Consider the following 51,903-nt stretch of genomic DNA (forward strand, 5'->3'; position numbering starts at 1 on the left):
TATTGTGTTATTTCGGCATCTTTGATCCGATTTATCTGAGTTCAGGAAAACTTAATGGAATGTCCCTGACCTCAAGCAGGTTCATGTGAAAGCTGGTTTGCTTTTATCTGCCCAAGACTGAGGAAGCATGACTATAACGTTTGTGTTACCCAGTTGTTGTTCTGTGTGTGAGGAGGGAAAGTGGATTCAGACTCAAACATGAAATTCAAGCTGGTCAAAGTTCAGTGTAACCTCCAGAAAGAGGTGCCAAAGTTTGGAAATTCAAATCTGGATGTGATCCAACTTCAGTTGGAGCAGGAAGAGATTTAACAGAATTAGTTTGGTTCCATCATCTCTCACCTACTTCTGTTTTTTTCAGGAGGAAGATCAGTGTGAACATGCATGCCAGGGTGTAAACAGCTAGATGTTCTTGCCTACCCTCTTTATACTCAAGCACAACCCTGGGGCAGAAGATGTTTTCATGCCCCGTTTTCAGTGCCGCTGCTAGGCTCTGTCCTGATGGCAGCTCTCAGAGGAACTAGGAAATCAGTGTACTAATTTATTCTCTTTAGTCCCTCTAGTATCTTAAAAGGAGCTCCAAACTGCATTTGAAGGTGGCTTGGCAGGTTGTAATGACAATCTGTTTGAACTTCTCACTGGTTTGCTTTTCAGTCTTACAAAAGATTTCAGGGAACAACCTGAACTCTTGTGAAGTGACTTCACCATGTTCTTTCACTTTGCAATCAAAGCTTTAAGCAAGCCTACACACTTTAAACTCAGCTATGCTGAACTACATGATTCTTAAAGCTAAGGGCTGCAATAAGATGTTGTCAGGCAACAACATGAGGAGAGGAAGCAGAGAAAAGGAAAGTTTCTTTTGCACCGTGGAAGAGGCAGTGCCATTTCTTACCACAGCTGTTGCCCACTGAAATCCCTCATCCAGAGCTCCTGCCAGGTGTGGCTGTCAGATGGGCTTCCCCCAAAAACCTGTGAGCCAGTGCCTAAGGACGGGAGTCGGGCTGGAGCGGCAGACCTGGCAGGGTCCGACAAGCGCGACAAGGAGGGCTGAAGGAGGTAAAGCAGCGAAGGAGTTGCGCTGCGGGAACGGGGAGCACCTTACACCTGGCTTGGGAAACATGCAGGCAGGGAAATGCTGTCACAAGTCGGTGACAGTCCTTCAACCATTGCCAAGCAGGAATAAGGGAGGGGGAAATAAGTTAAAAATAAAGCCCTTCTCACGGCGTGTGAAGACCAAATCGTGCCCCTTCGCCAAGAGGGAGGTGCCGGGACCTCGAACTGCCCGGAGAGGGGTGGAGAGAGCCGGGGGAGGGCGGGCGAGGTGCAGCCGGGTCTGACTCAGCCCGGCCCGCACGATGTGCGCTGAGGGCAGTGCCAGGCACGGCGTCGCCGAGAAGCCTCTTCCCTTCCCCTTCCCCACCGCCCTCGCGGGCTCCCCCGCGGCGGCGACGCGCCTCCCGCGGCCCCACGCCGGCCGGGACTCCCTCCAGCCGCGGCCTCGGCCTCGGGCAAGGCCGCTCCGCCCTTCTCCTCCTCCCGCGCCCCGCCGCCGGTGCTGCCCCTCGGCGGAGGGCGCCCTGCGGGCCGGCGGTGGCGGTCCCGCCAGCCGGGACCGGCTCCATCATGTGAGGCGGCGGGCTTGCCCCCTCGCCCCGAGCTGCCCTCAGCCGCACCATGAGGGACGGGGATGCGGGGCAGCACCCACGATGGAGACAGGTAGAGCCCGGGCGGCTCCTCCCCCTCCTCTCCTGCGTGATCCTCGTGTGGAGCGCCGAGGTGGCGGCGCTCGCCGACTTCTCAGGTACGGGGCGGGGAGCGGGAGGGCCGGGACCGACTAACGGTCACCCGGGACGCGGTGCCCGGTGCGGGAGACGTGAGGGGCGAGGCGGGGTGGGCAGGAGGAGGGCACCTGCATCCCCACCGCCGGCCCCCCCGTATCGCCTCGGGAGGGGAGCCCTCGGATCCCGGCACCCCCCGCCGTGAGGCGCGCCCAGGACCCTCGAACGGCACCCCCGGCAGCCCCTCGTACCCCGGACTGGCGCCGGCAGGAGGTGCCGGTGGTGTCCGCGGCGGGAGGCTGCCTGCCGCCTGCGCTCGGACCCCGCCCGGCACTGCTCGGAAAGCTGCGTATTGACCGGCGTGTCCCAGGGCCGGGACACGGGCCTGCACCCAGGGGAGCACGGCTTCATGATTCAGATGTGCCGCGGCCGTGGCACCGTGTGAAGGAGGGGAGGAAGGAAGAGTGGGGGTGAGGTATTCCAGAGAGGTCCGGTGGGAAGGGACTCGAAGAGTTGGACTGCCAGGTTCTTGTCAGCTGCGCGGTGGAAAGCTGTGCGTGAACAGGCCAGGGCCTGACCAAAAGTGCGTGGAAGTCCCTGGAAAGATTCCCACTTTCTCCTGGAGACTTGGAGTCGAGCCCTGAGAGAGCCTTCCCTAACTCCGGTAGCGAACAAATAATGCTGCGCTTCTCTCTGCTGGGAGGGCGTTTCGCCTTAGTAGCGCTGTGATGGTGAGAGTCAATTCAAAGTGAGCAGAGGCAGGAGCTGTCATTTGGAAATCAAGGAGGTGATCCCTGCAAGGGTGCTGTGTCGGTGCAAAGTGAAGTGGCTGTCGAAACTGGAAATATGTCCTTGTTTTCACTAGAACAAAGAAGCAGGTTTTATTTTCTGTTTGAGAAATCTGAGCTTTTGTGATTTTGCTTATGTGCCAGGGCATCTCACTGCTGTTATGAAGTTACTTAGAAGAGCGGTTTCACTCCTTTCTGTGTCTCACAGTAAGCACAGCATATTCCTGGCAGTTGCAAGCTTAAGGAGTTGCCCCTAGGGCAGAAAGCAAACGTTACCCTTAACGAGCAGAGCAGAACTTCCCAAATGCCAGTCGAGTGCACCGGGAAAAAATTAGCATATAATTAATAGTCCAAATGTGTTGTTACCCATATTCATATAGTTCATATTAATACAGTTCAAACTCTTGGTGGTGGTTCTGTAAAAACCCTTTCCTCAACCATAAGAAAATACTGTTTGTGATTTTATTATTGTGTCCAAGTCTATAAGCCTGAACATTTCCAAGCAAGCAAGCACCAAACATAAAGACCACGATTATATACTTGGATAAACTTAAGTTTCTCTTACTAGGTTCTTTTCACATGTATAGGGCTTTTAAATGTTTGCTGTCTCATTCTTTGGTGACTTTTTGGCTTAACTGCTGGCTTGTACATGTTAGTTTTGGAATCATATGGCAGTTCTCCACAAGAAAATAAAGAGTTCAAATTTTCCCTTTCAAATAGCCGCTGAGTTAAAAAATATCCCTCTAGTTTATCTAAGAAAGTTCCTCTCACAAAAGTCTATTCACTTTTCAAATGAAGTTATTTAGATAAGGTTATCCAAGATATGTTTCAGAAGTACAGCTGTATTCAGTATTCATTGTGTGCTGAACTTTCCAAATAGGTAGAATGACCAAGGCAAAATGTTTGTCTCACCCCAGAGATCAGTATTAAAAGTGCCATGCAGAGAATTCCATCAATAAGATGTAGAAAGGAAAATCAAATTCCAAAATTATTGCCAGATTGGGAAGTTTCCAGCCTGAACAAATTCTGCTCACTTTTTCTTTTTACTTTTAACATGGGGGTCTAATCCAGAATGACAGGAAAGACCACACAGAGAAGTTTTTGACTACTTCAGAAGTAGGTGCTGTGGGCCAGGACTGTCAGAAGATGACACCCTGCAGTGCCATTCCCAGTCTGATTAATACCTCTTAGAGAATTACAAGCTCTGTAAGAGCAGCTTCAAGCTGAACTTCTAGAGTTCCTGAATTTCCTTATTTGCTCCCCTCAACAGGAACAGCGACTTGATTTTCATAAGCGTTGTTGAATTTACATGAAAACAAATCTGCCCTTTTTAAAGAAGCAGCACCGAGCAGTTTACAAGGTGCAAACAGCTCCTGGGGATTATCCTGATAGATGAGGAGTGGGGAGCTGGCTCCGCCTGCTTTACCCACCACCTGCATTTTGTGTCTTCTGAAAGGGATCAGGTCTAACCCTGCCCTTCTGAGGGCGATTCCAGGGGGCAGGTTATAGGTTTCCACGTGCAGCCCATGCCACAGCAAATGAAACAGATCTGCACCTTGAATGTGTTTGGCATGATTTGATCAGGTTCTGGGAATTTGGGAGTGCACAGACAATTGGAAGGATAGTTGCTTAAATTTTCCCTGCTTCTCACAGATTTTAGGCTCAGATTATTAGGTGCATACTTTTTTGGGTCATTGTCTTTTCTGCTCTGTGTGTTTCCAGCATCAGATCTCTACCTCAGCAGCCCAAGTCCTGTTCTTCTCTCCTTCTCCCCCCACTCTGACAACTTTCTATAATCACTTCGCAGACTGCTGTCAGATTGCAGCAAGTGCACATGTAATCTTTATTGTTCTCTTCAGGTGGATATTAAATTGTGCTAGCTATTCTAACCTTCTCAGAGTCCATTTGTTAATCACAAGACCTAGCTGCTAGCCTGTAGCAACACAAAGGTGACCCCTCTTGGGGTGTCATGTTTTTGGCAAGGGGAGCAGGGAACAGTATATATAGATAATGAAGGTTTGGGGTTTGGTGTGGTTTTGTTTTTGTGGGTTTTTTTTTTTTTTTTTTTTTAATGTTTGACTTGTATTTATTTCCCCATTTATAAAACTGTGGTAATTTTTTATGGATCACTTCACAAAAGCAGTACAGTATTTATCCCTCCCTTTTCATAAAAGAGAGGTTGCCAGCTCTGGCTGTGAGTAGAATCTCTTAATTTGGTTATTGCAGGTCAGTTGCTATTGTGGTTTTGTTATTACTCTTACAGGATATAGAGCTGCAGATTCTTGTTCTCGTATGTTTCTCAGTCTGGCTTTTAACTATGAGTAAAAAAATGTTGGTATGGCATTTTTTAATTTCTTTTGGGGTTTTTTTTCTCCCCCTTTTTTTGGAGACATCTCTTCACTGTGCAATAACATTTTATGACTTGATGTGGGAATTGGTTTTTTCTAGGGAGAAAAAAAATTCAGAAACAAGACTCCAGCACCAGTTCTAAATCAAACTATTAGGAGTACTCAGGGTCAGTAAGCAAAATTAGTTTCTCCTTTAAATAGCAGGAGATCTTGGAAGTAAAATAATGCTGATGCACACAATACTTAAAGAGCTGCATAATCTATTATTGTCTTAACAGTTCGGTGGCAACAAAGAGCATATTTATTAATTGCATTAGTTATTGGAGGTGGAGGTTTGCTCTAACATCTGCCATCCTCTGTGATTCCTTTTTTAAAAGTGGCATCCAAGCTTTTATGCCCAAATTCGAAACTGAAAGGTGAAGGTTTGGAAGAAAAGAGAGATTTGATCCACAGTCCTTCTTAGATCTTCATGCATATTGGTTGACCCTATACCTAGGAAGTTTTCTTCCCCTGATGCCAACTCTTCAAGACACATCTAAAATAACTTTTCACCAAAATATTTATTCATGTCCACAGCTTCATCCCTGCTTAGCACTTGTCCTCACACTGTTTTTCTCAGTGATCACTTGCAGCTTTCCTGTTTCGGATCAGGTCCCAGTCCAGGAAACTGAAGCCTGCTGTGAATTTTGCTAATTCTCTCATCTCTGCAGGCTAAAATCCTAAATACTCTGGGCTCCCAAGGGACTGTCAGAAGTGAAGAGGGACACATTTTTTGTGCCAAATCAGGCCACATGACAGATGTTTCCTCACAGCTCCTCTATGTTCAAGAACTGGTTCCCAGGATGGGCAAAATAAGGAGCTGGCAAAACCACCGAACTCATATACTATACTTGATTTATATACTACACATATATACTATACCTATATACCTATAGTGATGCTATGGAAAGCTCATCTGTCTGCTACCACTGCTACTGAGGGAGAGTTGGTTTTGCTGGGGATGGTGGCATTTGCTGTGGAGTGTGTACCTTCTCAACAGCAGGAGTAACTGTTCCTGTGTCTCAACCTTGCTAGCAATGGGAAAAGTGCTCAGCTCTCCCCTTGTCTCTCTCTGTCCTAGCCCTGCTCCTTCTCCCTCCTTTTCCTCATCTGCTGTAAAAGTGAACTGACCTCTTATCCATCGAGGAACAAATTCCACCTCTCTGACAACACTGAAGAACACCCATCACCTTTTTGGGGTTATTTTTTATGCCACTTTCTTCCTCCTTTTCTCCATGCTACTTCGAGCTTAGGCTTTCTGCTTGAACTGGCCTCCTTTGCTCACTTCATCAGTCAATCTCCCCTTCTTTACCTTAGTCCCAGCCAGGTTTTCTGGGCAGCTTTTAAGAAACGTGGCTGTAACCGAAGATCAAAAATGAAGTAGCTGTGTGATTGCATAACTGGCTGAAGAATGACTTTGTGGATGTGAACAGAAAAAGCAGCCCTGCTTAGGTAGAACTTTTTAATCTTTGTCTGCTGGTGTCAACTTTTCTTTCTTTTCCCAGGACAGTTCAGACAGAACTAAGCACTGCTTTAACTCCATAGACTTGCTCTTCTAACCCAACATCAGAAAACAAATGGATCTAATAAAAAAGCGAACCAGTTCACCCAAGAAACATAATCTGATCCTGTGGCCTTTCTGCATTAAAAGTTTCCATTAAGTTCTGTGGCATTCACCCATCCCAGATTCCCCCAGGCAAAAGGAAAGCAAACAAATGCTTCAAGCAAATGCTTTGTTTGTAATAATGTGGCAGGATCAATCATGACCAACCGCAATGATGCAGAGGTTTTTTTGTTGGTTTTGTGTTGGCCAGATAAAATCCTGTATAATTTCCTTGAGTCAGTTCTGTTGACTCACGGTGGGAAGTGGAGCTTGACCAGGATATTTAAAGAGGTGTTAAAAGGAGTGATGTCAATGATGCATCATCTTGATACTGCCTTGTAGAACTCAAATGAAAATTTTGGTTGCTTTGTTTAAAGAAAACCATTTCATTTTAGAAACATGTTTCATTTCAGTAATATGGGAGTTAAACCTCAAAGTCTGGTTTAAAGTTTCTCAAAGTGGAGCGAGTTTGCATCTGGGGTTTGTTCTGTGGAGCAAAGAGGCATGTGTCAGAGGTGGCAGTTTAGACCATGGTGCTGAGATCCAGGATTTTGTTTCAGGCCTGTCTCTGCACTTCTTTCTGCATTCCTGAGGACATGTAGTTTATGAAATCCCATTTTAGATGTGGATTTTGCCTAATATTTTTTTCTTAAATCCACTAATGAGATTTAGTCGTCCTTGTTAGAGAAGTAAAAGTTCTGGTCCTACTAAGTTCTTAACACATTTTGTGAGCGTAAGCAGCTAGGCCCTACTAGCATCCCCCAGAAAGGATGCTGTTCCTAAAGCTCTCCCAAAGTGAGTTAAAGCATAGTGTGATGCTCCTATAACAACAGATGTTACGAAATTCAGGCATGAGACAAAACCCCGTAGGAAATCTGCCTTGCTGAGCTCCACTGCTCAGAGACCGACATGTTTGAGTCTGTCTTTCAGATTCTTACACCTTTGAGGCAGGAACTCTCTTTGTTCTCACTGTGCAAATTGCTGGTACCTGACACATCATATGTTATTTTTATGCAAAATAAATAGCAGGGATTAGCTTCTGCCTGCCTTCCTATTCCATCTGCTGCTGATTCCCTTGTTAGTAAGACAGAGCTTTCAGACAGTCTCAGCTTTATTAAAGAAAGGGCCAGAGAACTGTTTCAAATATATACTCAGATTTTGATGGAAGTATCCCCAGACAGAGAAAGCACTGTCTGACCAGTCACCGGTTATCAGAATTCTGTCATCTGCCAACCATAATCTACAATTAAAGTGGAAATATTTTGCAATATTACCAAACAAAGAGAAAATAGTGTCTTAAAGGGAACTAAAGAGCAGAAGGAGGCGAGGTTGCGCCTTATTTGTTCAGCATTGGTGAGTCATTTCGTCTGAATTTCTATGCATTTTAAGAGTTTTGTTTCAAAGGTCTATTGTGTGGCTTCTGGCAACAAATTAAATACCAGTGATATTTGGCTCTTAATTTAGAATTAATTTTAAAACATCACTCATAAGACCTGATTGAAAGCCTGTGGTTGCTGGAGGGATTCCCAAGGATTTCACTGGGCTTTGGATAAGGGTCTCAACCCACAAGTATTTGTTTATTTTTCTTCATTGTATTTGTTCTTGGATGGGAAGAAAAGCATTAATTTTTCAGAATAATTTTGCCTTTTTGACTTTTCATTTCTTCAGGCTAAAACTGAGTTGGAGACAATGAAATGTTATAAAGAAAACCACCAGGCTAGGAGGCCATTTTTTGCTTTTCTGGCTTGGACTTGCTGTACTATAAGCCATCCCAACAGCGTAGGTCTGTGAGCTACCAGAGGATGGACTTAGTGATTCAGTAGGCAAATTCCCTGATCTCTAGCTGATATTTTGAGTGTCACATATAAACAGGCATACAAAAAATGCAGAATCTGAGTTAGAGTTCTGTTTGCAAAACAAAACCTGTATTTTGTTTTCTGAGGAGCTGGCAATGAACAGTTCTCATGACAATGAACCCTCTCAGGTTTGCATAGACGTTCAAGTTCCTAAATCCAGGTTTTCAAAGAAATACTTTCCTGTAGTCCCAGAGGTTCTTCTACTCGCAGTGTTTGGGAAGATTATAACTTTGCTTTCTCTTGGCCATAATGATTCACGCATCCTGTCTCCAGAAGCAGTTGGTGACTGCTGAGCCTTTCTCTTGTTACTTCTTGTTAATGGCCCTAGAAGAGGCTACTTTGTCTCCAATCAAAAGAAGCATTTTTTGCCAAGGGCAAAAGAGAGCCTTGCAGTCTCCCTTAACAGTGTTGTACCTCTTGTGAGCACCTTAGGATACGAGGGAGAAAGTCTTCCTTTTCTACTGTAATAGATCCATATTAAGTCCCAGGACAAGTGTTTGTCCTCGTGGCTTTCTGGAACCGCTGAGAGAAGTATAACTGACTGTAGTATGGAGTTTACTACAGACCAGAATCCTTGGGGATTAGTAATAGTTTGCCTCTTCCTAGCACAAGAGGAGAAGAAAGAAATAAAAAGAGAAAGTGAGTGAGAGAAAGGAAGTGCATAGGGATCTGTCTGATTTCTGAAGAAAACCATTGAGGTGCAGTGAAAATAAGCATCACTCCTAGGAGACAACACAGAGAAATATGAAACTGTAGATCTGAAGGAAAACAGAGAACAGCTGTGGGAGGATGTGAAAGACAGAATAGGCATCTGGTCTGCGAATGCAGGACTCATGGATTTTCCCTCTCTGCCAAAATTTAATTCACATATCTACAAGTCTGAGCCAAGTGGCATGGATATGAAGAGGTTTTGTGGTCCTGGAGAAACAATGCCCATTTGACATAACGAGAAAGTTACAGGAGATTGCTACTTCATGATGTCTTGGTTTTGTTTTTCTAAGAGCTCATGGCTTGGCTTCTTACATATGCTGCCACTCACTAAATAGACCTTATTCTGATACTGGAGTTTGAATGTGTTTTTGTGCTCAATTATCTGCTTGTTACCTTGGTCCTTCCTCTGGCTTAAGTGCAACCAAGCTCTTTCTTAATTGCTCAGATTAAATCTTGCTCAGATCTAGTAGACAATGAGAAGTGGATTCAATAAGATGGTCGTGATCCAGACTATGATCCAGGAGGTATGGCTATGAGGGAAAAATTAAGACAATTTCCTTAGGAAAGCACACATGTTGATAAATCAGTTCTTAGAAAACCTAACTGATGTTTTCATCAATGATGCCTGCTTTGATTACTATACTATCCCAAAAGCATTTTCATGTTTAACTCAAACATTTTGTTGTTGAAGACTTCATCTGTCATTAACACCAGTGAAAACAAATTGCTCCATTAGCAGCAGGCTGATTAGTTGTCCAGTATAAGAATACTGTTTCTTCAGCAGCCAGTTGACTTTCAGCATTAGTCAATTAGATTGAGTAGGAAGTGATAGTTCTTACTTTCTTTTCTTACTTACTTTTCTTACTTCAGGCTTCAGCTTTCATGAAAATTGTAGGAACTTTATTTCTTTGAGCCCTGTGCCCCTCAGGTTTGAAACTGGACAGTGAGAGTAAAAATTTTTAGTTGAGTAAGAAAATGCCAGATGGACAGAGATCATGATCTCATAAGCTTCATCTCCCTCAAAAATGGTCAACTCAAAACTCTCAAGGACTGATTCTAAGAAAAGCAATAGCTTTGGATGCTCTGAAACCAAACTACGTATTTGGAACTGGAAAGTTGGGGTGTTTTTATGGTCACTGGCTTATCAATGAAACTGGGTTACCTCTAGTTTTTTTGAGGGAACATCTGTCCCCAAATCAAAAAGATTTAGATAATCTAAAAACCACAGTGATTGTACAAAAATTCTTTTCCTTGCATAGCAAACCATCTTTTCATGCCATCTCCTGCAGTCGAAGCAAATGGATGGTGTTAGTAGGATAGCAGGTACTTGTAAAGAGTATGAGTGTTGAGAGGAATAATGGGAAAAAGCACACTAAAAAACCCTCAAGCAATGAAGGGAAATTAAGTCAAATTAGTGACTATGCAAGAAAGCATACGTTAAGCAAGTATGGATTTTCATGTGTATCTGCTGGGTGAAGCTGGTACACATTTCTGAATAGTGAGCAGAATAAACAATGGTTCTGCCTAAGAGTATTTCTTACTGTTAAAAGACTGTGAGACCAAGTCTGGCTGGAATGACTCAGTATGCTTACAAGGCACTTGAAAGAAAAAGAATAAAATGATGGGGCAAGAAATAGTGGTGTGAATTTCAGAAACAGTGTCTTCCCTGGGTCCTCTGTCAGGATTACTAATTCTCAAAAAGAGCTACCACAGAAAGAGCTTGCAGGCAGCCAACGTAAGAGAATAAACACAATTACAAGAGGCAGATTGTTGCTTCTATGGATGCAGCCAATAGGTACTGTCATATCCATGCACGGAGCCCAGCAGTGATTATGCAGAAACCCTGAACAGCATGGTCTGTGGCATAGCTGCCTCTGAAGACCAGAAAGGAGTATGGCAGAGGGGATGGGGAGGAAACTTAGGGCTTAATTTCTCTTCAGTGCTTCCTACACAAACCAACAGAGAAAACATTGCTGGAGAAGTACTGCAGCTGGATCCCAAATAACAGTAAATAGATTGATGCTTCTAACGGTGCTCCTAGTAGAGTTTATAAACAATTCTGTTATCACCACATGAGATCTCTTCCTTCAAACTTGCCAGTCTTGCTTGTGTATTTTTAATGACTGTTGGCACAATTCGCCATAAAACTACGGGAGCTGAAGTAGTTTTACCGAATGGATTAGCCTTCTGGGACTCCCACAACAATATGTGTGCTATTTCAATCTATTTTGATCTAAAATGGAATTGTATGTCATTAAAATGAGCCAGCAGATTGCTGCGCTAATTAAGCTAGATTGAGTGGTGCACAGGAACTAATATTACTAAATCTGTATATGAAGGCCCTATTCTGAGAATCCTCATAGTCTGTGTGCTGCTCGGCTTCAGGCTCTAAAAATATTACATTGCAAAGCTGCTGTCTTGCCAAAAAGACATTACATCAGTCAACGCTGAGATTGCATTTAATATGTGCTAGGCATTAGACTCACAGCTTAGAATTCTGTTCTCCTTGATGCTTCCGTATGGTGACATTCATGCCAGAGCAGTGAGGCTGGGCAGAATGTACACATTTCTTTTTTACTCTAATGCTGGCAACTGAAAAAGGCCTTGTGTTAGTGTCCTCCACCATAAGGAAAAAATGCAGCTAATCTAAGTATCCTGTACTGTCTTGTGCCATACGTGAGAGACGTAACACATCCCTTGGCTGACCACTTCCAGGCTTTTTGGTAATCATTTTTTTTTATACTTTCTAAGTTCCCAGTTCTTCAGTATTTTTAAAAGAAAGAAATATCTTTCTGGATTTGCATGCCTACAGGTTCATTGTATTATTGTTGCTATTCAAAGCAATAGCACCAGGAGCAAACGTTCTATAAGCATTCTGTAAAACCTAGAACATTTTAAGAGCTCTGTTTCACACAAAGTGTTCTCTATTTACAACCTTTCCTCTCTTAGGCCAGTTACTTTTGCCTGTCATTGTTATTACAGTTTAACAGTCCTCCTTTGCAACAAGAAGTGATCAGTAAGGGTTAAAGCTTTGTTCAGCTGCTCAGCTTCAGGGTTTTGTGTGTTTTTCTGGTGCTGTGTTTCTTTATTTAAAGTTCTTTGTCAACACAGTGGATGCTGTGACTAATTTGGCTAATTCTGGAAGAAAGGATTATGCTTGAATTCTGCATTAGTGTTTTGAGTCTCAGTAAAAAGTTACAATGAGTGAGTAGTCTGGGTTATGCAGACAGTTGGGTGGGATGATACCTTCTGGCCTTCAAATCAATGGGATCTGTTTGTTGCTCTATGATTCAGGCTTAACTTCTGAGCCAGTCCGTAACGTCTTGTACATCATTTTGTATGCAGAGCACCCCATACATTGCTTATGAATGTGTGTCTTGGGTAAATGGGAAAGCTCCTAGTGGGGCTTTCACACAGAGACATAGAGATGTTACTGGGACACTGCAGTATTGCCAAGTTTTTCTAATTTAGGCAATTCTCACAGTAGCAGACTTCTTTTTTAAATAAAATTTCATATTGTTTTAAAGAAGAGTGACACATACGATTTTTGAAGAAAGGAAATCTATAGTCCTCATTGCAGAATAATGCTTGAAAAAGTGGCTGCCATAGCTAAACACCACTTTCCACTCCATCACCCAACAACGCAGAAAACAAAGAAAAAAAACCCCAACATTAGTTTCAAAACATTAAATCATCTAAGGATTTGTATAAGGGTCCATTTAAGATTCTGTTTGCTCAGGGTAAGAAACCCCATAACTAACAGGTCTTCTGGTTTCCCTGTCCAGGTGTACACACAGCCATGGCCTCACTCCATCCAAGCTTGGGTGAACCATCATTGTGCTGCAGCCCTCCCCATGCTCTAATTTCCAGGAGAAGGGAAACTCCTCATGTGCTGGCTAGAAATGAATCAGCAATTGCTTCCCTAGCACACAGGAGACCAGGATTTAGAGGTGTGTTGTAGCCCAGGCACAGCCTTTAACTCTCAGATATTTAAAAATACCCAAGCAAACAAACAAAAAACCCGAACAATTTTCTCAGAATTCAAGCCTAACAGATTTTGATTAATTAAACAAATAAAACCTAAGGGAATCTGCACAACAAATAGTGCCCTGAAGTGTGGGTAGCCCAGGCTATGTGCTGGGCCAGTGCCTAAAAGTGACACAATCCTGCTGTCTGGTTTGGATGGTGACACAACCCTGCTGTCTATTTTGGATGACCTGATTTAGTCGTGCCAGTTGAGAGAAATGCAGAAAAGGAAGCATGCCTCAGAAAGAGTGACAGACCCATTCAACTGTTACAATGCCCTCTCTTCTGATAATCATGGCTGCTATTAATTGTACAGATAAGAACATATTTTTCCCCTAACCTTACATTGTCGTTCAGCTGAATTTGCTGCCTCAGAGGAAGTGTGTTTCTGTACAGAATCTGGTAAACAATATAGGGATACTTAAGGTCTCAAGAAGATGAAGCTTTCAACTAGGGTGACTACAAGGCTATGGTGCCCAGGAAAGGAAGGAAAGCAACTGTAAACTGCTCCCTCCTGTGCAAGCACCACTCCGGGACCAAGGTGAGAGGCAGTAACTGCTAAGAAAACTTTATTTGCTTGCTGAGCCAGGGCAGACAGCACCCCAGCATGTGAATGAGGCCTGCATGAAGAGAGGAAAGAACCTGGAGTTTTTCAGAGGAAAATAAGAGGAAAATGTGTCTTTTTGAGTGGGAATTCTTTCTCAGCATTCTTTTGTGAGCGGCCCATTCAGCACCACTCTTCGCAAAGGGCTGACCACTCCACCTGTGTCTATGTAGCCTGTGTGTATAGTAATAAAAATGCAGGTTTATGTGGCCTGCCATGTGAGATGAGCAATTTAGATGCTAGTACGTCACCACTTCTCTTATCAGAGAACATTAGGTTTCAGCCGATTTCCATTACTATTTTTATCCTTTATTGTGTGCAAATACACAGGGATTTTAATAACACCAGTAACTTGAAATGCTGCTTAGAAAGGCAGAGAGCACGATGTCTTATTTTCACCAGTCCACCCAATGCTATTTTTACAAGTGAACAATATTGCTTGTGCAGAATCAGAACAGAATTTTTATAAAGGCATTTTTTAAAGGATTGAATAGTTGCAATTGTTGGAGAAAGGTGCTTAGATACTGGATTAGGAATTTGCAGGATCAAAGTAGCAGTTAAGATGCCAGGGAACTCATCCAAATCACAACATAGCTGATATTCTTTAGGGAATACTGTGCTGTTTTGTATACAGCACTCTTGGCTCCAAGTAACTTAAAACCTGAAGAATTGAAATGATTACAAATATCGGGCTAAATCTTCCAAGGTGTTGAGTGCCCTCAACTCATGTTGGGCTGAATACTTTTTTACACTGTGGCTCTTTATGCTGTGATGGCAATGTCAAAGGCATTCAGCAGCAGTAAGTGCCACTGGAGGCCCCTTTACAGTATCGGCCTGTAGCAAAGTCACTTGGGTGCAATTGGGCATTCAGCCCATTTTCCTGACAACACTCAGCACCTTTGAGGTGCAGGCTGACAGAGGAGTGGCTCTGGCAGGAAAGCTCAATTATTTGTGATCTCAGTTACACAGACAATCTAGGGGATGGATTTGGTTTGGGGTTTTTCGGTGGTGGTGGTTTGTCTTCTTTTCCTATTATTATTTTATCTAACCTATGAGAAGCTGTAGGGATTCCTGCTAGTCTGGTGCCTTGAGATCTAGACTACAAATACAGGGCATGAAATTCACTCCATAACCTGATTTTAGTGCCAGTGCTCAGACTGAGTTCAATGAGCTGAGGGACTCACCTTCATCTCTGATACACTGGAAGGTGCATCTGACTGACTCCTGGCCTCTCTTGAGCTCTAGATGAGGAACAGCAATAACAATAGCAGAGCAGGTTTTCCCTTTCTGCAGACCCAGTAACTGATAGAGGAGCTGAATTCCCCATCCACCTGCGTAGCTGAAGCTTGAAATGATGCCAGACAACTGGAATGCTTTCTTTTCATATCATTCACGTGAATATTCAAATGTACCCTTAAAAACCTTTTTTGAAATTGCTCAGCTTTGGTGAAAGTTTTAAGAGGGGGAAAAATATGTGAAAAATAAATGACATGAGCAAAGTTTTTCAGTATTTTCTTTGAGAAAACTGATTTTTGTTTTAGTGATACAAAAAACTTGTCATTCTGTTTCTGATTCAGCCACCACAGCAAGAAAATATGGCTTGGTTTTTTTTTTCTCTGTTATACTAAGCAGTAATAATTTTGCTGTCACCACAGTGGGGTAAGGAAGGTTTCTGAGGAGAAGATACTAGCTTTTGCCTTTAATTAGACCAATTATATGTTTGGAAAGGAGGCAAAGATAGGAAAATTATAATTCTTCAAATTAAAAAGCTATGGTGTCAGTGTTAAAACTTCTACAAAACTTGTAGCAAACAATACGTGGAAGCTCTTAGTGCTTTCTCCTTATTTAATGTGTTTCATTTAGAGAACTTTGGGGTTTTGATGTGAGTGTGGATCAACTTGGTATTCTAGAAGTAGGGAACTGATTTTAGGGAGAATTACACAGAATTTAATACATGTATAAGAATAAGGAAACTATTCAAATATGGTTGTTGTATGCACATTAATAAAATGTTTGGCTAATAGTGGAAGAATGACAACACAGATTTGCTTTGATAGTAGTATATTAAGTTGTCATAAAACCCATGGGAAAAAAAAGTGGATTTGAGTCTGATATCCTTGTGTTTATGGATGAGAAAGGATATTGCTTCATTTGTAGAGGGGTATTTTGTATCCTTTCACTCTCCTGTCCCTCACGCCTCTTTTTCCCCTTCACGCTCAAACATTTCTGCTTAAAGACAGATTTCAATCAAGCATGACGGAATGGTAGCAATATCAAAGCTTCGTAAGTATAGGTGAGGAAAGTCTTTGAGTTAAATTACCCCCAATAGTTTTCCATCACAGTGCCAATTTGTAATGGTCAAAGGCAGCAGCCTGCATGTTCCCATTGAAGTATTCTGCAGAACAGGGAAAAGGGCAGTAGAAGGTTAAATTTATAAATATTTGTGCTGATAACAAAAATCTTGGCTAGAGACAATACAAATTAGACACAAATCAGGAAAACGGCTGTCGTTAGCTCTGCTACTCATGGACTTCCTAGGAGATGCAAATGGATGGTACAGCTGCATACAGATCCTACTTCTCCCTCTCCTGGTAACTTCAACAAACTCTCCAGCAAATACATAATTCTGTGTCTTACTTCTTGGTTTCTGTTCAGCACCTGTGGTGTCCACCACTTTTGGACCACCTTTTCTCTGTTATCCTAGCATCTGATTTAGTGATACAGAGGGAATCGATCACTTTTATCATCACTTGTGTGAAACAACTGCCTAGGAGTGCAGAAGTGCACAACATCAGTTTAAGACAAGGTCTAAGGAATACCTTAGCCAGCTGGAATGCAGGAGTCTAGCCCACAAAACCAAGTGATAGCCTGTTTGACTTCTGCAAACATGCCCTGGGGTTGTTAGCAGTCACAACTGGCAGGCGCCTGAGCCCATTTATTGTCTGTGTAATGACATCTCCGACACGGTGCCACTGTTGGAGTACTGGTAAGGCTCTGACTCACAGCCACGCCACCTCTTGTTTTCCAGACCTGAGTGTTACTAGCATGTAAAGGTTGACCCATTCACAGAAGAACCATGTGGTGTGGCAGCGGGCCATATGTATAGCCTTGACTACAGTCCTCTTTCCAGAGACTGATTGTGGGTTTCTTGTTATCTAACAAGCTTGTCATTTCCTGTACTGGTTTTAACAGAGCTGAATATTTTCTAGGTTACCTAACCAAACTTCTGCAAAATCATACTGCCTGTGCCTGCGATGGGGAGCATTTGAGCCTGCACTGTCCTCGGCATTCAACAATAAGTGTTCAGTCAGCATTTTACGGGCAAGACTACTACCACATGTGTAGTACTCAGGAGACTGAAACCAGGATAACAGAACCCCAAAACTGTGTGGCACCCACTTCTTTGCAGGTATCGCATGTCGTAAAGGTTCTTAATGCACAGAATGCTTTTGACAGTGTCCCTGCGGTGAGCTATGCTGGGTGAAAACGGCAAGCGTTCACAATATTGTATGAAATGACATTGTGTCTATGTCAGTTTACCATCAGAAGTATTACAACTGAAAGGGTTTGTCTGGCCAGCAGGATGTTACCATAGGATTGTGAAAGCTTTGTAGATTGTATTCTGTTTTGATGAGCCTTGCTTTGGAAACCCCATCCTCAGAGTTTCCTAAAAGAATCAATTCCCTTCTAATCAAGGGCTGGTCATGACTGAGCAGACCAGTCTTAATCCATCACACAGGCGCTTCTTATTCCCAGGAGAGGATACAAACATCGGAAGGAGCTGGGTTACAAACTGACTGAATAAGATGGCATTCTTGTTGGTGTTTGGCTTGTTCCATGCCTTTTCACTTGCAGAAGAGGCACCATACAGCTAAACAGCATATCCTAAGCACTTTTGCAGATACCTGCATTTCTGTGAATCCATTATTTGATCAGTAATATCTTATGGTTTGTTTGCTGGGCCCACTTAAGTATAGCTTAAAATGATTTATACTTTATAAATTATTACTTTCTGCTTTGGAGACTTTTGTAACAAGGCTTAGAAGGCCTAATGTATATTGCTGTCAAAAGCTTGTTTCATCATAGTGAAAATATCCAGTGTTAGGCCATATACAGTAAAACATTAAAAAAATGAGTAGACAGAGGAATCTGAACATGTTCTGTTGGTGATGCTGTTTTAAGTGCTCTACAGAAGCTTTGATGAAGCTTGCAACTTTTGTGCTTCCAGCCAACACATTGCTTCTTGACAATAGGGAATGTCTGTTCCCACCACTAGTGAGCTGAGGAGTTATACAGCGTGGTTTGGCAGTAATATCCTCTCTGCAGCAGCAGCCTTACAGCAGTTTTGTATGTGTGGCTTGCCCATGCTGTACTGCAACTTCTAAAGACATTCCAGACATGACCTACAGGCCATGTGAAAGTACATCTCTCCACCAAAAACAGTAGGCCAGATGCATCCTTGATGTCATTTTACTGACTACAGTGAAGTGACGCCAATGATTATTTTAGGCTTTTGAGTGCCTTTGTGAGGTCTCCATGGGCAGTTTTTTCCCTTGAATATAATAAACACAGCATGGAATAACTTCTGTATAAGCTATCGTGATCATTCAAGCACTGTCACTGATCAAAGGCATGAAAGCATTTTGACAAGGCCACGAACGTGAGAGATACAAATGCTCTGCATCTAAGGGATGCATCTCCTGTTCTGTCAAGGAGAAGGGGTGCATCCTGTAAACTGATTTCTTAGAAAAGAGCACCAGTGATCTCATCCCTCCTCCCCTTCCCTTTGGAACTGCATCTGCAGTCTGCATAATTGGCCATGATGCTACCCTGCAGCCAGGAGGAAGCATAACAGGCATGTTTTACAGTGACCTCCTATTAGAAGAATCACTGCAAAGCTAGATCTATTTCAAGATATTAACAGCCCAGTGCTATCTCATTATGAGTATCAACGTTTGCTTTTGTGGTTGCATGTTTTTGCACAGCAACATGATAAGAAAATGTGCCTACTGTTTGCATTAAGTAGGAGAAAATACAAACAGATGCACAGGAGATGATTCAGCTCAGGTGCAAACAGAAGGTGACTCAGTAGGGGACAGCTATTTCCACTTGCTAAAGATGTAACTCGATTTCTCTGGCCTGTTCCAGAAGCATCCCAATTAAGGAGGAGTTATTTGTTGGACTTGCAACTCTGTAAAAGAAGAATTAACTGATAAAATTAAGTCTGCTGTGCTTTTCCTTTCCTTTTAAACTCTTTAGAGTGCACTTAATGCTCAAAGAGTGTTGGATGCAAGTCCTCTTCTTTTACTAATGGGAACAAAAAGGCAAGAGTGTTATAAGATTGCTGCAATGTGCTGCCAGTGTGTATCATTTCTGCTAGGGAGGGATGGCTTCCAAGGATGACAGGAGAGATTCAGCCACTGCCAACTCTCTCAGCCTGGAAACATGAATGCAGCTTGTGCTATCACAGTGGTGAATTTGTGATTTGGCCTCCTGGTATGACTGAGAACTGTTCTGATGAACAAAAATTCCCATGGATTTTACGGGAGTACGTAAAACTATCAGAGAACTGTTCTTATAGCTGCTTGTGTTAAGAGTGTGGTGACCCAGAGACAACACCCTTCTTATCACATCCTGCTGGGATTTTAAACATCAAGAATCATGGGCACAACAACACAGACTATGCAAAAAGAGTGTATAGACAGCTGTCTCTAAACTGAGTTTTGAAGGCGAATAAGAATTTTGTAAGTACACTGCTACATTCAAACTGGGGTTTTTTAGGCGCTTTGGCTTGTGACTGTATTAAAAACTGGATGTGGTCTCATCTTGGGTGATGTCTTCATATTTTCTATAGCTTCAGCTCCAGACCAACTGATGAAGTATCACTAATGTGAGCACTAGGAATACTCACTCCTTTTAATGGACTTGGAGAGGCCCAGTGACCCTTTGTTTTTAACACTGCTGACCTTTTTATTGTCATCCTGTGTTGCCACTCCCAGTGAAGCAGCACAGTAAGAACCATGGTATATTGTTGGGCAAAAAAAAAAAAGTATCTGGGGGTAAATATGGCCTTAGAACAGCATTTAAGAAATTTAAAAAGCCCAAAGCAAAACAGATGAGCAGGGTTAGGATAGAGAGGCACATCCCTGCTAGCTGATGAACCAGTTCTTGAAATCTGTTGAAGTGGCAAATCAAGTAAGTATGTGATAATGTGTGTAACTGCAAGAGAGGAGTGCCCCTTAAACAGGAGGTCCTACATATAGCTATATGTAAGGGTTGTGCTTAAGTGTCAATAAGCACACTAGATCTTAGCGTTAGAACTTTGAACTCTTTCAAGTGAAGGTACTACAGAATGAGTGTGATCAAGTAAACTTAAGTAGGTGGAGACAGAACGATTAAAAAGGCATCTTTTTGAGTTACCTGGAGAGGGAACTCCCATAAATGCTATCAGGAGTGAGTGCCTCAGGCAAATCAGAGGCTGGGGGCTGAGCATGTTTCCACTTGCTCAGGGCTCTGCACTGAGTCCCAAGCACCACTGAGGCTGTCGTGGCACAAGGCAAGATCTGGCTGACATGGCAGGGGCAGAGGAAAAGTGACAAACAACAGCAGACTGGTAACATCCTGAGTTGCCCTGACCATCACTGTGATGACTGTGTTCCCAGAAACTTGGCCATTACTCGAAGTCCAGTAGAGCTGTGACCTAAATCCAGTGATACAGATGTTTCTTACATGTTGGTAGCCAAAAAGTTGTGAAGGAATGATTTCTTTCCTGTATAGAACAAAGTACGACTAAGTATTCTCATTGCTGTATAGCTTCATACCTTGTTTTCAAGCCTATCCTTTTTGCCCATTGTTCTAGAAAGTACTGGATGAATGCCAAAACCTGAGATCCTGCCAACTCCTTGTCAATAGTCGGGTTTTTGGACCTGATCTGTGTCCAGGGACCACTAAATTCCTCCTTGTCTCCTTTAAATGCAAACCTAGTAAGTAATCACATCAGGCAAATGTGTCTTTGTGTGTGTTTTGACGTTTGTTTTGGTTAAAATGCCATTGCACAAGGCTTTGCATAAATCCGTGTGAAGTTTTGAGACTTAGATTAATAGCAAATTGTTTTTTTCTACTTCACCTTAGCTCTCCATTGTGTTTGTTGCCAGCTTAATGACCAGCGTAGTTTGGCAGTCAGGTGTCAGACATTAGGCTAGAAAGAAAAAGCATTTTGGAAATTATTTTTACAGAGATCCAAAGATAATGTTGCATTAGAAAGACAGAGCTAAACACAAAAACAGATGCTTGGGCGAAGGATCATCCAAATGATGAAGAAGATACTATAGTAAGAAATATGCAAAAATGCTAAGGAAATAGGACCCAAGCTGTCAGAGATTCTCTGTTACGACCTCCCATGTATAGAATAATGGCTGGAGGATGCAAATGTGTGGCTAGCTTTATTACAGAATTTCATTGTAGAATAGCCTGTATTCTGTGCAGGTAGTTGATGTTAATATGTAAAGGGACAAATCCTGCCTCAAAGAAAATGCACTTTGTAAACATGATGGAAGTGTAGAAAAGATTAAGACAATCATCATGAGGTTTCATTTATCAGTGTTTTCTAACTGTTTTTTTAATTGCTATTGCATATAAGAACAATAGCCCAGGGGCTCAGCTTTTTTGGCAGCTAACCTCCAGTGTGGCTGAAATAGGTCCCAAAGAAAATAGTTGAATGATGATTTATGGGTAGGTCCACCAGCCAACTCAGAAATACCATCCCACATCTAAAGGAGAAAGCACAAAAGGTATTTTCTTTAATCAGAGCATTAAGATAGTTATCATAGGTAGAATAGGAACAGGGGTGGTAGGCAAACTGAAGGCCAATTTATGCGGAGTATTGAAGTCAGAGCAGAGATACAGGAATGGAGTAGGCAAATGTTACCTTTGGCAAAGCACTGACACAAGAACTCCCATGAAGATTTACTGGGCCAATCATCAGGGGAAAAAGAAGTCTGAAATGTAAAATTTTAATGATCTGATGAATTATCTTAATGGTTTATTTTTTCATATTAAAATTACTGCATTCTTAACAGTAGGTGGATTTTCATTTCATAGTTGTATCTGTGTTATTAGAAACCTCTTACTAATCAAAAGTAGATTGGGATCCTGTTTGTTACTTCTATTAGGTGCTTTTCCCACTGGAAATGAGATACATTGAATATATAATATTCTTTGTGATGTAGATTTTTACAAAAGTAAGTCAAAAGTGTATTTAACAGCAAGTGCTGCCTTAAGACTTGAGGAATAGTCCAGTTACACTGCAAATTACATGATTTTATGTGACAGGAAATTTATATTTGTAGGTGAGATGCCAATATTGTTAGGTTTGGCTGTGGGAAATATCCTTGCTCAGGAAATTATTCGAGTATAACTTTATTTTACAGTCTCCTTGCCTTCAAGTGGTCACTTAAGCAGTTGAATCTCTGAATCTCTCAGTTTTTCATCTATTTAGAAATATCATTACCTCTCTGCAGAGGTCTCTGTTATATTGTTACCCTTACCTTATACTACTTGTGGTTTTGTTTCTGTTGCTTGGTACTTCCATAGCCTCTGCAGCAACCACAGAGCACAGCCATACAAACACAGAGCCCACTTTTAGGCTGTCAGCCTTTGGGTCAGGGCCTCCGATTTTGTGGGCATGATCCTCATGGGTGTACAGTATGGCAGGTGCTTCTGCAGAAGTAACAATCTGCAGCAGGTCATATGGTTTTTAAAGTTGCTTTTTTTAAACCTATACTGGTGACTGCTGATGAGCTCGAATGGAAGAAACTGGAATATTACCAAGAACATTAACCCATTGTTTTTATCTGTTCTATTATAAATGAAACAATGATGTTTTCTTTACTGAATAGATAGGAGGGTTTTCTCTCTCCAGTTCCCCCAGCACCAGCACACACACTCCACTCACAGGGATACCACTCAGTAACAATAAGGTTTCCCTTTTCTCCTGCTCAGCTCAGGAGCCTCCTTTTCCTGTTTTTCACATTTTGAAGGACAAAAAACCAGAGCAGAATAAATTCTTCTCACTGGTCTTATCTGCACTAAAATATTTGACACCATACTTAGGCCAGGAAAGAATTGAGCAGTAAAAAGCTGCAACCAGAGCAGCTAATAGACCAGCAATAGACCTCCTTGGCCAGATGTCCAGTTTTAACCAGTTCCCTAGGACGGATAAGCAGTGCTGTCTGGAAGATGATCTCACTGGCTTCCCACCTCTGTGCTGAGAGTGCTGCCAGTGTGCCTGTGCCAGCTGAGAAAGGGAGGGGGTGTATTTTTCTCAGGCTCCTGATTCACATTGCTTTGTCAGCAAAATGAGCCCGTACTGGAAAGTCACACCCAGGGAAACCCACTGACCTTGCTGGAGTCAAGCAAATATAGCTGAGAGAACCATCTGGCTCAGGCTGTGTAGCCCTTCCCTGTGCCCTTGTGCCTCCCATTCTTCAGCACTCGCTCAATGCTGTATGCAGTGGCACTGAGTGATGCCAGCTATCCCCATGATTGATGAGTGATTGGAAGCTCTCAGCACTCAGGCGGACATCTGAAGTAGGCATAGAATGCAACATTGTCCTGGGGGAAGACAAAAGGGAAGGATGAGGCTTCCTCCTTTGAGTAGTGGTGGAAAGCAAGCCAGGACATTGGGCAGGAAGGGGGGGAGGCTGTTCTTCTGGGAGAGACTGGCAAAAGTTAACTTTTTAATTCCATTCAAAGAGGAGCTGGAGGCTTTAGATAGTCATGTGGGATCAATTCAGCTGGAGGAAACACTCACTTTGCTATAGGCTTTGTCTCTGGTTGTGATAGTACCACCATAGCATTCACAAGAAAACTTGCAGAAAAGCTGTTTTCTGTCATGCTGCTATTTGCTACTAACAGTCCAGCCAAGTAAATTGCCTCATGCTACCATATTGTTATTTGCTTCTATTTTAGCTGAATACAAAACCAAATCAGCATGTGAAAACCAGGAACTGAAACTCCACTGTCAAGAGTCCAAGTTCCTTATCATCTACTCTGCCACCTATGGCAGATGGGCACATGAGGAGAACATCTGTTCAACGGAAGTGGAGCGTGTACCCCCCTTTGGTATGTTTTTACACTGTTGATAGACCTTCTCCAAGCAGGTGCAGAGAGAAGGGTGAGAGAAAAATTCAGGTGCAAGAGCAATGGCATTTAAAAGCATCAATCATTGAAATATGAGAGATCATTTCTGAAAGTCAAACCAATTACCCAGTATGAGGGAGGAACATAGAGTAAGAAATATAGCAAACTAATAAACTTTCTTATAGTTAATCAGTACTTAGTATAATTAACTTAAAAAATTCTAGTGCTGTTGGTTATCCTTAGCTTAGTTGGTGTATACTAAATATCAACTGTTTGCCTCTCTTCTTCCTCCAGCTTCTGACAATGATTAGGCAACCTGAGTGTCATGACACCTTCTGTTTACCTTCTTCTCTGACCTCTGTTTCTGCCAGCTCTTCCTTGCCTTAAATGTAGACTGTAAGGATAGGGTGCGTAGGCCAGGGTCCATTGCTTTAGATGCAATTGTATGTCCAGACTCTGAAGACTATGGCAATATACTAGAAAATTAAATGTGCCTGGGCCTTCTCTCTGGCAGCAGCAGCAATGTCCTATGTATGTAGTACTGAACTTGTACCCTCCAAAGCAGGATGACTGCATGCAAACTGCTTCTTGGGGCTGCTCCTTGGCCTGTGCGAGCTCCTCAGCTGTGATGGGGATGCTGTTGGCACGGGCCAGACAGGGACCAGGCTTACGAGAGTGGAGCCTTGTGTTGCAGTGCCAGAAACATGCTCTCTCACTGCTGATTACTAGTAGAGACACATCCCTTTATATATTAATATCAATGCCACTATATTAGTAATTAATATAACAAGGGTCTATTAACACTGCTATAATATTAATATTACTTAGGTCAGACTGTGAACACATCCAAGCACAGACTGTTTCCTTTTGAATAGGTAGAAGAACCCAAGCCATCACAGGTAGTTGTTTGGTCTACATCAGTAACCAGTCACTGACTTCACTGTATAGTCTCAGTAGTGTATAATTAATGACTTACGACTTTTTACCACTAAATATCTAAATTCATAGTAGTATGTTGTTGTGAGGGTGCTTGGTGCTTGTATGAATATGTTCAGTGGTTGACACTGGAGGTATACATTTTCATGCCATGAAGAGGAACAGGACAAGACATGTGTGCTGTTTAAATCCCTCAATACCACAGAGGGAAGGGCTTACATTACTGATGCCAGCTCCTTTCTGAATGTTAGTCCTAGAAAACATCTTAAAAGTGAAATCTGTAAGAAGCATCTCTGAACATCAAGAAGAGATATGTAATAATCAGTAGTCTTAAAAGCCATTTGTCTGCAAACCAGTATTTCTATTTAGTTATATAGATAGTATTAAAACTGTATTGGCTGAAAGTTCTTTATCTGTTCTTAGATAAGAATCCATTTAAAATTGACAAAACTATGTTTCACATTGGCTATATTGCATGGTCCTTCACACAGACTTTAGCTCTGCCTAGCCGCTGTTCTGTAGAGGAAGCATTTTAGCAGGTTTCTGACAGACCCATACATCTTTCATAATGGTGGTATTAGTGTATATATAATGTAAGACAGAGCAGAGATAGCTCAGTTGAACAGGGGAAGTTTAGATTGAATATAAGGAAGAAGTTCTTTACTGTGAGGGTGGTGAGGCACTGGAATGGGTTGCCCAGGGAACTGTGAATGCTCCATCCCTGGCAGTGTTCAAGGCCAGGTTGAACAGAACCTTGGGTGACATGGTTTAGTGGGAGGTGTCCCTGCCCGTGGCAAAGGGGTTGCAATTAGATGATCTTAAGGTGCTTTTCAGACCTAACTATTCTATGGTTCTATGATCAAGAAAGGCTGCTGTCATGCTCATTTCTTGCACTTCATTCATCTCTGGAAATCACTCGTCTCTAATGTCAGCACTTAGATTTCACAGATCAGAACGCTGGAAACCCTACTTACTGGATAAAGTTTCCCAGTATAAACAGAGAGAGAATTTGCAACAGTAAAAAACTCTCTGCTGTGTCCCCCTGCATACAAGCTTGAGCAACACCCTGGCTGTTGCTGGTTTTGTGTTCCATAAAGTAACATAAAACTGTGGTAATTGGAGAGAGTATAAAATCTGAGGCAAACACAAGGTAGATCTGCAGAAGGTAGATCCTGCTTTAACTTTCCCATTACTTAATGAAAGTCCTTGGTCTCCTCCTGCATGGTACCTTAGCAGTGAGTATAATTTTCTAAAGCACCTATGCGGCTAACATTCAGTTATCACAAAAGGCTTAGCACATAGGAGCCAAATCCAGTTGACACCAGATCTGTCATCTCAAGCTTAAATCTTAGTTATGTGGTTATTTAAGCACATACAGATGTGAGTGGGTGCATGACTGGACTTTTAAAATGCCTGTGTATCTTCCTCTCAGGAAAGCAATGAATGTCAATGTGATTTTAATGATTCGAGACAATTTAGAAAGCTTGCTGAAGCTGCTCTTAATCCCTGAATCAGAGCCCATGTACTTGCATATGTTTGCACCAAAACCTAAATCTTCTCCAACACACATCCATTGTTGTTTCTATCCATGTTTGTGCATCTCAGCCTAATGGCAATGCGTGAGCGTTTCCATTTCTTTCACTGCATCACAGAGAAATTGGGGTGTTTTTAGTACTAAGAGAAGTCATCTGTAGGTCATAATGACAAGTATAGGAAGTCTCTGTTGAGCTTAGGGGTTTTGCTACAATCCATACTTGATACGCTCTTGCTGGGAGTACTGAGTGTTGAATTAATTGTGTCTCCAGAGCTTGGTGACCTCATGTGACCTCCTTCAAAGGAAAGACAGGAAAATGTAAAATTTCTTTAGTATAAAGGCTCTTCCCCACATTGGAAATAGAGTATATAAATCCACCTCTGGTATTGATGATACCTGTGTGGCCTTGTAGGATCCTGAGCCTTAGCTCAACATGTAGCATAACTGCCTCCTCTTAGAAGTAGTTCTCTGAGGCAGTTTAATAATGTAAAGTAGGTGCCATTTTCAATACAGAGGAAGAAGACCAGTGGCACTGAGGTGTCACCCCTGCTAGGTAAAGCCTTTACAGTAAAGTTGTCCTATGATCTGGTTACAGGAAACATACATTCAAGTCCCTGTTCTGATTCAGATAAAGAGAAGATTTGAATCTGGGAAAGATTTGACCTGCTGAGTACAAGAACATCTCTAACCTGTACTTTAGCTGATAAGACAGTCCCAAGGCTTACACCTAATTATATGTGTAACTTGCACCTTTCATTTCCAAATGTCTCTTGCTTGTTAAAAACAGCCAGAAACAAAAGGCTGTGCTTAGAACAACTCCTCTTGCTCAATGCAGTTGGGAGAGGGAGGGTTTGTCAAAGAATGTGAAATTTCCACATAAGATCACTAGAAAACTTCTTCCCTGCTTTTTTATCGCTTTCACAGTTTAACTTAAATGTGGTATTTTCATGTCTCTGGTCTTGCTCTCCAGCTTGTCATCAGGGACACTCATTCTAGTGAGTTGCCTGCTTCAAAGAGCAGTGTGTAAAATCTTGCCTCCAGGCATTTTTTAAGGATATTTTGCCTTCAGGAAGTTTCTTCTGCAAAGCAAGCTCCTACCCCGAGTAACAGAGCTCACTGAAGCACAGGGAATTATTTCCATTATAATATCAATGGATCATTGCAGGGAAACAGAAAACTCCAAGCAGTGTCCTGCTTCAGCAGCTGTTCAAATGACTGGCACTGTTAAGACTGTACAGTATTTACAGAAAGTAACTTCCTTGTTGTGTAAGACTATAAAAAGCTTCACTACAAAATTAAAACTTTTATGGGTGCAGTTTTGTTACAGATGGTTCTGCTTAGACGAATCTATTGTGCCCAGCATCAAAGCAGGAGACCGTGGCAGTTTGTTCCTGTGTGAGTGGTTGCCTTTTGTGAAACATTATCTCCTTTATATTTGTACTAACATGTGCATGAGGAAAGAGAAAAAGTATTAGCCAAAAGAAGTTAAAGAGTTGTGCCAAAACAGGTTACCATAGGGAGTATAAGGAAGATTCAGGTCAACAAACACTTCTCAAATCACGAATTACTCTTGTTAATACATGAAAGTACTTGAACAAAGGCTTGGTAGTGGGTCTACTCTAGCTGCAACTTGCAAACTAGAATGCGAAAATATCCTTCCCAGAAATTTCACCTGGATGTGCATTGGCTGGTCAGGTGTGCATTCCCTCAAGCACTAATGACTAGCAGAGCCCTGAATTTCTTATCTTCATTTCTGGAAGATAGGGTCCTGTCCAACACAGCCCTCTATTTCACCTGTTCCAAATTTTGGGAGGTTGAGAGGGGAAGTGGAAAATTCAGGCAGTATCATCACATCTTGCACTGTGGCATAACATACACTGGGGCTGGGTTCTGTCCTCTATTTCCAGTGAAATGACATTCAGCTAAGAGGAAGGAACATTAGCAAGGCAAGAAAGAGAGATTTAAAAACCCCAAACCATGTAGGTTCATTCCAGCCCAACAAGGCATCATAATTTTGATACATAACAGTATCTTTTGATACTGTGATTCCTTTTTTTGCGTGTGTGTATTGTTACCGTGGACAATTCAAAGGGCCTACCTCCCTTATTCACTAACAGTGATTGAAAAGCATATGGTTTCTTTTACTAAAAGATGTATTATTCTCCTTGTGTGAGCCAGTCTCTTGTTTAAGTGTCTTGAGAGCAGATGTAAATGAGGTAAAGGTACAGACAGCTATAGGCAGATCTGGAAATGCTTACACACTGAAATTATTAGGTTCCTGTTAGCTGTAGACTTCTAGGTGCCATAAAATCCATCATGTAAGTTGGCCAGAATTTAAGATGGATCTAAAATGCTGGATATCAAAGTACAGACATTTCAGTGAGTACTTAGTCAATTGACAGAAACGCTAAGCCTAATATTCTGCTGGGGGAAGAAGAAAGCTTGTAACTCAGAGCTGCTACAGAAAAGGTGACCAAGTCTTTTCTAGACTACAAGTGTGGTTCAAGGCTTGGGTTTGCCCTTCCATTCCGGAGCATCATTGTGCTCAACTGTTCAATTTTGCCTCCAGCACAAAAATCCTTAAGTCAACTGTCTTTATGCAGACATGTGAAAAATTCCTTGTCTGTGTGAGCCTGAGCAAACTGGGAAGCTTAATAGGTCTTTTGGGCCCCAGAAGGTGCCGGTAGGAGCCATTGCACACCTTGGCCCCAGCAAATCCTATCAAGACAAAGCTCCCCCAAAATAAAAAAGCGTTCAAAGCCGTGGCAGGATGAGAAGCAATTGTTTGAAGGGAAGAAGAGAGAAGCCGCTATTCTTAGAGTCTAGTTAGCTTTCTGCTGAGATGAACAGGGAAGGTCATATTTGGCTGAGTTGCTTGAAGCACACTCAGACACACATCACTTCATCCATTAATATTTCATTTGCCAGCAGTTCAGGGGTTTTGTTGTGTATAGTTCTTTCTAGCTTAGATTTTTTAACTGTTTGGACATGCAAGTCTAAAACAAAGCAAGGAACTCCTGCCTGTGTACCTGCAGGCCCAAATGGTGCACAAGAAAGCAGCAAGCATTTCAGCAGAGGGAGTCTTATTCCTGCTGCTGCCACCAAGCACAGAGCTCCACTTGTCTCTTGTCCTTGTGTTAGTGCTGGCAGGTGGTTCCCCCACTCCGTGCATATACAGGAGGGAAGGACCAAGTTTGGGCTGTTTTTTTTTGGTGCAAAATACAGACTGGATTCTGAACTCAGAGCCATTTGTAAATAAAGCCAAGCAATGGGCTGATCTTGTGCAGGCTTACAAGGGCCTCACAACAGGCACTGAAGTGAGAGGGAGAAAGAGACTGCAGCTTTACAGAAAGCCTTGGTGCTCTGTTCACTTGTGAGGAATGGCCTGTGCTGGCAGTAAGCAGTATTTTTAGCATATAACACTGCTGTGTTTACTGGCAATATTTGGACCTGGAATATCAAGGTATTGGTCCCACTTTTCATAAGTGCTGCTGGTCATATTATGTGTTTTTGCTAGAATCAGCGGTTCAAATGGCCCTTTTCTGATGCATAGGCAGGACCCTGTGTGCCATGCTCTTGCATAAATTACCATATTATTATGGTAACTTTCTTTAGGAGTCTGCAGCCTTAGCTTGCTCTAAACTCCATAGTTTCCCCTTGTCAGTTCTTATCCCCACAGCTGATATTTGGGCTCTACAAAGCACAAGCCATCCCAATTTGGTAGTGTGAAATCTTTGCTTTCAGTTGATTTTAAAAGCAAGCTCCTTATTCTTTTGCGGATAGACACAGCCCAGAAAGCATAAAGCAGTGTTAAGCCAGCAGTTTGGAATGAAAGCAAGAAGCAGCTGGGCTCCAGTACTGGAGTGACAAATTGTGGAGGGGTTTCTTTCTTGGGTGCCCTGGTCCTTCACGAGCACATTACTTTTTATGTCATGCAGGTCTATGTTTGAGACACATTCCCTACCCACCATGTCTTGAGGCTCGTCTTGTGCATAGTGATGTGGGAGAAGACATTAATTAGTAGTGTTTGGAGAGTGAGACAGGACGCTGTAGCCAGAGCTTGGCACAAGATGCTCAGGCCAGCTCTGGCTGCTCCATCACCTGGAGGTCTTGTGTGGCAGAGTGGAAAGAAAGGGAGGGAAAGCTCCTTCTGTCTGAATTGAGAAAAGCTTTAAGAAACCAGAAGACAAATTGCTTCTCATTAAAGCTTGCATGATTTATAGCATGCCATTTGCATGCCAATACGCTCCTAAACAAAACTAATTAGGGAGCTGAAAGAGCCTTTCCTCCAGAAACAATGCTTTCTACTCTAACTGTTAAATGGCTGCAGTCAGATCTGATAGTTTATTACTGCATTAAGAACCTCTTCTTGACACCCGTATCTCCATGCTATCCGTATAAGTGTCTGTTTCAAAAGATCCACCAACAGTCTTGGTGTGTAACTGGCAACGTTGGGAGAAAGGCAGGAAGAATGGAGTGTTTTCCCAGCCACACACCGCTGCCTCTTCCACTGCTGCTGGTGGATGCCACCAGCCTTCTAGCACATTGGGAACACAATAAACTGCCTTTTAAGAGGCAGTTTATTTTAAATGTATGGTACCAATTTAGCAAGCTCCATAACCATGAATTACTTAGTTTTAGGCAGTCCTGTGAGGAGCAGGGAGTTGGGCTCAAGATCCTTATGGTCCCTTTCAGCTCAAAATATTCTATGATTCTATGTGTAGCTCAAATGTTACTTATTCAGAAAGAAGACACCTTGCATATTTATGTTCATTTCCTGATTGGTGGTCTTTGGGACTGTTCAATGGGACCATTCACTCATTTACTTAAAATGCAGCACTGACTGAATCCTCATTCAGACACTGCAATAAGGTGTTTGACCAGAAGGAGGGTAAGTTGTTCCTAGCACGAGCTCTGCATTGCAGGAGGTGGATTGCTGTTAGAATCAAGCATTTTTGGCTGATGATAGTAGCTTTAACATCCCTTCTGTAATGTCTGCTCGTGTGAGATCGTACAGACGAACCTGCAGATGTTGAAGAAGTGGCCTTCGGTAACAAGTACACAGAATTCCTTGGAGCTGAAATCATTGCGCAGCTGGCATCATAGCTGCAGGGAGAGCTGGTGGGGAGATAGCAAGGACACACGTGAACCAGAGAGAAAAAAACTGAACATCTTTTGACTGAATCACCAAAAACCAAGATCTCGTTAGACCACAGGAAGCTGTTGAATGGGGGAGGGTGTTTGTTATAGGTCTTTCCAGTTAGCAACTGTGTTGTCTTGCAGAAGTAAGCCTGCCTTGATTTGCATTTACTCACCTGTGACACCAGGCAAGCCTTGGGAAGCTCTCCAGAAACTGGCCTGCCAAGAGCCCGCAGGCACATGACAACTAGCTCCTCATGTAGAAGAGCCAAATCCAATACGAAAATAGATGATAAGGAGCCACTAACTTCCACAGAAGGCACGAGAAAACGTCTGCCCAAGGCAGAATGAAACATGTACTCACTGTACCACTGAATTTATGGAAAACCAGCCTCCTGTTTTTTAAGACTGTGAGTAGCTCCCAGGAAATTTTGTAGAAAACATAATTCAGTTTGCCAGATTGCTGTTGTGCTCCAAATCCATTAAATTATGAATCATCTGATAATTCTTCCTGATATTCCTGAGTTGTTTTTGTACTTGCCAAAATAAGCTACTTGGCTGCCTAAAATGTCCACCCAAATATATCATAACTCATCTAAAAATCTAAACTGAAGGAAAACTAAAATGGCTGAGTGAGTTAATCAGAACTATCCAGTGGTTTGGGTCAGCCTTCCGTGCCTGCTCAGCAGCCTCCAGGGTCACACAGGCATTAGGATTTCAGGTCTCTGAAAACACAAAGGAAGAGTTGCTCTCCCAGAAATCCATGTCCAAAGGTAACCCACAAGCCCTTTGCCAAACAAATCAGCCCAGTATCTCCCAGTGGCTCCCCTCAAGTATATGACCTACTTAGTGCAGCTCCATCCCTGGCGGTGTTCAAGGCCAGGTGTCAGCTCCATCCCTGGCGGTGTTCAAGGTCAGGTTGGACAGAGCCTTGGGTGACATGGTTTAGTGTGAGGTGTCTCTGCCCATGGTAGGTTGGAACTGGATGATCTTAAGGTCCTTTCCAACCCTAACTATTCTGTGATTCTATGACTAACTTTAAAAATCACAAATCTGCCCCATTTTCACAGGTTAAATATCAGTCTTCTTTGTCAGGAACTCCAGTCTCAAGCCTCCTCTTTCTTTTCAAACAAGATTGATTTGGGGAGCCTTCAGAGTGTAGACATTGCTTCTTCCTCTTCAAAACAGGCACAGATAAGCTTCAGGAGTTGAAAGACGACAAGATGCCGTTCTCAGTTTTATTATAGGAAGAAGGACTTTAAATGCCCAGAGCAATCTGTTTTCAGACCTCTAGAGTGTCTTTGCCTTGGAAGACTAGAGTGAGAAATACCTGTCATCCATAGGAAGTCACAAAATGCATGAGGTTAAGCTGACTGGAAAGCAGACAGCTTCAGCAAAATATTACTTACTCCAGACTTGCAATTCCTGCGTATTTTCTATTTAGAAACCAAAACTAAGGGGTGTTTTTCCTTTGTGGCTTGTGGTTTAGCACATGTGGGTACTGGGAGCTTAATCATATCTGGAGACATTCTTTCTTGTTTTAAAGCAATTCTTTTAAAGTTTGTCTGATACACACTTCCCCATTCAAATAATTTCAGCTTTGGTGCAAAATGCTGCTAATCGAGCCTTCTTCTTTTCTAAATTGTGGTAGAAGGTGTCAGTCTTTATAATAAATAATAAAGAAATGCATAAAGAAATACCAGTTCTGGGTACAGATGTTAGCAAGGCAGGTTTTTACACACAGCTCATACTTCTCAGTACCCAGGGAGAGAGAGGTTCAGCAGTCTGGACTTCCTTCATCTGCACAAAGTCAGGGGTAGTTTAAAGAGCTTTGAAAATGATGTGGGTTACCTCCTGTAATTAGGGCATGAAGGCAGTGCAGTGTAGATGCCATTGAGGTTGCTTTAGGCATGTCAGCTTGGCTTGTGGTGGCAGCCTTACTAGAACAGCCTGGAATTTGGTGTGGGAGGAAGAAGCCAAATACTTCCCTGGTTAAATATTGAGCCCACGTTGACCTTTTGACCACAGTAAAAAGGCTCCTACCAGCAACAGGTAGGGATTACAAATCCAAAGCTACCTTTAATGCACCAGACTTCACAGTAGCCCTGGCTGTTGTGACACACAGAAATTGATCTCACCTGACTTGAACCGAAAATAGGCATCTAGCCAAATCATCTCAGTAACCCAGGAACCAAGAGAAAGACCTGCAAACAGCATTCCATCTCCCTTTATTTACACACTCATCTTGAGATGAAATAGGTGGAGAGCTATTGGGATGTGCCTGTTTTGTCAAAGTCATCGTGAAGAGAACATAGAGGTCTTACATTTGGCACCCGTTTGGAGCTTGATATGAATTTTACTGCAACCTTAGTATGCCCCCGGAGGGCAGCATGAGGTACTTAGCTTGCTGCAAGTTCACATTTGCATTGCAGCTCACTTCCTTGCATTGATAAATCTTAGTACTTAATTCTGAAATCCTGCTTAGGCAAGCATAGTCCTGAAATCAATAGCAGATTTGTGTCTCTAGTTGTGCACGTAGCAGCCATCGTGTCTGGTAATGTCAGTGATGTGTATTTGTTGTGTGCGTCTTTCTTTCAGACTGTTTGTCTTACACGGCGCTGGAAGTTTTATCAAAAAGGTGTTATGGGAAACAGAGATGCAAAATCGTTGTCACTAGCCAGGATTTTGGAAGTCCGTGCTTGCCTGGAGTGACAAAATACCTTAACGTCAGCTATGCATGTGGTAAGAGCAAACGCATGATCATTCTATAGCCCTCCTTCTGCTTGCAAAGCAAAACAGTGCCAAATAGTGCACACATATAGAGATACACACACATTCACACAGGAGCTTCTTAACTCTCCCCTTCCTTTTAACATAGGAAGCCTGTGACAAAGCCATAGCAGAACAACCAAAATATGACTATTCTATGATTCTATGTGAACAATGCCATGGGCAGAGCTGCACCTAATGTAAACTCGGGCATGACAAGGGTTTTTTTCCTGTAAAACGCAATCGACAGTACAATATATGCCATGTCTGAGATCTTGAGAAATACTATCAAAATAAGAGTCTGTTCTACAGGATTCACCTACAACAGAGCTAGGAAAATTAACCTGGCATTGCCTGCCATCAGTGCAGGTAAAGCAGTCCAGCATAATTGAAGCACTGTGTACAAGGCCAGTCCTGAAACCTGATTCACATGAGCACACCTACAGCCTTCAGTCTTGCAGAGGGATTTCCTTTCTCATGGGTAAAGTCTCATGAAAAGTAAAGGTTGGAGGTTATACATTCCTTGCAGGACTGGAGCCTACTTCAGCTCCTTCCTCACACAAGAGAGAACAGTTTTCCATATCCTTTACCATAGACTAATGTATTTATATGAAGGGAGAGCAGAATTCCCCACATTTCTTTTTCTCGAAAGCAAAGGCCATGGGAGAGCAAAGTGTATAAATAAAGGTGAGAGAAAAGTGATTAAAGGGGTCTCAGAACTTCACTGTAGTGCCTTGTTTTGGTATCGCACGTTTTTAGGGATGGCTGCACGTTTCTTAAGCCTCAAACAGATTTTCTAAGGCTCTGCTTTCCTCTGGCTAGCTGTGGGGTAGAAGTGTCAGGGTCAGGGGTGATTGTCTTTCACGCACCTCTGCTTCAACCAGAGGATGCATAAAGGCTTTATCACCAAGATACCACTCTGCATACTATGCACTGGTCAGAAAGTTGCCAGCCGTGCTCCTTTATTGGCTCTTTCTTGTCTGTAGGGCATCACAACAGTGACATGGGGACGTACCAGAATCCTTTCGCTGCACCTCTAGTGAGAAGTGGTTATCTGGGACATGGTTTTGGAAACAGGAATGTAGGATTGATTACCAGGTCACTGTGTTACCTGAAGGTCAGAGGAAAATGATCCCTGTCTGCTTCCTTGCTGGCATGGGAGATTTTCTTTTCCAGCGTCCCCCTGAGTTAGTTGTTAGGTGAGAGGCATTGCAGTATTTCAGCTTGATATTATTGAAGAGAGCTGGAGATCTGCCTTTGTACTTATACCTTATATTATTATTGTGCAGGTGCCTTCATACTGTAGTAACTTTATTAATGAGTTAATGGAATTCTCTTTGAGTAAGAGTAATCATAACACATCACTTTCTTGCATATCTGTGTACTAGAAAACCAGTGTAAGTCTGTTTGCAGTGAGGTTATGCATTCTGTTGTTTAGTGAAGTGATTTTGCAAGAACACGTGGGTAATAAATAATGTTGTTATGTGTTTCTGGCACATTTTGAAGACTTCTTCTGCCAAATCCTACTGAGCTGTGCAATCTGAAGCATTAGCCAATGATTTGCAGGTCTAATTATTTTACAGATCATCTAGTGAATATGGGAGGAGTTTGGGCATATTCCAGAATGACATTTTTCATTCTTTCCCCTCACTGTAAGATCCCTGCTAACCTGATGCTTCCCAAGATAAGGTAAACAGGCCTCCCCATGAAGTGACAGAGCAGCCCACATTCTCTAAGGGCTGTGCCACATTTGGAAGTATTTCCATTACGATCAGGAATGTGAGGGAAAAAAGCCATACTCCCACTTCAGTGGTCAGTGACCATTTACGGCTGGTGTGTCCGGCTGCAGTTTTACTTTTGCAGTGAATTCCTGCCAGTAAAAACTCCTCAGGAGCCAGGAGGTGCTGGTTTCTCGCACTCTCAGTGCCCCCAGTGACCTGCTCAGCATAATCTCGTGTCTGCACAAAGTGAAATCTGGCTCTTGCTGAGGCTGGACTTCAGGAGCCTCTCTCAGGAGACACAGCTTCTGATGCCCCATGTTTTATCTGCGCTCCCTGGATACCGAAGTCCATCTGCCGGCTGCCTTTGGCAGCTTCAGTAGGTGACTGACTCCTACCCTACTTTACAAAGTAGTGCTGGCACAAGTTGTAGTATGGATGTGATTATCTTGATAAAAATTCCTCACGCTAGTACCAGTTACTCTGTTCAGCGACCTGATGCAGCCTATCGTAGTTAAAGTCTTTGTGTCTGAAATTAAGCCATGAAAACTAACAATGCAAGCAGCCAGGAGCTTATTTTGTCCATGCCATTTTGAATTAAACATCTCTTTACAACAACTATTTGAATGGCATCTTAAATAGCTGTTCAAACCCAGTGGGCCGCCATGGGGAAAGTACTCTGCCCAGTAGCAAGCAAAGCCCTGGGAGGTTTCCCCGAGGAGGGGAGCAGAAGGAACATCAGCACAGGTGGAGGAGCCCCTGCCTGGGCACCAGGCCATGTGACAGGAGCTTCAGGTCTCACAAAGGCACTGGGGACAGTGCGTCCTTCCCAGACATTCTTCATAACACACGCACATTGTTCATAGCAGCCAGGCCTGCAGATCCAGAGTGCAGTCTGGAAACAAACCAGGCTGCTCACTGTCTGCCTCCTGCACCAGCAGAAATATCCTGCTGCTGGAAAACAGTTAAGAATTACGATGAGGTACAAGCCAAAATAGGAATGAGCTCATTTTCCCCTATCTCTGTTGGCCTCTATTGCAAACAGGAGCTAAAATATCCCCAAAAATCCCTTCATCAGGAAAAGAAACAGCTACGACTTTGAGCCCACACACAAAGAAAAGTTCTGCTCAGAAAGAAGTGCTATTTTTAGTTGTTTTTCAGATGAAAACTATGTTAAGCTGCAAACCTCAGTCTCCTGTTTTCCATTTAACTTCCCTTAACACTATTTATTGGTAAATGTTTCTATGTGGGATAAAGGTGAGTGTTATACCTGAAATTTCTTCCTTTTTCTTCACATGTCTGAAAATCAATCAATCTGCCTTCAGATAGTACAGGGGACAGGTGCCAAGATGTGGGTATCTGAAGGGCCCATTCATCTGACACAGAATATGTGAACTCTCAATGTCTGCATGATGCACCTGCTTTTAATTCTTTTAATTATTTGAAGAAGAATATGAAAACTTATCAGGGGCAGAAATTAAAGAAATGAGAAGAATGCAGCTCATCTCACCCAGTGCATCGCTTCCCATCCTGTGCACCTTCCTCCTCGGTGGCCATTCATTTCAAAGGCTTTGCAGAGGACATCACACGAGTTTATCCAGTTCTCCTTGAATTGCAGTGAATTATCCTCATGTAAAACCAGTATTTAGATGCAGTTTAGCATCTGACTGTAGCCCAGTTGACTTGCTGCCTTTGTGTCCCACCCCTCAGGCTTGTTGTGCTTCCCCTTGTCTCCTGTCCTTGTCCTTCTCCTTTCCTTTCAGTCTCCTTCCCAGGTACCTTATTGCCCTTCCCACCTCCTTTTCCTCCCTGGCAGTGCTCACCCTGTGTGCAGCTTGTGCTTTACCACCCTCCCTTGGTGCAGCATCCCAGTGTCGTGCCTCCTGGTGCATCAGAGCTGTGGGGGGTGGTGGAGGGAGGAGGGCATCACCACTCACAGCACCTCATAACATCAGGGTTAGATGTATGGAGTATAACCTAGGGCATAACTAGCATAGCAGAAGTCAAGGCAGTGCAGCAGATGGTGGCAGCAGCCCCAGCTGGGGCAGTTATGGTGGGGATAAGCAGCACAGCTCTGCCTGGGGCTACACTGCCTCTGCAAACACTCCCAGCCTTTGGGTGCCAACATCTCTGGGCCACTGAGGAAGCTCAGGCTGGCTGCAGTGCCAGGGCCAGGCTTGCACACTGGCAGGGCTGGCACTTGTCTCCGGATGCAGCTGCCTGCTCCAGTCCCTTCAATACCACTGTCAGAAAGCCTATTTATTAATATAAACCCCAGGCTAGTAGTGGGGTGGGTAACTAACTGGGGATCTGGTTCTCAAAACTAACAGTACACAATTTGTCTCTTGTCTTTTTAGTTCCTAAATTTATCCTGACAGCTTTCAACCCCCTGGTCACCAATAACAAGTCTTCTGTCAAGCAGAATGATGGTATGTACCATCAAAACATAGGGTTTGCTGCTCTCCTTTGTCTTTGGTCTGAGGGAGGTGGGACAAGGTAATGGAAACCCTGCTCAAACAGCTGCTCTTCCCTTCAGAGGGCAACATGACAGGCTGGGAGCAGGATGGGACCCACGGGAGCGTGGTCCTGCTGTCATAGCAATGCTGCGAAAGGAGTGGTCTGTCGAGACCTACCCATAACCAGTGCGCTGCTTCTAACTTTAGTTGAACACTGGGAAAAGGAAGAGTGAAACTGCAGTGGTTTCAGGGTGATGTCTTTCAAGAGCTATGTCAACACCTGCTCTTCTTAAATGCAACTAAATGAATTATGTGGCTGATGCACATTCGCTGTCATCAATAATGGGAGTGTACTGCAGTGATTGGGCTGGGAAATCCATTTGAGAGCTGTGAAGCTTAAAGAAGTAAAATAATTTCAGAAACCTCAATGGGAATAGGTAAGGGGTTTCCCTCGGTAATACATTCTTTTAAATAAACTTGCCATCTTCATTCAGCATTTTCAGTACTTTGATTTTTATACTTTGTTTCAATATTTAAAGTATTTTATTTACCAACTATCGCTTGCTATGGTGTCCTGCAAGGTTTCTGTGGCACACCACTGGCCTGACTGTATTTTAGGTAGACTTGTTAGTTTAAAAGTTACTGGGTGAATATTGAGTGATTACCAGTTTAGTAGCTTCTTCATCTGTGATATGATTGAATTTGCTTTGCCTCCTTGTGTCACAGGTGTCGACCTTGATCCAAAGGAATCCAGACTTCCAAAGAAAGATGGAATTATTTTTAGCAACTACTTGGCTACATTTGCATACATTAGAGGTAGGAAACTGAGGCTGAGATTGTTTGGTTCATTAGATCATGGCATTTTGGGAAAAGGAGGATTACCTCAGAAGGTCACAACTGGTAATCCCATGCTTATAGTAATGGTATTACAGTATAGTCACAGCCTTGTGGATGGGACAATTGCAGCATAACTGATATTTATAGAATATTTTCCATCTTGAAGGATCCAAACTCTTTAAGAGACTGCAGCCAAGATATTTTTTAATAAATATTTTCAATGGGGACTGTTGGTTGTTCAGTATTTTTGAAAACCTGACCTGGGAGCAGTGCTGGAGCCATCCATTTTTGGGAATGTTGGTTTGCACACATATAAGGACCAGCAGGGAGCAGTAAAAATAAAACCAAAACCAAACCAGCCCACACCCAGCCATCCCCGGTATGGGACGTGGCAGGTTTTGTGACTTAGCAACACTAAGGCAAATAAATTAGCAATTACCAGATCTCCAGCAACACAGCAGAACTCACAGACGGTGGAAGTGAGCAAAGGCTGCTGTTGAGAGCGATTCTGGAGCTAAACTTGCTGCTCTTCTAGAAAACACCAAGAACCAGGCAGCTGTCGAGCATCATCCCACAGCCTTTGCAAGGGCCTCCCCAGGCAGCCCCAAGGGTGGCCACAGCCTGACAGCACAGCGAGACACTGTCCGTGCCGTGTCACCTGCCTGCCCTCAGTAGCTGTCCCCAAACCCCCAGACCACATCACCCTTGGGACCCCCTGGGCAACACCCCAAGCAGCCAGGGCTGGCTTTTACAACCCGTTGAGAAAGGCCGTTGCACGTCTGTCTCACTTGTTACTATACTGAGAAGTGATCTCAGGCTATGTCAAGGAAGAAAAATGCTTCCTACCCAGCCTGGCCTGGAGATGCTGCCGTGGCTCTGCAGAGCCCAGAGTTTCTCTTCCCGTGCCCCTTCTTCATGAGGGTAAGGCCAGTTTTGGCAGGATGGCTGGGAAAAAAAAAGGGCATGCTTCTGGTAGCTGGTTGAGAATGTTAGTAAGCTGCTAATAGCAAGATGGGATAATGTTATTTTATAATGTTATTAAGAGGCTGGGTTCTTTTGCACAGTAATTTGAAGCATCAGAGATGGCAGCCTTCAGACAGCAAGTGCAGGGTGGTTTTGGTGCATGCTGGAAGAGGCCTCCTCCAACTCCCCATCTTCCCAAGCACACCGCACCATTATGGCTATGTAATGTGGGGCACTTTGGGAATGACAGCTGACTTCTTTTGCAGCTGGGATTTGCCAGGGATTTATAAAGTGTTAAAGCACTGGCTTCCTGATTTCAGATCACCTTGAAAGAGCCGCGCTCCTGTTTTTGTCCAGTGTTTGCGTGGGATTAATCTTCACGCTGTGTGCTTTGGTGATCCGCACGTCGTGCTCAAGAGACTTCCAGAAACTGCACAGAAAGAAGGATCCCTTAATGCCAGAAAGCACTAGAGTGTATGGGAACAGTGAAAATGAGGAAGAGGAAGAGGAGGAGGAGGGTTCCTCTGATTCGGACATCCAGGATGGGGTAGTGGAACTGTACAGACCTTCTTACTCAGGTTACAATTCAACAGAGGCAGCAGAACTGGCCGAAAGGATAGAGCGCAGGGAACAGATCATACAAGAAATCTGGATGAACAGTGGTTTGGATATGACACCTCCTAGAAATATGGATACGTTTTATATTCATGAACAATAAATGGCTTATTTTGGATGATGCCCTAGCCCTTTTTTTTAAAAAAAGAAATGTACCTTCTGTGAAGGAACATTTGTATCAATCACATAATTATTTGTAAGGTAAGAAGAAATATATGCAATAAAAGAGTTTCAAAGCCTCGACTGTCTGTAAATCATTCTGTGAGAAACCCTTTTACAGGCTTTCAGTTTTGTCATGTTATGAATCACTTTTCACTGTAATTTGGGGTCAACTGCCATATGCAGGTTAAGGAATATTAAAAAAGGAGAAAAAATATTTAAGCAGCATAAGATGGAGAAACACCTTCTGCCTTCTGCCTTAGGGTATGGCACTTGTAACCTGTTAGTGTGCTGCAGCTCATAAATTAAATGAGAACGTGATCTATTGATGAGAAATGCGAGTATTATTAATAGCATGAACAAGACAAAGTAAAATTAAACGCAGGTTCTTTAAGCTTTTCTGCTGTTTCCTTAACCCAGCCTTTCCCTAGTAAGACCCATTCCGCTGCTAACAGTGAGTGTTGTTACAGGAGATTTACATTCTGCTCACTTGAGGCCAGTTGGTGCAGTTACCTAGAAGAGAGATGTGAAAGAAGCTTCTCAGCCTCTCTGCGCTGGAAACTAAAAGGAAAGAAGATAACAGTATTTCAGTGAAAATTGTCATGGTTTGAGAATTAGTTTCCTTTGTAGGAGCACTCTTGGCTGTTAATACAACAGCACCTGGAGTTGGGCACACTTTGGCATAGAGGGGTTTCACAATACTCTCCAAGTCTCCTTTCTTAAAGCACATGGCCAGCAGATAGGGCTAGCCCTGGGAAGAAAACAACTCTGAAGGATGGCCATAAGGGCAAAAATCCATCTGCATTCAAGACGTTCAGTGCCCTTCTGTTAAGGAAAAGGCACCATTCAAACATCAGAAGATACTGCCCAAGATGTGATTCTGCTGTTTCCTGTGCTGACAAATTGTGAAGCACGAGCTTGAAAGCGGCTGTTTTCATAAAAGACTCTTGGAGCTGACACATACTAAGAACATTCACTTCCTACATGAAATGCTGTGTTAGTTTTCCTGATATTAAAGCATGGTTTAGAGCCAGCACTTGGTTGAAGGTTCCATCCTCAGGTGGTTTTCTATAAGCTCATAATCTTCACTTTGAAACCGTTCAGCCAAGCCAGGTTTGGCTTCAGTCGGACAGAAAATTAAACCAGAAATGTACGGAAGCTGAAAACACAACCTTCCTGTCTTTAAATAAAATGTCCCCAGTATTTTAGCTGCAGTCCACAGGGAATTGTCTGAACAAAAGGAGGAAAAATGTCACTTCCTATTGGTAATACTTCATGAGTTCATTGTGCTTTCCCGCTCAGACGCTGTGCGTTTCGGTAGAGTGAAGTAGTATGAAACACTTGGGATGAAAAATGTGACATGACTTGTCATTTCCTACTGACACAAAGTCAAATTAAGCATGGGAAAACCTAAAAGGGAGGAAGGGGCTTGCTGGGATGACTAAGGCACAGTCGTGTGCTCAACTGGAAAAATCTTAGCAGCAATTAGCATCCTATCAGCGGAAGGAAGAGCGACAGAGGAGATGGACAGAGAGCCAAGGTCACCTGTGGCACTGGGAACTGCATGGAACACACGGCACAGCCCGGGAGTCTGGCTGCGTGCCTGCTGGGACTCGACTCTTCCCTCTTCCAATGGAAGGTCACCGTAGCCTCTGCTACTGCACAGTATTGATGAATAGGTTTGGATCTGGAAAGGCTCCATGCCTTTGTCCTAAGGGTGGAAGAAGGCAGGTTTTCCTTTTGCTGCCCTTGCGAGTAGGTGTGGGACAGCTCTGGTCAGGAGCTGGCTCTTTCCTGCTGACTCACTGGGGCATGTGCCACCCATTCCCCAGTCACAAGGCAAAGGGACTGATCTGCTTCCCAATTCTCCCTGCTGACAGACCATATGATTCAAAAACTATCTTCTTCCTCCTGCTGGCCCTCAGAAGAGGCCATCAATGACTGCAGAGAGCAGGCTGGGCTCCAACACATGGTGAGCCAGGCTGAGGGCAGGGGCTCTTGGGGCTGTCCCTACCCCAGCACAGGGCCCTGCTTCAGCTGTCTCCCCAAAACACTGAGCCCCAGTGAAACTCCCTCCTGAAGAGCCCAGGGCCCACAGGCCAACTGATCTATCTTTGGAAGTCATCTGTCCAGCAGTTAATGTTTATACTAAAATCTGTGTATTTTCTTTCTTCATTCTGTATCTGTGGGGCTTTCTTCCTGAAGCTGACATCGTAACAGAAGCTGGGATTTAGTCTGTCTACCAGACTCACTTTGCACAACCCTAGGTAAAATCAGCATGTCCTAGGGGTGGCCACAGTATCACAGAAGGGTTGAGGTCGGAAGGCAGCTCTGGAGGGCATTTGGTCCACCACCCCTGTCAAACAGGGCCACCTAAGGCAGGTTGCCCAGGACCATGCCCAAACAGCTTTTGAGTATCTCCAAGGATGGAGATTCCACAACCTCTCTGTGCGATTTGTGCCAGTGCTCGGTCACCCTCACAGTGAAAAATGCATTTCCTGATATTCAGAGGGAATTTCCTGTGTTTTAGTTTGTGCCCATTGCCTCTGGTCCTGCCACTGGGCACCACCAGTCCTTTCCCTCTTGTTTTGTTCTCTTCATCCATGCATGTATTTCATCCGATAGCTCCACCCTGGGGTTCCAAGCAGAAAACAGGGGTGTTCATTCATTCCTGGTGATGAAGCAATCAAAGCGGCAGCAGATCAGCACACACCAGTCTGCAACATGGATGTTAGACCCTTCCTTGGAGCAAAACTGCAAAACACTCAGCTTTTCCCAAGTCCTCATTCTCTCACCATTACAATCCTGGAGGGAAAAAAATCCTTTGACTCAGAGTGCTGAACAATTCATCTCTCTGTTACCTTTGATAGTGCCCTGTAAATGACTTCACAGACCTGATTCCCTCCTGATCTTCCTCCCTGCCTGCTGCCACAGGCTGTGAGCGGGCAGTAAGATTTCTGTGGATGCTGGAGCAGAGCTGGCTTCCCAACCTGGAGCATTTCACAGCCTCTGGGAACGTGTCTTGAGAAAAGAATGCAGTGCTCAGTAATGCACATCTGCTTAAATGTACCCTCAAACATGGTGGCAAAGCCCTGTCTTACACCCTCAGCACCAGCAGTGACTCGGCAGCGCAGGGAAAGCGGCTTTTGCCCCAGAGCAGGAGGTCAAGCTTCACTCAGGAACTGTTCCCTTGACTGAGTTGTTTTTAGTCTGAACCTGGGTTGCTGCTTTTTCTTTCTGCATCAACTTGCCAAATGTAACTGTGGAAAGCCATCCGTTAGTGGCTCACCTCAATCCCAAGTGTTCACAGCACTCTGAAGGGTAGAGGGAAAACAAGGAAGGAAAACCCCAAGAATCAGACACTGCATTATTTTGATCTGTCTGGGACGACACCCTCTGCAGAAATAGCATCCAGCACAGAAACCAGAAAACTGATGGGGATCGTATTTACCTGACCCAAGCCCACACAGATTAGGATTTTATGGGAAAACACAGCATATGGCCATTAAAGAGAAACAGTGGGTACAGTGAGCCAGGCTCCTTCCAATGGCACATCTGCTTTACAGGAACGGGAGCAATGGTAGAAAAGCAGCTGCATTCGGCTGGTTATTAGTGGGATGTGTAAACCATAAAAACAAGACGCATAAATGCCATAGCCAGTATTTACTGCATTTCAGGCTAAGGGCAGAAATATGATAGAGGAAGGTGGCACAGGGCAGCAGCAATGCTATGGAAGGGGATTTGGCACGGGCAGCAGGATGGAGTTTCAGCAGTAAAATCCCTGCAGCTGCCCCAAAGAGCAGCCTAAGAAGAGAACATTGCAGAGGGGAGCTTGCAGGCTGTTTTCCCATAATTATTAGGTTCATGCCATGTGCACGGGGAATGATGTGTTTGAAGATGTTACGACCAAGCATTAGCACCTAAGCTTGCTGGAAGGCAACGTGCAGTGCTGGTGTGGCTGTTCTAACTCCCCGGTCCTGCTTTCAAAATAACCCGGAGTTTACCACCAGGAATCAGGAAGCGGTAACTAAATCCTTCCAACCCCCCCAGCTTTTATCAGCAGCCACTGCGGTGTGGCCCTAACACTTGTGTGGCACCATGGCCAAAACTCCCCTGTGTCACCCCGCTGATTTCAGAGGAGGTGCCTGTGATGTGCTCAGCGGCAGGCTGGTGCTGGGGAAGGAAGGTGCAGGTAGGGCTGGGGGCAAGGGCAGAGCCTGGAGCAACCTGGGGAAGCAAAAGCTGGGGAAGTGAAAGCATGTGTTTGAGCCAGGAGCGAAACCAGGTGTGGAAACCATGCTGCTGGCTTCATCTGCACGCTTGGGAAGCTGAAGTTTAAATGACCACAAACGGCCTCCTCTGCAAGGTGCATGACTGAGCAATGGAGTACCCAGGTGTGGCCTAAGGCACAGCATTTCATGTTGCCTGTGACCCTGTCTGTGGTAGGTTTTCTTGGGCTCCCAAAGCCCACCCAGACAGTGTGAAGCAATGGGAATTGCTTCACTGACTCCAGTCAGCTTTGGGATGAGCCCTGCAAAGCACCACTGAGGCTGTAGTACTGTTGTCCTCAGAGGAGGTGTGGGTTTGGAATCTGAATTCCAGCTCAGGAGCATGAAAGCAACACAGAAACCCTGCAGGGAGCACAGCTCAGCCCCACCATGTTCACAGCCTGCAGAGCCCAGCACCAGCTACACCAGCACATCATACTGCCTGGGCCTGTGCCCAAAACACCCAAATGCTAGGGTGGTAGGGACCTATCTGTTTGCTCGTGCTCTTACTTATGGAAGGAAGTAAAAAAACCAGCCCCAACATGTAGTTGGCCCAGTACTGTAGTAATAAATATAATCCTTTTCCAGCACTGTGGAAGATGGCAGGACTTGAGGCTTCTCATGGAGAAAGAGACAAATCCGAGCTTGATGTTACAAAAGGCTCTGGTGGCATCCTGGTTACAGCCTGGACAGGCATCAGGTGCTGGAAATGTGCCTTCAGATGCACAGAGCCCCGGAGAAACACACATCCAGCCTGAGGCTGTGAATTAGTGACTGTCCATTAACAATCCCTATTACAGAGTAATTACAGCTGTAGAGGATCACCAGAGTGCCAGCCACAGGGATAGTGCTGACCCAGCCCTATTCCACTGCTCAGGCTCTTTTTTCAGATCATTGCATTTTCAAGACCTGAAGACATGATGGTGATGTGCTGATGCTCTTCTCCTGGTGTCATGGTTTAGCCCCAGCCAGACAGCTTGTTCACCCACACCCCCCCCCTTCTTGCCCTCCCCCTACTTCTGGAGGGACGGAGAGGAGAATCAGAAAGAATGCAGCTCCCATGGGTTGAGATAAGAACAGTTTAGTAACTAAGGTATAACACAAATCACTGCTGCTGCCACCAATAATAGTAATGATAAAGGAAATAACAAGGGAAGAGAATACAACACCTCAGCACCAGCCGACCGATAACTCGCCCCCCCAGCCCGACCAAGCACTGACCGATACCTCCTCCAACCCCACAGTCCCTGCCCTTCCGGGTAACTCTCCCAGTTACATCCAGGGCATGACGTGCTGTGGTATGGAATACCTCTTTGGTCAGTTTGGGTCAGGTGTCCTGTCTCTGTTTCCTCCCAGCTTCCCCTCCTCCCTGGCAGAGCATGAGGCTCACAAAGGCCTTGGCCAAACCAAAACATCATTGTTATCAGCTTTGTTCCCAGCCCGAAAGTCAAAACACAGCACTGCACCAGCTACCAAGAAAGAGAAAAATGACTGCTGCTGCTGAACCCAGGACACCTGGGGTACCAAGAACTTGAAAGCATCAGCCAGAGCTCACACCTTGGTCATGCAATAGAGTCAGCCAGCTGGGAGATAAAAATCCATAGCAAACCTTGGCAAGTCCAGTCCCGATGGAGCTGTTGTTTTCCTTTTGAAATATTAGGCTCCTGAGGCTGCATCTAGGTCCGAACCAGGCCCTGCTCCAAGTGTGTGGTGGGACCAGCAGCCCCCAAGGGGTCCTCCCTACCTAGAATGTTTTATGAGCCTGTGACCAGCTCTAACCACACCTGGAAGCCAGCCTTTGGAACTGCAACAGCTCCGCTCTCCAGGCTTTTGGTTGCATTGCAACTCCATCGCTCTGCTGATCTATTTGCAGGATAAACTTAAAACTTCAACTTAACATTCCAAGAAATTCCTCATCGTGCAAGAGGTGCAATGTCCTTTCTGAATGAGGCTGCAGGGCGTTGCTGGGGGAAGGAGAGGCAAGAAGAAACAGCTGCAAACTGGGGACTACTATAGGTTGAATCCTTGAACTGCAGGAGCTGCCGCTTGGGTGAGAAGCAAAGCAGCGGTGCTATCTCACCATTTTGGCAGCGGTGCCCACAGACCTTCACATTGTACCATGGGTGGTGGCTGAGTGCTGATTATCAGGACAAAAAAATCCCCACACACCAATTCTTAAGTGCAGCATTAGAAGTACTTGGCTGTATCACTCAGCCTTGGCTGAGAACTGTTCTCACAAACACAACCCTTGGGGTAAACAACAATTACAATTTATTTTTCCTTGAGGAAGTGCCAGAGTTCCTATGTTTGCTATAAACTTCCTCATTCCCAATAGAACCCCACTGTAGCTACTGTACAGCCTGTACTCACCAGATACTGTCCAGCCCGTACACCCCAGAGCACGGGATGGGGACACGCACAGCATTGACACAGGCGGGCAGGTGGGTCTGGGTGAGGCACATGAAGGGAGCAGCCCATGGGTGCCCCGGGCCACTGCTACCCCATCAGCCAGCACATGGAGGTGGCAGGTGAGGACAGGAACAGCCAGAGGAAAGGTGCGAGCTCGTGCTCCTGGTGACTCCTGGTGTGCACACCGATGACTGCCAGGCAGGTGGATGCAGTTTGTTGCGTCTTCCTCCAACAGCATCTGCTGGCAGGGAGACCTTGCTGTTGGTGGTGGCGGGTGTCCTCTGCTTTCTGGTAGGGATTGTAGCTTCTTGTAGAGGAAGATGTAAATCCCAGCCTCATGTTACAAACAACTCTGGTGATATCCTTGGCAGACATCAGATGCTGGAAATGTGCCTTCAAATGCACAGGGCACCCGAGAAATACACATCCAGTGCGGGGGGGCTGTGCACTAGTGACTGTCCATTAGCAATCCCTGTTGCAGAGTAATCGCTATAGAGGATCACAGGCATCCAGCTGTGGGGTGAGTGCTGGCCCAGCTGTGTACAACTCCCCAGACACATACCAGACCTTTGCAGACTCCCATGGTTGTCACTGCTCAGCAGGAACAAGAGCTACACCCCAGCAGTTCCAGCTCCCTGTGCTCACTGGGCCCCCACCTCGAACAATGCATGGGAGACAAGGTACTCACTGCTCTGTGAGGGTCCCCTCTGCTCAACAGCAGCCCACCACAGACACCCCACCCTGCAGCATGCAGACAGCCATACCCTCATGGCATTCATAAAACCCACAACAGGGCACAATGGTTTGTGGGCAGAGGAGCTGCGAACAGAGAGGGAAACGTCACTGGAGTATCTTAAAACACACTGTGTATGTTAGACTCACCGTGCTCTAAGACTTTCCAGTACAACAGCCAAATTGCAGTTCCCAGTGGCTTTTGCTCATGACTCTCATGCAGTGAAATAACACAGGACAATAAATCTGTGAAGTCAGAAGAACCCACTGATGGGCACAGGACAGTCCTGGAGTGGCAGCAGCATCCCAGGGCAGAGCAGCACCCACCCCACGCCCCCAGGGAAGCATAGCCAACCTCCTGGGGAGAAGCAGTGCTTGAGCCACTACACACAGCCAAGTGCCTGTGCTTTGCTTCCTCTCACACTCCTGTCCAAGGAAACCGCAACAGCACATTAACGACTGTAATGGCATTAGCAACTCTCACAACACGTAATACAAACCTCCATTAATCATAATGGTGATACAGCCACAGAACAAACAGCAATGTTCTGCTGTGTGTATCCTCTGATAGAAAATGGATTTTCCCTCTGGAAGGGCCCATCTACTATCAAACTTCCAGAAATAAACAGTTTAGAAGAAAGATAAACCACTTTCAAGAATTCGCAAACCAGTATGTGGTGTTCCTATCTCATAACTCTCAGATTCTTTAGATGTTTAAATATCTACAGGCTTTGCTTTGTTCCTGAACTCTTTCATCTTTTTCCAGTAAGTTCATTCAATTTCAACCATAGTAAATGAATCCAGCATCCACAGATGCTGTCAGAACTCAGAAGAGCATTGATCCTATGGACAGTTTTCTCAGCTAAAGAAGAAAACAGGGCCAATTACGGCAGTCAAAGGTATGCAAAATAAAATGGAGCTCCTTCTGCCTGAATTATTTCCTAGGCCTGATTTTCCCTTGCTTTTAGAGAGGAAATGACAATATTATAAGCACCATAATCAAAGGCCATGTTCAAATACCCTCCTCAGAATCCCCTGTATAGTGGTAATTTAAAAGTCTCTCTTTCACTGAAACAGTAACTCTCACAAGCCTTGGAAAGACAATAAAACCTCTTGTGCTCCTTTGACACGCTTGCCTGTTGCAGAGAGAACTCTGCTGGGAGGAAGGTGCTAGCAATGCTTTAGCGTTTTGTCATGGAAAACCAGTGACTTGTAGCCGTGGATGTGCAGCGGGGTTTAACGAAGGAGATCTGGGGAGTACAGGTACTTCACTGCTTATGTTATTTTCATTTAGCCTCCTCTGCTGTTGAATATTTTCCTGGTGTCGAGGCCATTAAATCAAATGGCCAAAAGCCAATGATGACATCAGTTATTTACAGGACTGGGAGCCCACAGAACAAACTCCTCAGAATAATCCTAAGCTAAGATGAAAGCTCTATTTGTGAGAAGGATTCAGTTGGATATTTTCAAGCAGTCATTATAACTGATACAAAACATCTGGAAAGCTTCCTGCCAAGGCCACTGAGCTCAATGCAGTTACGAAAAGTAACTAAAAAAAGCTAATTTCAAATGACAAGGAGCAGGCACATAAGCACTCCTGCTAAGAAACCATTCCAAGGTGCAAAAATGCCAACAACTGAGCACTGCCCGCAAAGGTCACATTGCAATCCCTGATCCTGGAGCAGATTTCCACCTCAGGTAGCTTATGGACAGTCTGTCTTCTGCAAATCTCCCTCCCAGGTCAGCAGGACAAAACCCACAGGCAGGGCTGGGGGCCCTCAGCATCTTGTTAAACAGGTAAGAAGAGACTTCAGGGAGGAGCTATCGGAGTGGTTCAGAATCTCCAAAGAGCTGTACAGGACACTGACTTTCATCTGAGGAAGTGCTAGAACAAAGTGTTCTGGTAAAACACACCCTGTTTGCTTGCCACATAGAAATAATTCCAAGTAGTTTTTAAATATAAAATATGTCAAGTCTTGCAATTTAGAAAAATCCACATATTGATTTGGGGGTTTCTTTTTGTAAAAAAACTATGTTACTGTAAAGCTGATATTCAGGAAAGACTGTCAGACACCAAACTTCCCTAAAGGGATCAGTGGCTGAATTAAAAACAACATTAATAGTTCTCTTTATTTCTATTCTCTTTTCTCTGTTCAGTCTTCCAGCTGTGAGTTCAGCAAACGCTTCAGTTCAACTTAATCAGTGTTTCTTCAACCACACTAATACTTCAAATCATATTTTTTTCATCACCAAAAACCAACCAACTTTGCTATTTTACAGTGACTCAAACAAGCAGAAAGATTTAAACTGCAAGTACTGAGGTTTGTAAATCTGGAGAGTCACACAACCAGGTATTTTTATGGAACAGTCAACAACCACAGAATTTACTTCCATCTTGTTGCACTTTGACTTAACTTACTGGTGAGCAACTGCCTGTTCAAGACTGATGTAGTTTGTGAACATGATCTAGGTTTGGTTCAGGTAGAAAAGAAGCAAATGCATGCAGGGGTAACTTGGTATCCTCAAGTTTATAGCAAACTGCAAAACCAGTGTCCTTAGCTGGTTTGCCTTTTCATGCTGCAGAAGAGAAAAGGTGGATGTTCTCAGCTCCCCTCTGCCCTCGGGACAACTGCGCTGGGGTGTGAAGGAACACATAATTTTAGTTGTTGGCTCCGAGTGCCCACATCAGTTCACCTCATTTTAAAACACTCAGAATTTTCAGGCTGCCCTGGCTTTCCACTGCTAGTGACCTGATGAGGGTGAGCATCTGCCTCCACAGAAAAGCATCTCGTTTGAAGACACAGAAGTCTAAACATGTAAAACTTGAGCAACTTGTTCCTATACAGTAATTATCTACATAGATAATTCTACAGATTTCATTATCTACTAGTCATATGGTATCCCACATCAGAACCCTCCCTTCAAAACCAGGCACATTTGCTTCAAGTTTACTAGCATTAGTCTTGAACCCAGAACTGACTGATGATGCAGTTTAGAAGCGGTAAGAGGACCATAGAATCGTCATAGAATGGTCTGTGTTGGAATGGACCTTAAAGCTCATCCAGTTCCAACCCCCCTGCCATGGGCAGGGACACCTTCCACTAGACAGGTTGCTCAAAGCCCCATCCAGCTTGGCCTTGATACTAAACATCAAGCATATAGTGGAAACACTCTCTGATAAATTTCATTTCTCAGTTTTAAAATGCTGATTTGTTAGAAACTGAACACTTCTAATCCAGTCATAATCTTAGAAGTACTTTAATAGTAGAAATCAAGCACTATTAAATTTGGCTTTTATTGTATCCAACTGTATCTAATCTACTTGCAAATGACACTTTTATAAACAAATTTCTGTCAATCTTCTGTCTGAAGCACCAGGGCTAACAGCTTGGTACACTGAATCAAATCAACCGGCTGGCTTCCAATGTCAATGGAAACTGAACCGAAAGAATGAAAATGAAGCATTCTCCAAGGATTT

General features: G+C 43.9%; 1 protein-coding gene and 1 long non-coding RNA gene across 4 annotated transcripts; one reads left to right on the forward strand and one right to left on the reverse strand.

Annotated features, from left to right (window-relative positions):
* The first annotated feature begins 1,327 nt into the window (after positions 1-1,327).
* Positions 1,328-41,097, forward strand: EVA1C (eva-1 homolog C). Of its 3 annotated transcripts, XM_061359016.1 has the most exons (8): positions 1,332-1,798; positions 16,960-17,159; positions 20,610-20,733; positions 23,720-23,872; positions 34,098-34,241; positions 38,344-38,415; positions 39,169-39,258; positions 40,563-41,097. In XM_061359016.1, exons 1-8 carry the CDS (start codon positions 1,672-1,674, stop codon positions 40,958-40,960), a joined length of 1,308 nt encoding a protein of 435 aa, XP_061215000.1. In that variant the 5' UTR covers positions 1,332-1,671; the 3' UTR covers positions 40,961-41,097. The 3 variants fall into 3 exon arrangements, with proteins under 3 accessions (XP_061215002.1, XP_061215001.1, XP_061215000.1); XM_061359018.1 differs by lacking the exon at positions 34,098-34,241 and having other exon boundaries at positions 1,328-1,798; XM_061359017.1 differs by lacking the exon at positions 38,344-38,415 and having other exon boundaries at positions 1,329-1,798.
* LOC133215202 (uncharacterized) lies at positions 36,547-37,418 on the reverse strand. Its single transcript, XR_009726339.1, has 2 exons — positions 37,257-37,418; positions 36,547-36,940 (listed from the first exon to the last, which is right to left on the reverse strand). It is a non-coding gene; the product is annotated as an uncharacterized LOC133215202 (long non-coding RNA).
* Positions 41,098-51,903: the final 10,806 nt, after the last annotated feature.

Source organism: Neopsephotus bourkii, unplaced genomic scaffold (assembly GCF_033783945.1).
Source record: "Neopsephotus bourkii isolate Nb327-2 ecotype Australia unplaced genomic scaffold, CSIRO-AGI_Nbou_v1 NB_962, whole genome shotgun sequence".
Classification (NCBI taxonomy): domain Eukaryota; kingdom Metazoa; phylum Chordata; class Aves; order Psittaciformes; family Psittacidae; genus Neopsephotus; species Neopsephotus bourkii.

Bases quoted from the DNA above. Each gene is read 5' to 3' on its own strand.
- EVA1C (XM_061359016.1), top strand. From the start codon at position 1,672: ATGAGGGACGGGGATGCGGGGCAGCACCCACGATGGAGACAGGTAGAG. The intron at 23,873-34,097 runs GTATGTTTTTAC...TCTTTCTTTCAG, and splicing joins GGAGCGTGTACCCCCCTTTG to ACTGTTTGTCTTACACGGCG. The intron at 39,259-40,562 runs GTAGGAAACTGA...TCCTGATTTCAG, and splicing joins TACATTTGCATACATTAGAG to ATCACCTTGAAAGAGCCGCG.